We start from the raw sequence: 60,948 nt of genomic DNA, 5'->3' as shown, positions 1-60,948 counted from the left end.
AAACGCATCCTGCGGGCAACTTTGCAGGATGCGTTTTTTCTCCAAAATGACGCATCGTGACGTGCGTCGTACGACGCTAATGTGAAAGCACCCTAACCTTAAGAGATCAGATTTTCCTGAGGAAAAAAAATTGCTGAATATCGCCTAGTGTGAACTTCCCCTAACAGCTGTGTGCCCCGCCACAAGGACTACTCCAGCTAGGGGCGGGGTGACAATGGCCGGCAAAATGCAAATGCCAAAAAGTGCTACATTTTTACAGTCTCACATTTCACAAAAATGTTGCGACTTTTCAAAGCTCTTTGCGCTTGATGACTTGTTTGCCCAGAACTCAGCAGCCCAAGACCCCGCACAACCTGGAGCTGAGGGACCCTGCATATGTGTAGCTGCCCTGCAGCAGGTTAATGGCAGCAACTAGAGGAGGGCGATTTGTGCGGCGTCCGGCTTTATAGGTGGAGTTCCCTCAGCCATGCACGCTGCTGCCGGTGCTGTCTGTGCGCAGGGCGCGGGGCTATAACGCCGGGGATGCTGCAGCTTTCATCCTCTCAGCAGCGCAGCCGCCGGTTGGGCACCGCCTTAATGACGTCACGGGGACTGACGACCCAGCTGTTCGCAAGGCAGGGCCTGCCGTGACGTCACCGACCTGCATTATCTCCGTCACGCGGCAGCTGCGCTCGGAGCGGCCGGGGAGGTGAACAATACCGAGCACCCGCTGCATCGCCGCGGCCTTCTCTGCCCCCGCCCTCCCTGAGCGGCATGTAAACAATGCATACATAGCTGTCACCGGGAGAGCGCAGCGCGGCCAGGATGGATTTTCAGCAGCTGGCAGACGTCGCCGACAAATGGTGCGCGAACACCCCTTTCGATCTGATCGCCACGGAGGAAACGGAGCGGAGGATGGACTTCTACGCCGACCCCGGGGTCTCCTTCTACGTGCTGTGCCCTGACAACGGCTGCGGGGACAATTTTGTGAGTATTGCGATGTGCCAGGTGCCTGCGCTGCGGACAAGGCCTGGTGGGCATGGCGGGCGTGCAGGAGGGGGCTTGTCATGGTGGGCACTGCTCGTGTATCCCATAGGCCTAGTGTTTGTGGTGGGCTGGCATGTGTCCTGCTGCTGCACTGCAGGGTTCAGGCCTGGCACTGTGTGTATGGGCAGCACCCACCACTGGCATCATCGCCCACCATACATACCCCCAACAGCTGCCCCCTGCACAGAGCCATGCAGGCCACTGCCCTGGGAGATTACTCACTGGGTCAGCACAGTGCCAGCGTGCCACGGGCATCTACACAGGGCACAATTACACGCTGTATTTATCACATTCACACGTGCCTGACACTGAGCAGTAGATGATGGAGGTGGCACCCCTAGGCACATAGGTGGGCAGTCCCCCTCCAGGCATATAGGTGGACAGCCCCTCCCCCTCCAGGCACATAGGCGAACAGCCCCCCCCTCCAGGCACATAGGTGGACAGCCCCCCTCCAGGCACATAGGTGGGCAGCCCCCCTCCAGGCACATAGGTGGATGGTCCCCCCCCCTCCAGGCACATAGGTGGATGGTCCCCCCCCCCCTCCAGGCACATAGGTGGATGGTCCCCCCCCCCTCCAGGCACATAGGTGGATGGTCCCCCCCCCCCCTCCAGGCACATAGGTGGATGGTCCCCCCCCCCCTCCAGGCACATAGGTGGATGGTCCCCCCCCCCCTCCAGGCACATAGGTGGATGGTCCCCCCCCCCCTCCAGGCACATAGGTGGATGGTCCCCCCCCCTCCAGGCACATAGGTGGGCAGCCCCCCCCCCCTCCAGGCACAGAGGTGGGCAGCCCCCCCCCTCCAGGCACAGAGGTGGGCAGCCCCCCCCCCTCCAGGCACAGAGGTGGGCAGCCCCCCCCCCCCTCCAGGCACAGGGGTGGGCAGCCCCCCCCCCTCCAGGCACAGAGGTGGGCAGCCCCCCCCCTTGCAGGCACAGAGGTGGGCAGCCCCCCCCCCCCTTGCAGGCACAGAGGTGGGCAGCCCCCCCCCCCTTGCAGGCACAGAGGTGGGCAGCCCCCCCCCTTGCAGGCACAGAGGTGGGCAGCCCCCCCCCTTGCAGGCACAGAGGTGGGCAGCCCCCCCCCCCCCCCTTGCAGGCACAGAGGTGGGCAGCCCCCCCCCCCCCCCTTGCAGGCACAGAGGTGGGCAGCCCCCCCCCCCCCTTGCAGGCACAGAGGTGGGCAGCCCCCCCCCCTTGCAGGCACAGAGGTGGGCAGCCCCCCCCCCCTCCAGGCACAGAGGTGGGCAGCCCCCCCCCCCTCCAGGCACAGAGGTGGGCAGCCCCCCCCTCCAGGCACAGAGGTGGGCAGCCCCCCCCCCCCCCCTCCAGGCACAGAGGTGGGCAGGCACTGAACAGTAGATTTTGTTTTTTATCCCAAGTAAAGAGCTGTTAGCTTCTTCATGCCCAGAGGTGAACCAGTAAGGAGCGGTCATCGAGGGATGTCATCATTTATCTGCTTCACATGGTAACATTGGTTCTGGTTAGTTTTTGGTCACCAGCGTGTGATATTCCGTAGGGCTTATAGCCGACCATGTATAAATAATGATAGAAAAGAAACACTAGTGTGTTTTGCCCTCGAGTGTGAAGACTTGTGTGGTCCGTTACCCGAGTCATTAGCTTCGAGTCTCAAAGTGTAAGGGATCTCATCATCAGAAATGACCTCTCTAAAGCAGTGTTTTTGTTACATGCATTTAGAAAAATAAATTGCCTTTTTTTTCCCCCACACTGCCACTAGGAATTTTTCAGACTTACACTTCCTGTACTTTCAGGAAGAGTTTTCAGCAGGCTCCTTATCATCAAAGATATCTACTAGCAGATGGCATAAAAAAAAGCCTAATACAGACAGTATATTTTAACCCCCCAAGATATTTGTTTACAAAAGGTAAAGTGAGCCTGTCACCACATTTGGCCGATATAAGATGCGGCCATCGCCTTTCAGGGCTGATCTACATAACGCTGTAGATAAGCCCCCGTTCCGACCTGCAAGTGAGGAAAGATAACTTTCATTATACTCACCCGGGAGGGAAGGGTGGGGGGGGACGGTCCGGTCCGATGGGTGTCCCAGGTCCGGCGCCTCCCATCTTCTTGTGATGCCGTCCTGCTTACTTCATGGCTTCCCGGCATCGCGCTCCTGCGCAGATGTACTTATCTGTCAGAAACGCCTGGCGCTTGAGCACTGCAGTACTTAGCTCTGCCCTCAACAGCACAGGTACAGTAAGTACGTCTGGTGACAGGTTAACTTTAATAAAATCATCAAATGCAACCAATATTGTAGCAAAGTACTGCATATGATGGAATGGAATACATAGTAATTAGAATGGTCTAGATAACTTGACTGAACTTGATATAGTATAATGAGGGGTTACTTGCAATGTAGCTGGTTTTCACATGTCCCTGCTGCCCCAACGTGCGTTTCTCCCCTGTTCGTCAGGGGGCATCGTAAGCGTTAACAAGTTGTCCCCTATTTTGTGAATAGTGAATAACTTGTCATATTGGGAAAATTACTTTCAAGGGTTTTTTGCCGTTTTGGCAAACCCTTGTCCTCATGATGCAGTTTGTTTTAGAAAAATCAACTGTTGTGTACTTGCTCGCCCCGGGACCGGCGCTGCTCCTGGTGTCGCTTACCGACTTTTGCACTGTCGTCACTTCAATAGCATGCCACCTCAGCACTACCGACAATAGCAGACACTGACAGCAGTGATGGAAATGTGCAACTGGACCCAGGTAGGGTGGGTAAAGCTGATTGTTTTAAACCCCGTGATATAATCACTAAGGTGTCATATAACCTTCACTCAGCTCCTGTTTACTCTGGTATCAGAATCTCCATTTCTAAAGGATCTATAAGCGGTATCCTGAACTGAGTTGTAGAGTGCCGCAGACCACAAAAACCCCATACAACTGCCACTAACCAACACTAGGAACAACCAGTGCAATATATAATTTCTTCATTGTGAATTGGACAAGACAAAAACAAAATATTTTTGTGATGCCAAGATTTTCAGTGAGATGAATTTTTCCATGGATCGGACTTGTTTCTCCAGCACATCCCACAAAAGCTCAATTAGATTAAGGGATGCCAATGTTATTCAACCATTCATGACCATTTTTTGCAGTGCAGGAGGGGGCATCCTGGTATTAGGGAAGCTGATGCCCAGATAAGGTGTCCTTGCTCTCCAACCTTGGTTAAGTAGGTGCCACATATTAAAGTAACATCAGTGAATGTCGGGACCCAAGGTCTCTTAGCATAAGACCTCGCTCACATGAGCATATAACACGGCCGAGTGCTACGTGATATTTTATCGGATAGCATTTGACCCAGTGTTATTTTATGGGGCAGAGCAGATCTGTGATTACTTTCCCATTCGGCAGGATGCTAAGATTGCATCTAAGGCTACGTTCACATTTGCGGTCAGCGCCGCAGCGTCGGGCGCCGCATGCGTCATGCGCCCCTATATTTAACATGGGGGCGCATGGACATGCGTTGTGCTGCGTTTTGCGCCGCATGGCCGCAAGCGTTGGACGCAAGAAACGCTTCAAGTTGCATTTTTTTTGCGTCCAACTTTCGGCCAAAAAGGACGCATGCGGCGCAAAACGCAGCGTTTTAGCGTGCGTTTTGCCGCGTTTTTGTTTGCGTTGTGCGCTGCGGCGCCGACGCTGCGGCGCACAACGCAAATGTGAACGTAGCCTAAACCACTAGACAAATTAGTGTCATAGTCCAATAGTAATGAATTAATAGAAAAAGTTTATTGAATAAATACAAAACAAAGAACATGGTCAGCAGAAAGGGAATGTGTGACAACATACCACATGGAGACTAGGAGGGAGGTAATGACCCCAGGTAGAAATCAGTAAGCGGTACCATATAAGGCACATCATATACAGTGCATAGGAAGCTCGCTTTGATAGTAAGGATGTCTTATGATAATAATAGGAACATGCTGTATCAAATAAAAAAAAAAAAAATATATATATATATATATATATATATATATATATACACACTCACCGGCCACTTTATTAGGTACACCATGCTAGTAACGGGTTGGACCCCCTTTTGCCTTCAGAACTGCCTCAATTCTTCGTGGCATAGATTCAACAAGGTGCTGGAAGCATTCCTCAGAGATTTTGGTCCATATTGACATGATGGCATCACACAGTTGCCGCAGATTTGTCCGCTGCACATCCCAAAGATGCTCCATACAAGGCAGGATGGATCCATGCTTTCATGTTGTTTACGCCAAATTCTGACCCTACCATCCGAATGTCGCAGCAGAAATCGAGACTCATCAGACCAAGCAACGTTTTTCCAATCTTCTACTGTCCAATTTCGATGAGCTTGTACAAATTGTAGCCTCAGTTTCCTGTTCTTAGCTGAAAGGAGTGGTACCCGGTGTGGTCTTCTGCTGCTGTAGCCCATCTGTCTCAAAGTTCGACGCACTGTGCGTTCAGAGATGCTCTTAGGCCTACCTTGGTTGTAACGGGTGGCGATTTGAGTCGCTGTTGCCTTTCTATCAGCTCGAACCAGTCTGCCCATTCTCCTCTGACCTCTGGCATCAACAAGGCATTTCCGCCCACAGAACTGCCGCTCACTGGATTTTTTTTCTTTTTCGGACCATTCTCTGTAAACCCTAGAGATGGTTGTGCATGAAAATCCCAGTAGATCAGCAGTTTCTGAAATACTCAGACCAGCCCTTCTGGCACCAACAACCATGCCACGTTCAAAGGCACTCAAATCACCTTTCTTCCCCATACTAATGCTCGGTTTGAACTGCAGGAGATTGTCTTGACCATGTCTACATGCCTAAATGCACTGAGTTGCCGCCATGTGATTGGCTGATTAGAAATTAAGTGTTAACAAGAAGTTGGACAGGTGTACCTAATAAAGTGGCCGGTGAGTTTGTGTGTGTATGTATGTATATATATATATATATATATATATATATATATATATATATATATATATATATATATATATATATATATATATATATATATATATATATATATATATATATATATATAATGTATATGTGTATATATATATATATATGCAGTATTTATACAGGGGTTCACGTAGTATAACAGTATCATACCAAAAGATCAAAGACATGCATGTGTGCAGATGAACAGATATATGAACATACCACCAATGCACAGGGGATCTTTTTCCTAAGAAAATCCATAGTTTTGGAATCAAGGATTCCTAACTGGACATATTTTAATAAAATAGCCTCAATTTTGTTGCGGATATCATGGGTAGGATCACTAGTGAGTTTGCAGTAGATGGACGTATCTGCCAGTTGTCTGGTTATTTCAGACAGGTAATCAGACTTGTCCATCACCACAAGGGCACCCCCCCTTATCGGCTGGTTTTATTATGAGATTATTGTCCCTCTGAAGTGCCCTAAGGGCTTGGTGTTCAACTGTAGATAAATTGGACGGAAAGAAGAGTCTCCCCTTCTCTATGTCCTCACGAATGGTATGGAAAGAGTTTTGTACAAAGTTGATGAACGTCTCAACAGCATGTGACCCGTGGAGTGGCTGGAAATTGCTTTTATTACGCTACCCTAAGTTAGTAATGCATAGGGTATTACAGGTTACATCAGGATTGGGGACCTGGGAAGGGGTAGTAGCAAAGTGGACCTTCAGTCTAAGAAGACGAAAGAACTGTTGTAAGTCCATCTCCAATTCAAATGTTTTACATTTATAGGAGGGACAAAAAGAAAGGCCCTTCTGCAGGACATTCAGTTCAGCAATACCCAGGGATCTTGATGAGATGTTTACTACCAAAGATTCCCTACCTGGGATCTCGTTACTCGCATTCTGTCCTGATTGCTGTCTCTGTGTGCGCCCCCGTCTTGTCTTCTTCTTGGGAAACGACATTTCTGTCCTAAAAAAGGGGGTTGACTGGAAGGAAGAGTACTCCTTTCCTGCTCCGATCCTGAAGTGGAAGCGTCCGTTGAAGATCTTTGGCTGCGGGATGGTGGTCGTCTGGTGGTAGAGTTGTCTCGCCATCGGTATACCTGGTTTAGTTTGTAGTCAGTGGTGTCTCTGGAGAACATGCTGCGTTTGCGGCTTTCGGTGTCCTTCCTATGTTGTTCCACACGAGTTTGAATCTGGACCTTGAGGGAGTTGAGTTCCTCCATCGTGCCAGCTGCTGCTAGTTGGGTCTCGATGTTCTTGATGTGGGCTGAGTTGTTCTTGATGCTCTTGTGGAGGTGTTCCACCGTGAGTGTCATTAAATCAAAAGAACATTTGTTTAGTATATGCTCGTATCTAGAACAATAATCCAAGTTATCATGAAAGAGGGTAGGGCGGAGAGGAACCATTAGACCCCTTGGTTTTCTTTTAACCCAGAGGTACTCCGAAAGTGTGGCACAATGTAGTTCGATATTAACTTGGTTTCTTGTGGAGGGACTTTGAGAAAGTCACAGGAAAATTTAGACTTTCAATTTTGAATAAATCCCCAACAGTGTCACCAGCAAAGCACCCCCACACCATCACACCTCCTCCTCCATGCTTCACGGTGGGAACCAGGCATGTAGAATCCATCTGTTCACCTTTTTTGGAACCAAAGATCTCAAGGTTGGACTCATCAGACCAAAGCACAGATTTCCACTGGTCTAATGTCCATTCCTTGTGTTCTTTAGCCCAAACAAGTCTCTTCTGCTTGTTGCATGTCTGCTGCTAGAACTCTGTGTGGCATTGACCTGGTCTCTAATCTGAGCTGCTGTTAACATGCGATTTCTGATGCTGGTGACTCAGAAAAACTTCTCAGAAGCAGAGGTGACTCTTGGTCTTTCTTTCCTGGGGCGGTCATCACTTGAGCCAGTTTTTGTAGCGCTTGATGGTTTTTGCCACTGCACTTGGGGACACTTTCTAAGTTTGCCCAATTTTTCGGACTGACTGAACTTCATTTCTTAAAGTAATGATGGCCACTCGTTTTTCTTTACTTAGCTCCTTTTTTTTTCCTGCCATAATACAAATTCTAACAGTCTATTCAGTAGGACTATCAGCTGTGTATCCACCAGACTTCTGCACATCACAACTGATGGTCCCAACCCCATTTATAAGGCAAGAAATCCCACTTATTAAACCTGACAGGGCACACCTATGAAGTGAAAACCATTCCCGGTGACTGCCTCTTGAAGTTCATCAAGAGAATGCCAAGAGTGTGCAAAGCAGTCATCAAAGCAAAAGGTGGCTACTTTGAAGAACCTTGAATATAAGACTTATTTTCAGTTGTTTCACACTTTTTTGTTAAATATATAATTCCACATGTGTTAATTCATAGTTTTGATACCTTCAGTGTGAATGTACAATTTTCATAGTCATGAAAATACAGAAAAATCTTTAAATGAGGTGTGTCCAAACTTTTGGTCTGTACTGTATGAAAAATGAATTTTACTTGTCAAAGGTGTACATAACCCTTAAAGGGAAACTGTCATCAGAATTTCACCCCTTAAACTGTTTATATGTACATATTGCATTTTTAAAGAAAAAGCTACCAATGCCTTTACCTAGCCAGTATCATCCTCTGTTACTGAGAAATCAGGGTTTGAATTCATATACAAATGAGGCTGAAGAGCTTTAGGAGTATGGAAGCTCTTTTCAAGCCTCTATCTCTCCGGCTCTCTTGCCTGTCAAGCGCTGTCTTCTCTTGCTTGACTGACAGCTCCTTTAATTGAAGTCACACAGTACAGGAGTGATCAGTCAAGCAGGAGGAGGAAGCCCTTTTTGGAAATAGAGCTTGAGTGACTGAAGCTTGAGAAGAACTTCAATGCACTGAAAGCACTTAAGGCTTATTTGCTTAAAAGGACAATTCTTTTTCATGGTTCTAAGAACTGAAAGGCAGGTAGCTTCTAACTCACTGCCTGTTCTGCTTGGCACTGGCTCAGAGTGATCACAGGCTGCTCCTGCCTACAATTTTGCTCTTTCTCTTCCTGACAGTAATGCAGTGGGGAGTCGGTTGTCAATCAGCATGACATCGGCAGTCACGCACCATCAACAGGGTAGAGGAGGAGGTTACTCTGTCGATGGGACATCACCGGAAGCTGTAGAATCACCAGCAGGAGTGGTCCGTGACTTCTCTGAGCTAGCAATGATTGGCGCTGGGCACCACAGGCCGGTAGTTAGGAACTTACAGGCAAATAGTTCCTAGGCCCATAAGAAAAAATTAAATTGTCCCCGATAACCACTTAAATCCATTCAAATGCTGCATTCTCAGTAATGAAGGAACAGACTGACCGTGTAAAGGTATTGCTGGACTTGTCTTTGAAAGAGCTACAGTGGCATGTAAAAGTTTGTCAAAATTACTATATATATTCATCTTTTTTATATTTAAAAAAAATTACAAAATGGAAAAGTTTTAACACCCTTAGGAGATTTGTGTGCTTAGATAACTTTGATCAAGCTTTGAGACCATAATTAGCCTTTTAGGGTTATGACTTGTTCTTAGGAAAGGCCAGGTTATGCAAATTTCCCAGCTTTATAAAGACCCAGACTCCTCTAACCTTGTATCCAAAAACAGGCATGACTTTTTCTAAGCAGCTGCCTAACACTCTGAAAATGGTGGAGGCCTAAAAAGCTGGAGAAGGCTATAAGACGATAACATAGCGTTTTCAAGTTGCTCTTTCCTCAATTTGAAACGTATTTAAGAAACAGAGACAGTGGAGGTCAAGATAAGGTCTGGAAGACCAAGCAAAATTTTAGTGAGAGCTGCTGGTATTGCTAGAGAAGCAAATCAGAACCCCCGCTTGACTGCAAAAGACCTTGAGAAAGATTTAGCAGACTCTGAAGTTGTGGTACATTGTTCCTACTGTTCAAAGACACCTGCTCAAATATGGCCTTCATCGAAGTGTCATCAGAAAAAGCCTCTCCTGCATACCTTACCATAAAATTCAGCATCAGAAGTATGTAAAAGAACATTTAAGCAAGCCTGATGCATTTAGGAAACAATCCTGTGGACTGATGAGGTTAAAATAGAACTCTTTGGCCAGAAAGATAAATGGTATGTGTGGAGAAAAAAGGCACAGAATGTCAGGAAAAAGAACATGTCGCCAACCATTAAGCATGGGGGTGGATCTATCATGCTTTGGGGTTGTGTTGCAGCAAATGGCATGGGGAACACTTCATGGGTTGAGGGAAGAATGGATTCCATGAAATTTCAACAAATTCTTGATGCAAACGTAACACCATACATAAAAAAGCTATAATGATCCTAAACACATGTCAAAATCCACAATAGAATACCTCAAAAGGTGCAAGGCTTTACAATGGCTCTCACAGTCTCCTGATCTGAACATCATTGAAAATCTGTGGCTAGACCTCAAAATAGCAATGACCCTGGAATCTCACAGAACTGGAAGAATTTTCCAAGGAAGAATGGATGAAAAGCCCTCAAACAAGAATTGAAAGACTCTTGGCTGGCTATAAAAAGCATTTACAATCTGTGATATTCTCCAGCGGCAAACATCCAATGAATAAAATAATTTTCTTGTTGAATTATAAAAACGCCTTTATTGTACCAACATGTGGAATAAAAAATCTGGCCACCTAGAGAGTAGAATTCATAGAAAGCAGTGCGTTTCAGCAAAGAGCCAGCGCTCTCTACACAAAGCAGTGACTGAAGCTGCACCACCCTGTAACAAAAACATGAATGCTGCCGGGGAGAATAAAGTTAATTTCCTCCTGGCAGCATTGCTCTAAGTGAGGGCGCCAGGCAGGTTCAGAACTTTATTAACCAACAGATTAACCCCATATCTGCAGGATAATAGTGTGTTTTTTTTTTTGTTTGTTTGTTTTTTTTTTTTTCAAGTGACAAGTTTCCTTTAACCCCTTCACCCCGAAGCCTGTTTTAACCTAAGTGACAGGGCCAATTTTTACAATTCTGACCACTGTCACTTTATGAGGTCATAACTCTGAAACGCTTCAACGGATCCTGGTGATTCTGACATTGTTTTCTCGTGACATATTGTACTTCACGATAGTGGTAAAACTTCTTCGATATGACTTGCATTTATTTGTGAAAAAAACAAAAATTTGTCAAATTATGAAAATTTTGCAATTTTCAAACTTTTAGTTTTTATGCCCTTAAATTAGAGAGTTATATCACATAATATAGTTAATAAACAACATTTCCCACATGTCTGCTTTACATCAGCACAATTTTGGAAACATAATTTTTTTTTTGTTAGGGAGTTATAAGGGTTAAAAGTTGACCAGCGATTTCTCATTTTTGCAACAAAATTTGCAAAACCATTTTTTTTACGGACCACCTCACACTTGAAGTGACTTTGAGGGGTCTATATGACAGAAAATGCCCAAAAGTGACACCATTCTAAAAACTGCACCCCTCAAGGTACTCAAAACCACATTCAAAAAGTTTATTAACCCCTCAGGTGCTTCACAGGAATTTTTGGAATGTTTAAAAAAAAATTGAACATTTAACTTTTTTTTTCACAAAATTTTTACTTCAGATCCAATTTGTTTTATTTTACCAAGGGTAACAGGAGAAATTGGACCAAAAAAGTCGTTGTACAATTTGTCCTGATTATGCCGATACCCCACATGTTGGGGTAAACCATTGATTGGGCATATGGCAGAGCTCGGAAGGGAAGGAGCGCCATTTGACTTTTCAATGCAAGATTTGCTGGAATTGAGATCGGAACCCATGGCTCGATTGGAGAGCCCCTGACGTGCCTAAACAGTGGAAACCCCCACAAGTGACACCATTTTGGAAAGTAGACCCTCTAAGGAACTAATCTAGATGTGTGGTGAGCACTTTGAACCTCCAAGTGCTTCACAGAAGTTTATAGTGTAGAGCCGTAAAAAAAATTTCATATTTTCACAAAAAATGATTTTTTGCCCCAAATTTTTTATTTTCCCAAGGCTAACAGGATAAATTGGACCCCAAAAGTTGTTGTGCAATTTGTCCTGAGTACGCTGATACTTCATATATCGGGATAAACCACTGTTTGAGCGCATGGCAGAGCTCAGAAGGGAAGGAGCGCCGTTTGGCTTTTCAATGCAAAATTGGCTGGAAATGAGATCGGAACCCATTTCGCGTTTGGAGAGCCCCTGACATGCCTAAACACTGGAAACCCCCGACAATGGACCCCATTTTGGAAAGAAGACCCCCTAAGGAACTTATCTAGATGTGTGGTGAGCACTTTTAACCCCCAATTGTTTCACTAAAGTTTAGAATAGCGCTGTGAAAATGAAAAAAAATAATTTTTTCTTTCCACAAAATGATGTTTCAGCCCGCAATTTTTTTTTTCCCCAAGGGTAACAGGAGAAATTGGAAAACAAAAGTTATTGTCCAATTTGTCCTGAGTACGCTGATACCCCATATATGGGGGGGAACCACTGTTTGGGCGCACGGCAGAGCTCGGAAGGGAAGAAGCGCCGTTTGAAATGCAGACTTAGATGGATTGGTCTGCAGGCGTCATGTTGCATTTGCAGAGCCCCTGATGTACCTAAACAGTAGAAACCCCCCAAAAGTGACCCCATATTGGAAACTAGACCCCCCCAAGGAACTTATCTAGATGTGTTGTGAGAACTTTGAACCAACAAGTGTTTCACTACAGTTTATAACGCAGAGCCGTGAAAATAAAAAATATTTTTTTTTTCCACGAAAATGATATTTTAGCCCCCACGTTTTTATTTTCCCAAGGGTAACAGGACAAATTGGCCCCCAAAAGTTGTTGTCCAACTTGTCCTGAGAACGCTGATACCCCATATGTTGGGGGGGACCACTGTTTGGGCTCACAGGAGAACTCGGAAGGGAAGGAGCACTGTTTTAGTTTTTCAAAGCAGAATTGGCTGGAATTGAGATTGGACGCCATGTCGCGTTTGGAGAGCCCCTGATGTGCCTAAACAGTGGAAACCCTCAATTATAACTGAAACCCTAGCCCTAACCCCAACCTTAACCCTAGCCCTAACTCTAGCCCTAACCCTAATGGGAAAATGGAAATACATACATTTTTTAAAATTTTATTATTTTTCCCTAACGAAGGGGGGTTTGATTTACTTTTATAGCGGTTTTTTTTGCGGATTTTTATGGTTGGCAGCCATCACACACTAAAAGACGCTTTTTATTACAAAAAATAGTTTTTGCATCACCACATTTTGAGAGGTATAATTTATCCATATCTTGGCCCACAGAGTCATGTGAGATCTTGTTTTTTGCAGGATGAGTTGACGTTTTTATTGGTACCATTTTCGGGCACATGACATTTTTTGATCGCTTTTTATTCCGATTTTTGGGAGGCGGAATGAACAAAAAACAGCAATTCCTGAAATTCTTTTAGGGGGGGCGTTTATACCGTTCCACGTATGGTAAAATTGATAAAGCAGCTTTATTCTTCAGGTCAGTACGATTACAGCGATACCTCATTTATGTAATTTTTTTATGTTTTGGCGCTTTTACACAATAAAAACTATTTTATATAAAAATAATTGTTTTTGCATCGCTTTATTCTGAGAGCTATAACTTTTTTTTATTTTTCTGTTGATGATGCTGTATGGCGGCTTTTTTTTGCGGGAGAAGATGACGTTTTCAACGGTACCATGGTTATTTATATCCGTCATCTTGATCGCATGTTATTCCACTTTTTGTTCGCCTGTATGATAATAAAGCGTTTTTTGCATTTTTTTTTTTTTTTTGCGGTTTTCACTGAAGGGGTTAACTAGTGGGATAGTTTTATAGAGCGGGTCGTTACGGACGCGGCGATACCAAATATGTGTACTTTTATTGTTGTTTTGTTTTTTTTATTTACAAAAATAAATGGATTTACTGGGAAATGTTTTTTTTTTCTTTATTTGGGGATTTTTTTATTTTATTTTTTATACATTGTATTTTTTTTTTTTTTTTTTACTTTTTACCATTGTCCCAGGGTGGGACATCACCGTTTTAGATCAGATCGTTGATCTGACAGTGTGCATAGCACTCTGTCAGATCAACGATCTGACAGGCAACTTACAGGGGCTTGCCGGCGCCTGCTATTAGGAACTCTCAGCAGGCGCCGGCAAGCCAGGTCAGTAAATGACCCGGAAGGAGTCCCGCGGCCATCTTGGATCCGGGGACTCCTTCCGGATCACCGGAGCAGCGCGATCTCATCGCGTTGCTCCGGTGGGAGAGCGCAGGGAGCCCCCGTCCCTGCGCGATCCACCTCTATGCCGCTGTCACTACTGACAGCGGCATCAGAGGGGTTAAATGCCCGCGATCGGCGCTAGCGTCGATCGTGGGCATTGCTGCGGGGTGTCAGCTGTCATATACAGCTGACACCCACACCCAATCACCGCGGCGCTCAGTGCGAGACCGCGGTGATCGATCCGCCGTACTAGTACTGCGGCTGGCACAAATGCAGTGCCGGCAGCGCCGTACTAGTACGGCGGATGGCGCGAAGGGGTTAAGGAGGTCACTACAATGCTCCTAGAAGTTGTCTCTTTATTTACATATTCACCAAAATATTGAAAAATGCAGAAGTGCAAGGAATTTAGATGCATTTCTTTTCAAAATGTATTGATCCAGAGTTACAATACACTATGTTCCAAATTATTATGCAAATTATAGTTTTCTCCGATTTTCCTAAATGGTCGGTGCAAATGACAGTCAGTCTAATAAAAGTCATCACCCGTTCGAGTATACATCAAATTTTATTGAAGAAGCCTCCCAATGATAACAGTATAATCTCCAAAATGAATAAAAACTCAAAATGCACTGTTCCAAATTATTGGGCACAGTAGAATTTCTAAACATTTGATATGTTTTAAAGAACTGAAAATGCTCATTTGTGAAATTTACAGTATTAAGAGGTCACATTCACTGAACAAAAAAGCTATTTAACTCCAAAACACCCTAACAGGCCAAGTTACATGTTAACATAGGAATCCTTCGTTGATATCACCTTCACAATTCTTGCATCCATTGAACTTGTGAGTTTGTGGAGAGTTTCTGCTTGTATTTCTTTACATGAAGTCAGAATAGCCTCCCAGAGCTGCTGTTTTGATGTGAACTGCCTCCCACCCTCATAGATCTTTTGCTTGATGATACTCCAAAGGTTCTCTATAGGGTTGAGGTCAGGGGAAGATGGTGGCCACACCATGAGTTTATCTCCTTTTATGCCCATAGCAGCCAATGGTTAAGAGGTATTCTTTGCAGCATGAGATGGTGCATTATCATGCATGAAGATGATTTTGCTCCTGAAGGCACATTTCTGCTTTTTATACCATGGAAGAAAGTTGTCAGTCAGAAACTCTATATACTTTGCAGAGGTCATTTTCACACCTTCAGGAACCTTAAAGGGCCCTACCAGCTGTTTCCCCATGATTCCGGCCCAAAACATGACTCCACCTCCTTGCTGACGTCACAGCCTTGTTGGGACATGGTGGCCATCCACCAACCATCCATTACTTCATCCATCTGGACCATCCAGGGTTGCTCGACACTCATCAGTAAACAAGACTGTTTGAAAACTAGTCTTCATGTATGTCTGGGCCCACTGCAACCGTTTCTGCTTGTGAACATTGTTTAGTGGTGGCCGAATAGTAGGTTTATGCACCACAGCAAGCCTTTGAAGGATCCTACACCTTGAGGTTCAAGGGACTCCAGAGGTACCAGCAGCTTCAAATATCTGTGTGCTGGTTTGTAATGGCTTTTTAGCAGCTGCTGTCTTAATCCAATGAACTTACCTGGCAGAAACCTTCCTCATTATGCCTTTATCAGCACGAACACATCTGTGCTCAGATTCAGCCAAAAATCTCTTAACAGTATGATGATCACGCTCAAGTTTTTGGGAAATATCTAATGTTTTCATCCCTTGACTAAGGCATTGCACTATTTGATGCTTTTCGGCAGCAGAGATCCTTTTTCTTTCCCTTGTTACTTGAAAACTGTGGCCTGCTTAATGTGGAACATCATTTTTAAGTAGTTTTCCTTTAATTAGAATCACCTGGAAAACTAATTATTACGTGTTTAAGATTGATTTAAGTGATCCATTGAGCCCTGAGACACAATACCATCCATGAGTTTATTTGAAAAATAAAACAATAAAATCTTTATGACACTTAAATCCAATTTGCATAATAATTTGGAACACTGTGTAATCATCTGAGTAATTGAAAGTGCCATTAGGGACATTTTAAGGAGCCCTGCTTTACCTTTCCCTTTTATGGGAGTGCCATCCTTATTTTGGCCAATAAAATGCTCAATTTTTAAGACCTGGAGTTTAAAAAAATATATTTTAATAGATGCTTTTTTTATTTTAAGTAGCCACCCAACTGTCTGCAATAGTTTACTGCAACCAGAGTATAGTTACACCCCATGGATACAACAGCAGTTGTTCCTCCATCCACTGCAGAAGTCAGACTTCATGTACAGCTGAGCTCCTGCGGTGTGTGCTATGTAAGGCTGCTTTCACACTTCAGTTTTTTGCCGTCAGTCACAATCCGGCGAATTAAAAAAAAAAAAAAAAAAAAGAGAGAGCCGGCAAAAGTTGACGCCAGTTCCGTTTTTTTTCTCATAGACTTGTATTAGCGACAGATGGCCTCATGTTTCATCCGTTGTTCGCCGGATCCGTCAAAAATTGTTTTTCCAGCGGCTGGAGGAAACTGACACAGTAACGTTTTTTTGTGCCTGTCGAAAAAATGGACAGCAACGGATCCGTCGCCGTCCATCGTTTGCTAGAATGGAACCCTATGGCACTGTATCCGTGAAATGACGGAATCCGGCAACGGATTCCGTTTTTTTTAACTGGGCATGCTCCGATTTATATTTTCTCTAGTAACCCCCCACGACAGCACACCTGGAGGATGTTACCCCTTTCCTAATAGGGACAGGAAATGACAAGAGGTTAAATAACCCCTCCCTCATCCTCCCCCTCAGTGTTTTTTCCTGTCCCTACTAGGGATGAAGAGGTCATCCCAGGTGTACTGTGCCGGCAGCGGTCACCGGGGGATATAAGTATTATTGCCGGGCAGCCGGGAACGGACTTACGTCTCTTCCCCGAGTGCTGCTCCCGTCTCCTCCGGGACTCGGGACTCCTGGCCACCATTCCGCACCTTCACGGCAAGGTCTGGGGGCATTCTTCGGCTGGAGGCCTCTCTGAGCTCTCCAGCCTTTCTCCTCCTCCGGCACACGTGTAAGGACTTCCGGTCTGAAGCCGGCGGCAGGATGTGATGTCAGACGCCGGCCGGCTTCGGTGAAGTGGAAGGTCCTTGTGCGTTCCAGACTGGAACGCAAAACAAATAGCGCGGATTACGTCGGCGGTACTCCCTCCCACGTGTATCCGGACTTCGGAGGAGGAGGTCCTCTATTCTTGAGGACAGGTGCTGCAGTCCGGTCGCCTATATTAGGCCCCGGACAGGAAGACATCTCAGGTAAGCCCACTGTGTGGTGAAAACCATGGAGATGTCTGCTTCCTCGCGCTCTGCATCAGCAGATCCCAGCACCATCCCGGCCCCAGTAAGTAGTCTGGCCCAGGGTGTCCACTCCCTGATGCGGATTGTAATCTTATGATTCCCTCTCCTTCCTTTTTAGGGGGACAGGGAATCCGCATCAGGAAGCAAAAATAAAGCCCGCAAGTGTGCAGTTTGTATGAAGAAACTATCCTCTTCATACAAGAAACCGTTGTGCAAGGAGTGCACAGAAAAGATTATCAGGGAGGAACAGCCATCTCTGATAGAAGAGATTAAAGGCATAATCCAGCATGAAATTAAAACTTCGCTGACCACCCTTTCCCAGCCTACACCCTCTCCAAGTGCTCCTCCTGAAGCTAAGAAAAGGAGACTTAATCCACAAGATGAAGTGCAGGAGGACTCTCAGGGAGAGACATCAGACGAACCCCCAGAGGAGGGTGAATTGTCTCTGGACGCTGAAGCTTTCCAGCAGGACAGATACTACTTCTCTTCGACTGACATAGAGGAGCTCCTTACAGCGGTAAGGAAGACTATGGAAATTGAGGAAGAAAAAACTACTCAATCAGTACAAGAAGAGATGTTCGGAGGGCTCCGTTCTAAGAAAAGACAGGTGTTTCCCATCCATAAGAATATTCGTGATTTAGTTCTGGATGAGTGGGAATTCCCAGAGAAAAGGCTGACTACTCCAGCGGAGATTAAGGACAGATTTCCAGTGGATGAGGAAACATCCGCATGTTGGTCGGAAGTTCCAAAAGTGGACGTCCAGATTGCTAGGGTAGCCAAGAAAACCACGCTACCATTTGAGGATGCCTCCCAATTGAGAGATCCTCTGGAACGCAAGATGGACGGACTATTAAGAAAGTCATGGGAGACGTCAACATCCTTACTGAATATTAACTCAGTATCTACCTGTGTGGCTAGATCAATGCACCGCTGGCTGGGGCAATTAGAAGAACACTTATCCTCAGGTACCCCCAGAGAAGATATTCTGGCTTCTCTTCCGATTTTCCAAAAGGCAACAGGCTTCTTAGCGGATGCCTCCGCAGAAGCAGTAAGGGTAACAGCGAGATCATCGGCACTATCAATTCTGTAAGACGAGCACTTTGGCTAAAATCCTGGTCTGGTGATATGACCTCTAAGATGAGGCTCTGTTCTATTCCCTTCAAGGGGAAGTATATGTTTGGGCCGGCCCTGGATGATCTGCTGGAGAAGGCTTCAGATAAAAGAAAGCCTTACCAGAACCTAGGAACCCTAGGAAAAGGCCTTTCCGCACTCAACAAGAGCAGACCCCTCAATACAGGGGAAAAGGGAAAACTGGACGTTGGAGTTATCCAAAAGGGGGGAAAGATAGAAATCTTTTTCTCTCCCAGCCCCAAAATCAGAGAAAGCAATGACGCCACCACGGTGGGGGGTCGAATCTCGAGCTTCCTCCCATACTGGCAAAAGATCTGTATAGATCAATGGGCCTTAACGTTGGTCAGAGAGGGGATGAAGATAGAGTTTGTATCATATCCCCAAAAGAGATTAAAGACAACAAGATTGTCGACACCAAAGCTACAATCTACATTGATAGCGGGAGTACAAGATCTCTTAGCCAACAATGTGATCTCCACAGTTCCGGAAAACGAGAAGAACAAGGGTCATTATTCCAACCTATTTATGATAAAAAAACCAAATGGATCTCATCGGATAATAATCAATCTGAAACCCCTGAATCAATACGTAACCTACAGAAGATTCAGGATGGAATCCGTCAGAACGACAGTGCCCTTAATAGGACAAGATTTCTTTATGGCGACCATAGATCTACAAGATGCGTATTATCACATCCCAATTCATCCAACTTATCGGAAGTTTCTAAGATTCGCAGTTGCCAGAGGGAAAGAGAGAGACCACTTTCAATTCAACGTCCTCCCGTTTGGTCTATCTTCGGCCCCAAGGATCTTTACAAAGATCATGTCCGAGGTAATGGCCTACATCAGAGGACAACGCATATGCATAATCCCGTACCTCGACGACCTCCTGGTAGTGGCTCCCACAGTTCCAATTTTACGAGAACATCTTCAAACAACAGTCCAGATCCTGTCGTCTCTAGGTTGGGTGGTGAACCCCAAAAAATCAGATATGGTTCCAGCAACATCAAAGATCTTCTTAGGAGTCCTGTTAGACTCTCACAACCAAACATCTTTCTTACCCGAGCAAAAACGAACCCTGCTCACATCAAAGATAAGAATGTTGCGGGACAAAAAGAAAGTATCTCTGAGATGGGCCATGTCGGTTCTCGGAACCATGACGTCATGCATCCAGATGGTGGCATGGGCACAAGCCCACACCAGAATACTTCAGACTTGTATTCTGTCAATCTGGGACGGTTACCCAGATTCTCTAGACAAAAACATCCAATTACCACCGCACGTAAAGTCCTCGTTGACATGGTGGTTACAGAAGGAGAATTTAGTCAGAGGAGTTCCCTGGGTTCAGGACCCAGTAGTGACTATAACAGTAGATGCCAGCGGCAGAGGCTGGGGAGCTACGGTAGATCAACATATGTTCCAAGGAGACTGGCCAATCGAAATAAGTCATCAATCCTCGAACTTCAGAGAGCTAAAGGCGGTAGAGGAGGTCCTCAAAGCAGCGGTAGCTCTTGTTCAGAATTCCCACATAAAGATATACTCGGACAACATAACAGTTGCCCATCTTCGCCATCAGGGAAGCACAAGACACGAGGATCTAAAAGCAATATCAGCCAGAATATTTTCGTGGGCCGAAGAACATGTACTCTCTCTATCTGCCCTACATATAAGAGGAGAATTAAATGTACAGGCCGACTTTCTGAGCAGAACAAAGATCCATCCAGGGGAATGGAGCCTAGACCCAGAGGTCTTTCAGATACTGGCCAGAAGATGGGGACAGCCAGAAGTAGACCTATTTGCAAACAGTCAAAACACACAAGTGAAACAATTTTTTTCACTAGATCCAACCAATCCAGGGCTAGATGTGGACGCATTGGTCCAGCCATGGACATTTACACTGGCGTATGCATTTCCTCCATTACCAATTCTACCAAAGGTCCTACAGAAAATAAGAACAGAGAAGGTCAAAGTAATCTTGGTGGCTCCATTTTGGCCCAAAAGAAGCTGGTTCGGGACTATCATCAGCCTAAAGATAGATGGACCAATAGCACTCCCTCTGATCAGAGACCTTCTTTACCAAGGGCCAATACTCCATCCAAATCCCGAGAGATTACACCTAAATGCCTGGCTTCTGAATTCTCAATTCTAGAGGCCAAGGGGCTATCAAAGAAAGTCATTAAAAGTTACAAAAAAGCCGAAAGGCAGTAACTAATTCAATCTACCAAAAGATTTGGAAGACCTTCATCACATGGAGTGCTCCTGAACGGCCTAACCCAGACAGGCCAGACCTATCCAGGATCTTGGATTTTTTACAGGATGGGCTGGAAAAAGGTCTTAGACCCAGCACCCTCAAGGTACAAGTGGCAGCCCTGAGCTCGTATTTTGATCAATCCTTAGCTGATCATAGGTGGATAAGAAGATTTATGACAGCGGCATCCCGCATATCTCCAAAACCCATGAATATAGTCCCATCCTGGGACCTCAATATAGTCCTAAAAGGACTTACACTTCCACCTTTTGAGCCCTTGTCATCAATAAGTATGGATAGACTCGCCTGGAAAACCACTTTTCTAGTAGCTATAACTACAGCCAGAAGAGTTGGCGAGCTTCAAGCCCTGTCAATCAATGAGCCCTACATGAAAGTTCTACAGGACAGGCTTATCCTGCGATTGGATCCATCCTTTCTCCCAAAAGTCGTCTCTGATTTTCACAAGTCGCAGGAGATAATTCTCCCCTCCTTTTATCAGGAACCGAAGAATGAGAAAGAGGAACAGTTTCATACTTTGGATGTTCGGAGAACAGTACTTTATTATCTTCAAGCTTCAGAGAAGATTAGAAAGGATCAGAATCTGTTTATTCACCTTGGCCAGAATAAGGGAAAGAAGACTTCCAAATCTACAATTGCCAATTGGATCAAGAGAGCAATCTTGGAGGCTTATCAGATCCAAGGCCTTCCACCGCCAGAAAAATTCACAGCTCATTCTACCAGAGCAACAGCTGTCTCCTGGGCCGAGAAAGCCAGTGCTTCCATTGAGCAAATTTGCAGAGCTGCCATGTGGTCCTCGGTCCATACATTTTCTAAACATTACAGGCTAGACCTGATGTCAAAGGAAGACTTAGCCTTCGGAGAAAAAGTCCTTAGAGCTATAGTCCCTCCCTAAAATTACTCTTGGGTACTGCTCCAGGTGTGCTGTCGTGGGGGGTTACTAGAGAAAATAGAATTATTCTTACCGTTAATTCGGTTTCTAGTAACCCACCACGACAGCAGGAGTAATCCCTCCCTTTGCTTAATATGCGTTCTGAAAAGAATAAATATATAATTTGAAGCATTCCTTCTCCTGTGGTCCTTTATAATAACACTGAGGGGGAGGATGAGGGAGGGGTTATTTAACCTCTTGTCATTTCCTGTCCCTATTAGGAAAGGGGTAACATCCTCCAGGTGTGCTGTCGTGGTGGGTTACTAGAAACCGAATTAACGGTAAGAATAATTCTATTTTTTTTTTTATCCAATTAGCTGGATTACCTAGTCGGATCCGTCAAAAAAATGGATCAGTTTTTCACAATCTGTGACGGACCAGTTTTTTCAACATTCGACAGATTGTGACTGATGGCAAAAAACTGATGTGTGATAGCAGCCTAACTGCCATAGGTGAAATCTCTGGTCACCACTTGTAGCTTGAAGGCAGTGATGTTCTGTAGTAGGGGATGTACCTCCAAACACTTAAAGTTGTTATCGGGGACATTTTTTTTTTTCCTTTTTAAGCAGGGCTGTGGAGTCGGAGTCGTGGAGTGTACTGACTCCGACTCCAGCTTTAAAAAAAAAAAAAATGTATTATTTCATAATTGAACTTTCATATGAATCTTATAAATGTTACTCAAATATACACTCACCGGCCACTTTATTAGGTACACCTGTCCAACTTCTTGTTAACACTTAATTTCTTATCAGCCAATCACATGGCGGCAACTCAGTGCATTTAGGCATGTAGACATGGTCAAGACAATCTCCTGCAGTTCAAACCGAGCATCAGTATGGGGAAGAAAGGTGATTTGAGTGCCTTTGAACGTGGCATGGTTGTTGGTGCCAGAAGGGCTGGTCTGAGTATTTCAGAAACTGCTGATCTACTGGGATTTTCACGCACAACCATCTCTAGGGTTTACAGAGAATGGTCCGAAAAAGAAAAAAAATCCAGTGAGCGGCAGTTCTGTGGGCGGAAATGCCTTGTTGATGCCAGAGGTCAGAGGAGAATGGGCAGACTGGTTCGAGCTGATAGAAAGGCAACAGTGACTCAAATCGCCACCCGTTACAACCAAGGTAGGCCTAAGAGCATCTCTGAACGCACAGTGCGTCGAACTTTGAGGCAGATGGGCTACAGCAGCAGAAGACCACACCGGGTACCACTCCTTTCAGCTAAGAACAGGAAACTGAGGCTACAATTTGTACAAGCTCATCGAAATTGGACAGTAGAAGATTGGAAAAACGTTGCTTGGTCTGATGAGTCTCGATTTCTGCTGCGACATTCGGATGGTAGGGTCAGAATTTGGCGTAAACAACATGAAAGCATGGATCCATCCTGCCTTGTATGGAGCATCTTTGGGATGTGCAGCCGACAAATCTGCGGCAACTGTGTGATGCCATCATGTCAATATGGACCAAAATCTCTGAGGAATGCTTCCAGCACCTTGTTGAATCTATGCCACGAAGAATTGAGGCAGTTCTGAAGGCAAAAGGGGGTCCAACCCGTTACTAGCATGGTGTACCTAATAAAGTGGCCGGTGAGTGTATATGTTCTATCAAACTATGAACAACAGTAATAAGCAGTTCTGCTGGAGATAGACATTTCTTACTGCTTGTGTGTCACTGTTCTCCACTGCCCTTATCTAATCTTATACTTGGTTAACCTCATGCTGCCCCAACCCCCCTACTTACAATGTATGAAACTGAAAGTGAAAATGTGTTGCAAATTCTTAGTAGTAAAGCTCCTCCTCTAGACTAGATGTTTACTAGGTGTGCGTCTTCCAAGCATTTCACAGCTGCTACTCAGAAGAGGAGACTGTAAGAAGTATTATCCTTTCAACAAACTTTGCATCAGTTAACTGTGAGTACATGAGGAATAACAGTATTACTGACCATTATATTAGTTGTACGACCTGGCAATAATTTTGTACAATTGTTTTTAGGAAAAACAATTGTCATTTGGATTGTGAATGCAGAATTAAAAACCTGAGAATGTCAAAGAAGCGTCACATTAAATCAGCTGTATTTGAACATTACACCATCACTCAAGATGGAAAACATTATGTCTGTCAGTGTATGACAAATGATCCAGACGAAAACAAATGCTGTGAAGCCAAGATCAGTGCATATTCAGGCAAAGATAAAAATGCTCCTACCAGAGCTTCTAATCTAAAGAGACATTTACTGCGCTTTCATCCAGAAGTACTTAAAGCAGTGGATGAGAGACTGCATCCAAACCAATGAACCAGTGCCCAGCTCTTCCAGCCAAACAAAGGAGCAGAGAACTTTGCAGCCATCAGTTACAAGATATTTTGTCAGTGACAAAGTTACTGTGACAATGACAGTAGATATATTTAAAAAACAGATCATAGAGCTTGTTGTAAAGGATAGTGTGCCTATTTCATTATTTTCACGACCAGCTTTTGTGTCTGAATGGGGAAATGGCCCGCAAGCTTGGTGTTTCTCTGGAGAGAGAGCGAGAGTATTAGAAAATTAGTAATCGAAGAAGCTTTTAAACAAAAGGAAGAACTTAAAAACACTCTCAAGGGACGCTTTCTGTTTCTTAAAATGGATGCCTGCACACGTCACAGAGTGAACTATTTTGCCATCAATGTCTGATTTGTTTGTGACAAAAATGAAATAGTTACCAAGACATTAGCAGTAAAAGACATCAAAGCTCATTACACCAGTGAGTTTCTCCAGGTCTTGGTGGAAAAGGTTCTGCAAGACTATGAACTTAAAAAAGAGCAAGTTCTTTCTGTCGTAACTGACAATGCTTCAAATATGATAAGTACTATTAGGCTAATGAATGAGAGTAATGATGGTGACCAGCAGCTAGAAGAACATTCTGGGTCCACAGACACAGAAATGTTTGAAATAGAGGAACACAGTATTGTAACTCAAAAGCAAACTGAAGTTGCTTCAGATGAACAGCAACATGATAGTTTAGATGATCTTGTTGAAACTGTGTCAATACATTCTTTCCTTCATCACATGCGCTGTGTTGTGCATATGCTACAGCTGGCTATAAGAGACAGTCTGCAAGAAGGACATGCTGCTGCACTGATTGGCAAGGTGAGAAAATTGGCTACTGTTGCCAGAACCCCTAAAGTTGACTCAATTTTGAAGAGATGTGCTGGAAAAGGGGCAATTATTGATCAAGCCACACGATGGGGCAGTACGTACTTAATGATTCAGTGCTTGGTTGAACTGAAAACCTTTCTTGTAGACATGGCTAACCCTCAACTGACGCTAAATGAAAGTCAGTGGAATCAGGTGACTGAGCTGGAAAAATTGCTAGAGCACCCATTTACAGTGACTAAAAAATGACAAGCAGAGGACTTAACTCCAGGTATTTTCTTAAAGGAGTGGAAGAACCTGATGTTTCGCCTGTCCCAAAGAGGAGGGTTAATTGCAAGTGGCATTGCTACATCGTTGAAACTGAGAGAGGAGCTACTATTACAAAATAACATTCTTTTGGCAGCTGTTTATGTAGACCCAATGCATCGGATTCTTCTAGATGATCAACCACTAACTAAAGGAAAAGAAGCTCTGTTTGAAATGGCAGTAAGGATGAAAGGGTTGCAGAAGAGTCAGGAGGAACAAGAAGAATTTGGTCGTCCTGCCACATCTTCACCCTCATCAACTGATGAAGAATTTAATTTTGAAAAATATTTGGATCACAAGGACCGTGCAAAGCGTTCCCGCATAGAAGAGTCATCCCCATCAAAGAACACAGCCAGTACATTTCAGCAGAATTTTTCATGTGCACTAAAAGAAATTGAGAAATTTGACCGTTCATCAAAAATAACAGGGCAACAAGCGATTCCTCTGTATCCTGACACTGTCAGAGATGTTGCCCGAGTGGTTACTGCTTTGCCACCAACCCAAGTTAGTGTAGAGAGGTTGTTCTCTGCTCTCAAAATAATTAGATGAGATTTGAGGGCATCCATGAAGGAGGATCTGACAGAGGCAATACTTTTTCTGAGGACAAATTTATAGATTTCTTCTTATTAACTGCATAACAGTGTTTATTGTATATTTACTTACAAAAGTTTATAAAAGTTATTTGCTATATTCTAATTGTATTCTAATAAATATAGTTTTTGCTCTAAGTGGTCTGATTACTTATATGATGGTGAGAAACTGAATAAGCACGATGTTAATGTTTTACAACAGTAAATTTATTGTTACGAATTGACCATTTATGAAGGAGTCGGAACCTGATAAAATCCAGGAGTCGGAGTCGAAACCGTGGCTTACCGACTCCACAGCCCTGTTTTTAAGTAGCTAAGCACTTATCGGCAGGCCTTACCTGCTTGATTTGCCGTGTGACGATCTCCCCAGTCACAGACTGCTTCTGCCACCTGTTCTCCCACTTCATGTGACATCAGGGCCTTGGGAGTCGATGTCCATTTTGGTGGAGGCGGAGATGGTATGAAATAGACACTGACTCCTAAAATATATAATACATTGGGTACAGTAGTACAATGCAGGATGTGCTGTACAATTTCTTATAAGAATTTGGGAAGCGCACAGTTCAGGACAGTGATGCTATGGGTCTGAACTGTAATCAAGTTTGAGTGCACCGTCCCTGAAAAGCAGGCTGCTGGGTCGCAGTTCATTTCAGAAGACCGGATAAGGCCTCTTTCACACTTCCGTCTTTCTTTTCCCGTCACAATCCGTCGTTTTGTTAAAAAAAAAACGGATCCAGCAAATGTGCTGCTGGATCGTTTTTTTCTCATAGACTTGTATTAGCGATGGATTGTGACGGATGGCCACACGTTTCACCCGTTGTGAACGTTTTTTCTGTACGTCGGAAAATCGCTCCATCGCTGACTGTGAAAAGCAGGAATCCGGCGACGGATGCAGTCTTTTCAAACTGAGCATGCAGTTGCGAGACCGCTACGTCATCACAGGTCGTCTCACTATGCATCACTGGGAACGGAGCATCGGGAAGGCTGCAGGGGCTGCGCAGGCCGCCGGAAGGTAAGAATATCACAATTTTTTTTTTTTCATTATTTTTATCATGGGTTGTGTTGTGTATCCGTTTCTGCAGCGAAAAACCGCGGCAAAGACACATACACAACGTTGGCACATAGCCTTCTAGGGTGCACTGGAACCTTAAAAAAAAAAAAAAAAAACTGCTCCAGTGCATCCGTTTTTTACAATCAGCACAGGATCCATCTTTTCAACATTTTGACGGATTGTGACCGATTGTGAAAAACGGACCTGTTTTAGAGGCCTAAGACAACACGTTTTATGTCCTGGATTCACAGCCACACAGTTCAGTACCAATACTTATTGTCCACCATGCTGATGCTTTTGATGATTTGATTAGAGGGCAGGAAGCCCTCATATTTCTGTTCTGTGTATACGAGACATCATAACAGCGTGTCTCAATCCACTAGCTCAGAGAGAACTGAAAAATGCAGATGGAGTCCACAGTGATGGAAATTGATTAAAAATGTTGGGTACAAGCTATATAATGGCCAGGAATAGTGTTATTCCTCATGTACACACTTACTCTAAAAAGTTACCTGAAATCACAAGTAAGAGTTAAATTAGTGAACTGAGCAGATATGCTTGTTATTAAATGTCTTTTCATGGCAGATAGGTGAACCATAGCCATATGTAATGTACACATTGGGAGCTTTTCCTGGCAAATACAAAACACAAGCATCAACACAATAGGGCTATAGTCACATTTTTATCATTGAGGACAATGTGCAAGTCAACTGCAGTGAGCTTTAAACTGGGGACTACAGGCAGCCAGAGTTTTAAAGGTGTTATCCAGGGCTTTTATTTTGTGTATGGGGCTAAAAACAAATGTATTTGTCTGTTTTTTTATGCTCCCAGCTCATTCAGCAATTTCCCCGACAACATGTGGTGAAATGATAACAGAGCAGTGCCTTCTTTTCTAGTCTGCTCTGCCCACGGAGTGTCACTGCCATCGCCCTGCTGATTGACAGCTGGCTCCCCGCAGTTAGGCAGTGGGGAGCAGGCTGTCAATCGGCATGATACTGGCAGAGATGCCCTGATGATAGAGCAGACCTGAAAAGAAGGCACTGCTCTGTTGACACATGGTGAAATGATGCAGGGAAAATCACTGACTTTCCTGTACAGGAGAGGCAGATGCATGCCGATTAACAGAACGGAAGAGCGGAAGCTGCTCTGTTGACGTGATGTCAGTGGAAGCAGAGGAATTGCCTGTGACCTCTCTGAGTCGGCAGGACCGGCAGGTAGTTATTAACAAACTGCCTGTTATTTTTTGCGTATGGGGCCAAGACCTTAGAGTCGTGGAATAACCCCTTCAATTGTTAGGTGCATGTAGAGGATTTGGAGCTTCGGATCAGTAAATGGATATCAAACTCTTATAAAGGTATATTTTGAGATTAATTGATACAGGTAACTTTTCAAGCCAATCCGCAGTAATGCTGTAAAATACTGAAGTCCTTTTTGGTGCATGGCAAAACCGCGACTTATTGGACCAGGTAGAAGGTTTTTTGTGATGTTGCTAGAAGCATGGAATAAGAAATGAAGACCACCATCTGAGCCAGCGCTTGATCTCATTCTACACAACATTACATGATGAGCTCTCCATTATTAGTTTTGATTAATAAAGCCTGTAGACACAAAGATCTCCAATAGTTGTGCTAGCAGAACACTATAATCAGATGCAAGACACATTGGGGCATTCTCTGTGCTTGGCGCATATGTGGGCAGAAGACATGACAGTCCGATGGGTAAAAATAAACATCCTTTGATGTCTTCTCATATTCATAAGGCGGGAATTACCTTTTACCCCTGCTGCGGAGTCTGCCTCGATCGTGTTACATTACATATTTTATAGTTGCGGCGTATAATGGCTCATTGGTATTATTTTCTTCATTGTCTTGCAGCATGTGTGGAGTGAAAGTGAAGACTGCTTGCCTTTCCTGCAGCTAGCTCAGGATTACATTTCGTCTTGTGGGAAGAAAACTCTTCATGAAATACTGGAGAAAGTCTTCAAGTCTTTTAGGCCAGTAAGTCCAATGTGTTGCCCAGTAAACATAAATGACTGCTCTCTCTGTATTTTATGTGCTAATAAATCTTTGTTTTTTATCTAGATTACTGGATACTTGTACATTGTCATAGTAGTCAAAGTCCCCTGCTGATGACTCCACTTGTCCACAATCCATTAATGAGATATTCCCATCTTCAGATACGTCATTTCTTGGATGGAATTTGTCAGCAGGATTTCATCCCCCCCCCAAACTATTTATATGCATAAGTAGCTCTTTCAAAGAGAAGTCTAGCAATACCATTACATGGCCAGTCCGGCCCTCCGTTACTGAGAAATAGGTATGTGACTCCAGCTGTATTCCGCACGGCTTGACTCACTGGCTCTGTTTTGTGAAGTCAGGCAAAGGAGCCTTCGGTCAAGGAAGAGGTGGTGGTGCTGGGCGGGAAATGGAGCTGGAGTGACAGAGGCTTCAGATCTACAAATAGCTCTTAAGTCTGATTTGCATATCAATTCATACACTGATTTCTCAGTCACGGAGGAGCAGACTGCCCATGTAAAGGTATTGCTGGATTTGTCTTTGAATGAACTACATGAGCCTATAAATAGTTTTCTTTATGGGAGGAGGGAGGATGATATCCTGCTAATAGATTGTCTTTAATGATCTCTGGGGCTCCAATCTTTGAGAACAAAGGGGTCTCAACTCAGTCCTGTATCCTCTTGAAAGGAGCACTCCCAGGCCACCTATTGCAGTACGTCTCATTTCAGGTGGATAGGCCAGACAGCGGTTACCTGCACAGCTGTTTTACCAGCAACACCCTGTGACAGAGGGAAAACTAAAAATGATGCAGCCTCTCCATTCTCAGGATTGGTGGGAGTCCCAGAGATTGTTCCCTGTGTGATCATTATGTAATGGTAAATCCTATATTACAAAGGTAATATGCCACAAATATAATCTTCCATGTTCCTTTCTCTTGAAGTCCTGTTAGTTTACGTCATTTAACCCCAACAGAACATACTTGGGTGACTGCAGGTGGGACATTGCACCCTTTAACTTTTTACGTATTGAATATGACCTTAACTGGATCACATAATATAATCCTAAAATAAAGTTTAAAGGGGCTGTCTATTATTTTTAACACATCCAATGTATTTTCTATAACAAACGGATAATATGAAAAATAAATGCATACTCACCTCCCCTCTCCCCCGCAAATCTAGCAGATCTCTGCTTCCGGAAGCAATTCCTTCTCCATTCAGAAGTCAGGACCACTGCAGCCTGTGATTGGCATCATCTCTGGCCCTAGGGATTGCAAAAAAAATACATATAAATGTCCATTCTAAAGAGACCTCTCATCATGACTCTCATGTTCCGTGTCTTTACTATTTGCCATTGACCAGAATCCATTTCTGACACTTTGATTGTCAAACTAGCCAGGAATTTAATTTGTTTGATTACATAAAAGTTTTTCTTAATAAAATTCTTGTAGCCAATCGAGGATGTGTAATTCTGGGCTACAGATAAAGCCGTATAGATGGAGTGCTTCATCCCTGACTCTTGTATTAATATCTGGCTTGGCCGCAGTATGCTAAAGCTCTGAGACTTGTGATGAGGGTTGCCGGATCTTGCCAGCACCTTAATGATTATATTGCATTATCCATGTGTAAGACAATGAAACAGTTTCACTGCCGCTTTGCTCACAATACAGCGAGTACTGCGCCCTTATTGTGTTACAGGCACTCTGCAGAGCCATGCCTTATTCACCAAGCACTATTCACCATAATGAAATAACCAAAATCGCGGAGGGCTCCTGTTTGTATTTGTGGGGGTCACGGCTCACAGGTGTTCACCTGTGGTTATCGAATGGCTCCCAAAGTATAGAATAAAGAGGACCTGTTGCTACTTTTTGCATGTTCAATTGGTTACCTCATCATTAAGGAGCTGAAGAGATGAATAAAACATAGTTTTTATTTCTTCGTTGCAGAGTTATTGATGTGTAAAGTTTATGGCGCCCGATGTGCTAATTTCCTATTCAACCAAGAGGGAGCCAACAACAGCTTCTTCTCTGGGGGTGTTTACTTTTTCTCCTCTGCCGGGGCATCATACCCCAAAACCTGGGATGGCACTACAGCATTGTAGGTCATTCTGTTATAGCACCGCTCTTCTCCCGGCACTTGTAATGTCAGTAAGCTCCGGGAGTGAGGATCAGACCTAGGCCCCAACATCCTCTTTAATGGCTCTCCCCAGATATAAATGATAATTTATCCTTTTCTGAAATTTAATGTTAAAATCTAATTTAAAGCCAGCCATACATGTGAGAGAGGTGTTTGCTAGTCATCTATCTCCCCCTACACAAGTGCTCAGCTCTCTGGCAGCCACTTATCTCACATGTAGTAGGATCTGCCTTTAAAATTCTTACTGCCGATCTTTCCCTCACCCCACATCATATGGGAGAAAGTTAAAGAAGGGGAAACATCCTCTATCCATACATGAAAATGGGTAGATTTGGTCAACGTTCATTTAAAGGGCATCAACAACTTTTAGTATGTTTCATACAAGTGAAAGTGTGTTGTCGGATGGGTAATTTTCACTATTAGCATGTTAACACCAATAATACAAAATCCATTTTCCGTGTTTTCTATATACACACAACTTGTTGGTAGTCTCCATGTCATATTGCTGTGGGAGGAAAAAAACCGCAATGTCTTTCACCACATTACTATTTTTTAATGTCAAAGATTCTGCTAGGTTCTTTTTCTTCTCTTGAAAACTTTGTTGGGTACAGGAGAGCTATGCCTTAAGCCTGCCATACACATAAGATGGCTGTTGTCCTATCGTCGTGCCGTCCGCCACCTCATCCATCTCTCCCATACATGAGTGTTCATTCTCGTGTTCTCTATGAAAAAGCCGATGATGGACATCTCTGCTGCCAGCTTATCTCCTGGAGAATAAGACATGCCCAATTATCATCTCCCACAATAATCAGTTGGGTCGCCCCCAGATACATTAAAATGCCTGATGAACCTGTCGATAATCGGCAGGTTAGACCACCATTAGTCTAATGTTTGGAGGCCTTTAGATCCAACAATGCTTATGTTAGTAATGTAGAACGGTATAATAAGTTGCTCCTGGCTGTTTTTCTTATGAGCTATTAATATTATTTGCGTAATGGGTTCTGGTCTCTGATGGATTCTGTTTTTTATTTCCTACAGCTACTTGGTCTCCCAGATGTGGATGACGACACTTTTGAAGAATACAATGCAGACGTGGAGGAGGAGGAACCAGAGGCAGATCACCAGCAGATGGGGGTCAGCCAGCAGTAGAAGACCTAGGCTATCCCCTATAGGAAGGAAAACAAACCCAACATAATGTAATAGTAAACACATTTTGACAAAAATGCAGAAACACTCACAGCGAGCAGAGCATCAGGCTTGCCGACAGCAGCGTTTCCATGGGAGTTTTGTTGCTTTCCATCCATTTCCGATTCTAGAATTTCTATCATTGTTTTTGAGGTTGTTGGGCTCAGTTTGGAATGGATCTGACTAATAGGATTTGTAAGTGACGATTTACTGATTTGATAACAATGGATGGGGAGCTATAAATGTTGGTTGTAAACAAAATGGCCCAAAGTTAGTATTCCTGACTGATGTTTTTTAAGTGAACATAGCGAGCACTGAATATTATTTCTATTTTAAGGAAGACCAAATAGAAATCTAATGTCTTGTTTTTTACACATTCCCAACTCCATATAGTATAATAGGATTTTTTGCAAACGCCATTATTAGTGATCAAATCTCCATGAAGGAGAAAGGGCATCACTTAGCTAGGATACCTAGAGGCCCAAAATGAGCAATGGGTCAAATTTGGCTAGTCGTTATAGAATGCCGGTGGTCTTACCTTATAAAGAAGCAATAGAAAGCACTGGCGTACGAAGTAATAACTGTTCCCTCTTGGATGAGCAATCCGATTCTAAAATAATGACATTAACATATAAAGTTTATAGCCCCAGAAATGGATTCCTTTAGTAAATACACTTTTTCCTGAGTTTAGAGGTGGTATGGCTTAATAAACTCTTACACCCCATGCAACAAGGGACTATTTTGTTATCTAAATGTTATAAATCAGAGTGGCCAATAAGTAGTCCATTCGATAAATTATTTAATGTATTACAAATGTTGTATACATTATTTATTACTAAAACAGACACTGGTAAAAATATGAGAGCTCTGTACTTGGAAAAAGTCCTTCCAAACTGCAGAAGTTCATTATTACTATTAGATTGGTATTTCTCATCAGAAATAGACTAGACTGAAATCACAAACCGTACATTTTGGATTTTTTTTTTATTTTTTATAAAGAACGTCACTTGTGAGAGAGAGCCCCACACTGAATTTTGTTTAATGTACACATATATACGTTCTGCTGTTAAAAGTCATGGCTTCCTGTGAGTAATGCTATCCCTCCATAATGTACTTGTTACGAGTTGGGCATTGCACCAGCTAAGAGCGTGGTAGTGATGGTGGACTTGAAGAATAAGGTCATCCAACATTTATGACCTGGGTGCAGACTACGATGTCCAGATCTGAACTCGACAACTTTGTGTATGTCCATGAAGCTGTTGAGTTTGAGTCGGGAGACCTTTGGCCAACCTAGACAACGTGGCCTGTACTCGGACAGTGAATATTGGACGTGTAAAACCGGCCTTTCACTTGCCAGTTATCAGCAGGATATTCTGCAGACATTCGTGAGATGCTGGTGGCCTCCGCTGGGCTGCATAATTTGCACTGTATTGGTTGAACTGGAATTCATTACACAGAGCAGGAAATATATACCTTGATATATTTAGCAAATTACACTCATTATTAATCTTACATTGTATTCTATCCAGACACTTTCTGCGACAAGGATCTTGTGACGACCGTGTCCAAGTTTGCCATATTAGTATAGCATGCATAGATATCTTGCATTCCAGACTCCTGTTGCTTTTTTTGCTAGCGGGGCTGACACCACATAACATATTTCTACAGTTTAAGTGTGGGGGGGGATTATGACAATATTGCATGTAGATCAACTGCATACTCCCAACGTAATATTAATTTAACATGATACTTTATTTTTTCTTTAATTCATTTTGTAAGATGTACCCTGCAACCTCAAAGCTACAGTTATTGTCAGAATATGATGTAAGATGTCTAAAGTGAGTACAAATCACAAAGTTAATAATTTAGCAAGATTTGTAAAATAAGAAGACTTGTTGTTCACAACTTAAGTCTCTAAAGGTAATTTCCAGAAATGGTGCCACTTCTGACCGCCATAAACTTAATTTGTAAACTATAGGACTTCATCTACTTGTTGTATGCCAAAGGTGTCCTTTTGGTATACACCATGCATTGACCTACTCCAGCTGTAGATCACTATGCGATAGCCTGCAAGAGAAAGTACTCCCCCCCCCCCCCCCCTTCTCCTTTGTACTCGCTATGCCATTGTATGCCTGTATAGTGCTATAGGGTGCAGCCATTTATTGCAGATGAATCCCTCTGTCTTATCTCTCCAAAAGTAGGCACAATGTGGTGCGCTGGAATACCGGACACTTCCCGTGAACAAGTGTCGCTATTTCTAGAAACAACCTCTAATTTTGTAAGTTGATAAAAAAAAATAAAAAAAAGTTGATTAAATTGCATAATGTTGATGGCTTATTTAGGAGTTCTCCATCTAAATGTAATTCTAGAAAAATGTTAACACCTTCTAAGATGGGGAATCTTTTGGCTTGACGGCTGCCGAGCTGCATTAGATCAGCTGTATGCTGAACTGGTTGCTATGACCCATTGCCTAACTACAAGACTGTCAAGCGCTATGTTTGTCAGTTAGCCCCCCCCACAAGCCTTATTTTGAGGAATAAATGCAGAACAGATTATAAAAGTCACAAGACACCTTGCCCACACTCCTAACAAGCTTGCATACTTTTTGTAAAAAAAATCGATTCAAGCCGAGCGCACTCTTGATAATGGTAAAATTCTGTAAATGCTGTAATTTGGTAGCAGTAAGTGCCAGTTGCTGTCATGTTCATTGCAATAGCTCTATCTGGAAGTGTTAGAAAAGTGTAGCTCCAGTGCAGGCGGGCAGATACTCCTTATTGCGGTTCATTTATCATGTCCACCATATCACCTTCCATACGTTGGTTGGTTAGTCGTATATCTGATCCCCCTGCTGTGTTCATCTTCACAGTAGTGGGATTTCCTTGACTCTTAATACTTTGCTTGTCGGAGAGCTCTCAGTACAGAAACTACACTGGCAGGGAGACCAATCTGTGAAGAATTGCCTAGAATGCAGAAGGAAGATATTGTAAGTTAGAAATGGGTCAGAGAAGCTTAGAGGTATTTTCCACCACCTTATTAAACAAAAAAAAATGTTACTTACCCCTCCATAACCCCTCCACTTCTGTACCACTGCTTGGATAGTCTCTGCCAGAGCTAGAAGTAATGGCGCCTTGTCTGTAGAGCCACGTGATTGTTGATTCCACCATTCGCAGGATCCCCTCTTCTAGGAGAATGACGTCCGGTCACCTAAAGTCATAGCTGACCCATGGCTGGTGGTCCGTGGACAGAAAAGACCAGACGCTATCAATTCTAGTTTTGATGGAGATCACTAGAGTGGGGAGAGTTTAGGGAGGGTAAGAAGTACTTATTTATTTCTTTTATAAAGATCTCATCTCTGGGAAGTTTTTATAAAGTGATGGAAAACTGTTTTAATGGAGTACAGTATATGGCAGACTTACTGCTGTAAGATCTACCTGCTTTGCATTTTCGCTAAAAACTTAAAATGTAATTCCAGAAGTCATGCATAAGAAATAGTGCAGAAATCTGTGGTCCAAAGCCTAATCACATGTTAAGAATCAGGTATTCTGGTCTGTTCTTCTTTTATATAGGATCTTATCCTCCTGATGAGACCATTATCTCAGCCGGAATGATTAGAATTTGAATATTGGAAAGATTTGCGCAAACGGAGTAGAATACAGCTGATCTGGGAATCATTTGTTGCTAAAAGTGTATTCCATTATCCTCCATTCAGTCCACTTACTATTAAGTCATTACTTTCTGAAATTTGATTTCTGGCTCATCCACTCATCCAGAAGCCATAAGCCAATAACCGGATCAGTCTGACCAATTGCCAGAACACATTTGACTATTCATCTCCACATACGGACTGACACTTGGCACCAGACAAATGCTAATATCCGCTCAGATCTTCCATCTTGTTGTCAGTGTCATTGTTCTGTGCGGCTGACTCTTCCCGCAGTCTAGAATAGGTTGACATAGTAAAGACTCTTTAAATCAGATGTTTATTTTAAATCTTTGAAATACAAAGTTGGGTGGGATTGGCTACTGTTATGTATATGTGTAATAACCGGAGAGGTTGACTTTTGAGGTCTTTGCGGACCCTTTTAATTTATTTTTAAATATTATTTTTATTCTACAAAATGTGTACATGCTCATTGAAATGATTCAGATTTGTAGTGCCTCTCCAAGGTTAACAACACGTTCATATCCATGTTACGATTAAAAGGATACTACACCCAAAATATGTTGGTTACCTTTTGGCTGAGTTATTTGGAAAAATTTAATTTTGCATTGGTAAGTTCTGAACGCTATATATTTAAGGGGTATGTCTACTTTTTAAAATCACGCTGCTATTTGCATAGAATTTAGCTAAATTAAAAAATGGTCCATCTTTGCAAAACACATCCTGTTACTTTTTTAAAGGAAATCTGTCAGCAGGTTTGACCCTAGAACTTGAAAAAAAGGGTGTAGGCAAGACCTAGAAAAATTGTATTTATTTATTTTTTTTTATTCCACCTGAGTGCAATAACAAGTGCACTGAAGGTGGTCCGCTCATGGGCAGGGTTTCAGGAGATCTTGGGACACTGCAAGGGAAATTACTGATTTCTAGGCACTTGGATCTCGATGCAAAAGAGATGAAAGGTTAAACATACAATTTACAAAAAGATATGTTTAAACCGCTTTTTTATGTCCATCTAGAACTGGCTAGCTTTTTGGCATATAGATTCAATTCTAAACTGCTGACGGACTACCTTTAACCTCTATAAATACTAAACTGTATTATAGTCAAGAGCTGACTTCATAATTCTGCGTGGTTGAAATAGAAATATCCCATCGTTCCTTGTTGGTGCACATTCTTCACGGAGCTTGTACTGAAAATTGGAAAGCATCATGATTGTGCCAAACAATGTATAGTTCTTACATACATGAAAATTAAATTGTGGCACTGCTGTACAGGAGATCGGCCATGCTGTTAGACCAGCTTGCTGACTGTCTCCTGAAACAACCTGTAGAACTGTGAATGCAACTATGGATCACTACAAGATAAATCATCAAATCTATTTACCATGCTGGATTAATATATAAATTATATATAATATATAGTATATAGTTAGTTAAAGGATGTTATCCAGTGAACATACCCTTTAATAATATAGTTGCTGAATCGATGGCACAGTAGGCAGCCATTATGTTGACTTAAATTGGTTTCTTGGTCACAGATGCCAGAACAAGGCAGAATATTGCATATTATTCAGACATAAGTGAGCCTAACCCCCCTGTTTGGGTGTATTTTCCCTTTTACAAGCCTACTGTATTCATAACTCAACACCATATCCAGATTTGCATTGTTTCCAAAGTTGCTTCCAACAACTTAATCTTTTGTGTAAGTTATCAAGCTGTATGTAAAACAAAAAAAAAAAAAAAAAAAATGCTTTGTATTTCATGTAGACAAAGGTTTGTGGTGGCATTGCATGTAAAAGATGTTTGCTTCTATCTGTGGACTGGGGTCTTGGTTAATAAATCATCTACACTCTGACAAAAAGTGTCATGTCTGTCATTTCAAACAGATTGAATTTCATGGTGGCATTATCTGCCATTAAACTAATCACATTTTTTCCAGTATCTTATGTTGCATTTTTATAGCAAAACGTTCTCAGGTCACCCATAAACATTGGATTAAAGTTAGCCAAGCTCGCCCATTTTAGCGGGACTAGCCTACCTTCCAGTGTATGGGGTCCTGCCAACATCTACCAACAGAGTATGTTGGAGAGATAAGCATTGGGCAGTTGGAATTTAAGAACTGGATTCTTTTGGTCTCTTATGAGACGAGTTCAGTCTGGTGTATGTATATATATGTATGTATGTGTGTGTATGTATGTGTATATGTATGTGTGTGTGTATATGTATATATATATATATATATATATATAGTATTAGTACAGACCATAATTTTGGGCACACCTCATTTAAAGATTTTTCTGTATTTTCATGACTTTGAAAGTTGTACATTCACACTGAAGGCATCAAAACTATGAATTAACACATGTGGAATTATATACAGTACTTAACAAAAAAGTGCGAAACAACTGGAAATATGTCTTATATTCTAGGTTCTTCAAAGTAGCCACCTTTTGCTTTGACGTCTGCTTTGCACACTCTTGGCATTCTCTTGATGAGCTTCAAGAGGTAGTCACCGGAAATGGTTTTCACTTAACAGGTGTGCCCTGTCAGGTTAATAATAAGTGGGATTTCTTGCCTTATAAATAGGTTTGGGACCATCAGTTGTGTTGTGCAGAAGTCTGGTGGATACACAGCGGATAGTCCTACCGAATAGACTGTTAGCTGCTCTTTTCTTGCCATAATACAAATGCTAAGTAAAGAAAAACGAGTGGCCATCATTACTTTAAGAAATGAAAGTCAGTCAGTCCGAAAAATTGGGAATACTTTGAAAGTGTCCCCAAGTGCAGTTGCAAAAACCATCAAGCGCTACAAAGAAACTGGCTCACATGAGGACCGCCCCAGGAAAGGAAGACCAAGAGTCACCTCTGCTTCTGAGGATAAGTTTATCCGAGTCACCAGCCTCAGAAATCGCAGGTTAACAGAAACTCAGATTAGAGACCAGGTCAATGCCACACAGAGTTCTAGCTGCAGACACATCTCTACAACAACTGATAAGAGGAGACTTTGTGCAGCAGGCCTTCATGGTAAAATAGCTGCTAGGAAACCACTGCTAAGGACAGGCAACAAGCAGAAGAGACTTGTTTGGGCTAAAGAACACAAGGAATGGACATTAGACCAGTGGAAATCTGTGCTTTGGTCTGATTAGTCCAAATTTGAGATCTTTGGGTCCAACCACGTGACTTTGTGCGACGCAGAAAAGGTGAACCGATGGACTCTACATGCCTGGTTCCCACCGTGAAGCATGGAGGAGGTGTGATGGTGTGGGGGTGCTGTGCTGGTGACACTGTTGGGGATTTATTCAAAATTGAAGGCATACTGAACCAGCAAGGCTACCACAGCATCTTGCAGCGGCATGCTATTCCATTCGGTTTGCGTTTAGTTGGACCATCATTTATTTTTCAACAGGACAATGACCCCAAACACACCTCCAGGCTGTGTAAGGGCTATTTGACCAAGAAGGAGAGTGATGGGATGCTACGCCAGATGACCTGGCCTCCACAGTCACCAGACCACCTGAACTCAATCAAGATTGTTTGGGGTGAGCTGGACCGCAGGGTGAAGGCAAAAGGGCCAGCAACTGCTAAGCATCTCTGGGAACTCCTTCAAGATTGTTGGAAGACCATTTCCGGTGACTACCTCTTTAAGCTCATCAAGAGAACGCCAAGTGTGCAAAGCAGTCATCAAAGCAAAAGGTGGCTACTTTGCAGAACCTAGAATATAAAACATTCAGTTGTTTCACACTTTTTGTTAAGAATATAATTCCATGTGTTAATTCATAGTTTTGATTCCTCCAGTGTGAATTTACAATTTTCATAGTCATGAAAATACAGAAAAATCTTTAAATGAGGTGTGTCCAAACTTTTGGTCTGTACTGTATATATATTAATTTTTAAGCCCACAGTAAAAAAAACAACAAAACAGGCAGGTAGCTGCTAACTACCTACCCGTTGTACCCGGTGCTAGCTTAGAGTGATCACTATCTGCCCCTGCTGGTGATTTCATCTGCTCCATGTCTACAGATCAGCTCTTCCTCTCATGGGCTGCTCTGTCCACAAGTGTGACTGCTGGATGTCATGCTGATTGACAACTGGTTCCTTGCAGTGTGGAGCCAGCTGTCAATCAGCATGACATCTGCAGTCATGCCCCACCAACAGAACACCGCGGAAGAGAAGCTGCTCCTCTGTTGATGTGATATCCAGCAGAGATGGGCAACAGTCAGGTAGTTAGCAACTACCGTATTTTCCGGCGTATAAGACGACTTTTTAACCCCTAAAAATTGTCCCAAAAGTCGGGGGTCGTCTTATACGCCGGGTACGGCGTGTGCAGGGAGCGATCCTGGATGTTCCCAGGGTCTGAAGGAGAGGAGACTCTCCTTCAGGCCCTGAGATCCATATTCATATAAAAAATAAAGAATAAAAATAAAAAATATGGATATACTCACCCCTCCGACGAACCCTGGCTGTCACCGCTGCAAGCGTCTGCCTCTGTTCCTAAGAATGCAGAGAGTGAAGGACCTTCGATGACGTCGCGGTCAGGTGACCGGTCACGCGACCAATCACAAGACAGCGACGTCATCACAGGTCTTACACTCACTGCATTCTTAGGAACGGAGGCAGACGCTTGCAGCGGTGACAGCCAGGGTTCGTCGGAGGGGTGAGTATATCCATATTTTTTATTTTTATTCTTTATTTTTTACATAAAAATGGATCCCAGGGCCTGAAGGAGTCTCCTCTCCTCCAGACCCTGGGAACCACACGCCGTATAAGATGACTGGGCGTATAAGATGACCCCCGTCTTATACGGCGGGCATATCCCAAATTCCATATTTTATATGGAAAAGTTGGGGGTCGTCTTATACGCCCAGTCGTCTTATACACCAGAAAATACGGAACTTGACGAATAGTTCTTAGGCCCATAATAACTTCCGTCTCCAAAAATGGATTTTCAGTTTTTGCTTTGGGGACATCTGATGTGTATTACATGATGTCCTATTTATTTTAGAGGCTATACACAGCATATGACCTCGACAGCCCCTTTCTACACACTACTTTTTTGAAGAAGTTGAAATTCTAATCTGAGTTTTATAGCCCTTGTTTTTAATAGAGAGAAAAAGTAATGACCTCCATGATGCCTGGGTGGCTGTATGACTAAACTAAGGATGAAACCTTAAGATATGATCTGTTAACCCTTGCCAGAGCGAAAAAAAAAAAGAAAAAAAAAAGGAAGCATTATGAAAACATATAGTAGACAACTTTATTGTTCTGGGGTTACATAGCTCCTGACTGCCAAGCTCTTTCCCTTTTCCCGTGCACAAATTATTGACTGAGTGTATTTCTTTCTTCTATTGTTATGAGGCTGTTGAGTTCAGGTCAGGTGACTCGCAACCAGTCCACACTTCCATATTTCACAGTCCAATAGTAAGTATACTTAGCAGTGTGGATGTGCTTACTGATAGACATGAGCGAATTTGATCAGATCATGGCTTATTCGGCAAACTATAGCGCTTACCGAATAAGCTGCAGAGGGAACCAGTATTCCTGGATCGCTCCGGCTGTTTGGCTCCGCAGCTGCGTGTGTCGCGACTCTGTGACCGTCACGACACATGCATGGAGAGCCTGTGTGTTCTCCTGTTACCCTTGTGAAAATAAAAAATTGGCAGTTAAAAGATAACTTTTGAGGAAAAATTTGATTTTTTTATTTTCACGGCTCTACATTATAGACTTCTGTGAAGCACTTGTGGGTTCAAAGTGCACACCACACATCTAGATAGGTTCCTTGAGGGGTCTAGTTTCCAAAATGGGTTTATTTGTGGGGGCGTTTCCACTGTGTAGGCACATTAGGGGTTCTCCAAACGTGACATGGCGTCCACTAATGATTTCAGCAAAGTTTGTATTCAAAAAGTCATATGGCGCTCCTTCCGTTCTGAGCCCTGCTGTGCGCCCAAACAGTGTTTTTCAGCCACATATGGGGTATCAGTGTATGCAGGAGAGATTGTACAATGACTTTTGGTGTCCTATTTTTCCAGTTACTCTTGTGAAAATAAAACAAATTGGGGCTAAAAGATCATTTTTGTGGGAAAAATTTTTTTTTCACAGCTCTACATTACAAACTTATGTGAAGCACTTGGTGGTTCAAAGTTCTCACCACACATCTAGATAAGTTCCTAGAGGGGTCCAGTTTCCAAAATGGGGTCACTTGTGCGAGGGTTCCAGTGTTTAGGCACATCAGGGGCTCTCCAAATGCGACATTGCATCCGCTAATAATTCCAGCAAATTTTGCATTCAAATAGTCGAATGGCGCTCCTTTTCTTCCGAGCCCATCCAAACAGTAGTTTTCCCCCACATATGGAGTATTGGCGTGCACAGTTGAAATTGCACAACACATTTTGAGGTCCATTTTCTCCTGTTACCCTTGTGAAAATAAAAAAAAAATGGTCTAAAGTAACATTTTTGTGAAAAAAAGTTAAATGTTAGTTTTTTTTCCATTCACGTTCCAATAATTCCTGTGAAACACCTGAAGGGTTGATAAACTTCTTGAATGTAGTTTTGAGTACCTTGATGGGTGCAGTTTTCAAAATTGGGGTAAACTTGGGGTATTTTCTTTCATATAGGCTCCCCAAAATCCCTTCAAATGAGATGTGGTCCCTTAAAAAAAAAAAAAAAAAAAAGTATTGCTGTAAAAGTGACTCCACTTTTAACCATATAACTACCTAATAAAAAAGTGTTTCAAAAATTGTGCTGATGTAAAGCAGACAAGTGGCAAATGTTGTTTTATCTATTTTGTGTGACATACTGGTAACTCTATGAATTGCAGAAGTAAAAGTTTGAAAATTGCAACATTTTGGCCAAATTTCTGATATTTTCCCAAACGCAAGTCATTTCAAATAAATTTTCACACTATTGTGACAATAAGTCACGAGAAAACAGTCTTGAGTCACTAAGATCTGTTGAAGCTTTCCATAGTTTTTACCGCATAAAGTGACACTGGTCAGAGGAAGGCGAAAACAGGCTTGGGGGGATGAAGGGGTTAAAGTCTGTCATTTTAGATTGTCAGATGTGACATTACCACCAGACATGCCAACCTGTTTATTACTCTTTTTCCATGAACATGTTCAAAAAAATATGAACACATTGAAAATCCATTATAAGTTCAAAAGATAAGTTTTAAGTTTTCATAGCCCAGAATACTGGTGTGAACACATCAGCAACATTCACTGTGAGCTGTAAAATGTGGTTACAATCATAATAATCTGTACAGCTTTCTACAATTTAAATAAAAACAAAATACAAGTCTAATTTATCTTTACACAAACACATTAAAAAATCCCCATATTTCTATTATTTACAATCAATCTAGGAATATATGAGCGGATAGCAACGGCGATTCCCACTCACATTGCTATAGAAATGAGTCACTAGCACATCTTATGCCTGTTGGCAGGATGAGGAGGCTGGTACCCAGCACTAAATTTTTCATTATAGGGGGAGAGTGGGGAGAAAGAGACCACTACACTCTCTTGATGTTCGCTACATATATTCTGCTATGTTACATCTCCTCTATTTACCAGCAGATGTCACACGATGCTTTGGCTACAATACAATTGAAAGTAAACAACCTGAGTTACAATGTAAAAGAAATCCAAAAAATGTGAAAAACTCAATACTTCTCACTTCTTTTTTTTAGCTCCAAATTCTGTAAAAAAAAAACCCAAACAAAACACATCTATAATAAAAAGTCCAGAAACCAAGTACTCTACATTTGAAAATATTGTAGCCATGTACAATGAAGGAGATATTTGATCTCTTGCTGATTTTATAAGTTTGCTTACTGACCAAGAAATGAACAGTCTATAATTTTAAGGGTAGGTTAATTTTAACATTGAGAGATTAGAATATCAAAAATAATATCCAGAAAATCAAATTGTATAAATTATATACATTTATTTTCATTTTACAATGATAAGTATTTGATTCCTCTGGCAAACAAGACTTAATAATTGGTGGCAAAACCCTTGTTGGCAAGCACAGCAGTCAGACATTTTTTGTAGCTGATGATGAGGTTTGCGCACATGCCAGGAGGAATTTTGGTCCACTCCTCTTTGCAGATCATCTCTAAATCATTAAGATTTTGAGGCTGTTGCTTGGCAACTCGGAGCTTCACCTCCCTCCATAAGTTTTCTATGGGATTAAGGTCTGGAGACTGGCTAGTCCACTCCATGACCTTAATGTGCTTCTTTTTGAGCCACTCCTTTGTTGCCTTGGCTGTATGTTTTGGGTCATTGTCTTGCTGTAAGATCCAGCTATGACCCATTTTTAATGTCCTGGCGGAGGGAAGCAAGTTGTCACTCAGGATTTTACGGCACATGACTCCACCCATTCTATCACTGATGCAGTGAAGTAGTCCTGTGCCCTTCGCAAAGAAATGCTCCCAAAACATAATGTTTCCACCATGATAGACAGTGGGGACGGTGTTCTTTGGGTCATAGGCAGCATTTTTCATCCTCCAAACACGGCGAGCTGAGTTATTGCCAAAGAGCTCAATTTTTGTCTCATCTGACCACAGCATCTTCTCCCAATCACTCACAGAATCATCCAGGAGTTCATTTGCAAACTTCAGATGGGCCTGCACATGTGCCTTCTTGAGCAGGGGGACCTTGCAGGCACTGCAGGATTTTAAACCTTTATGGCGTAATGTGTTACCAATGGTCTTCTTGGTAACTATGGTCCCAGGTGCCTTGAGATCATTATCAAGTTCCCCCCATGTAGTATTGGGCTGATCTCTCACCTTCCTCATGATCAAGGATACCCCATGAGGTGAGATTTTGCATGGTGTCCCAGATTGATGTCGATTGTCAGTCATTTTGTATTTCTTCCATTTTCTTACTATTGCACCAACATTTGTCTCCTTCTCACCCAGTGTCTTATTTATAGCTTTATAGCCCATTCCAGCTTTGTGCAGGTCTATGATCTTGTCCCTGGCATACTTATAAAGCTCTTTGGTCTTGCCCATGTTGTAGAGGTTAGAGTCTGGCTGATTGAGTCTGTGGACAGGAGTCTTTTATAAAGGTGACTATGTAAGACAGCTGTCTTTAATGCAGGTAAAGAGTTGATTAGGAGCGTCTAACTGTTCTGTAGGAGCAGAACTCTTAATGGTTGGGAGGGGGTCAAATACTTAAATGGATTTAAGTGTCATAAAGATTTAATTTTTTTGTTTTTCAAATAAACTCGTGGATGGTATTGTGTTTCAGGGCTCAATGGTTCACTGAAATCAATCTTAAACATGTGATAATTCGTTTTCCAGGTGATTCTAATTAAAGGAAAACTACTTAAAAATGATGTTCCACATTATTAAGCAGGCCACAGGTTTCAAGCAATATGGGAAGTAAAAAGAATCTCTCTGCTGCTGAAAAGCGTTAAATAATGCAATGCCTTGGACAAGTATTGAAAACATTAGATATTTCAGGAAAACTTATGAGTGATCATCATACTGTGAAGAGATTTGTGACTGAAACAGAGCACATACAGAGTTCATGCAGATAAAGGCATAATGAGGAAGGTTTCTGCCAGACAAATTAATTGGTTTAAGAGAGCAGCTGCCAAAATACCATTACAAAGCAGCAAAATGTTATTTGAAGCTGCTGGTGCCTCTGGAGTCCCTCGTACCTCAAGGTGTAGGATCCTTCAAAGGCTTGCTGTGGTGCATAAACCTATTATTCGACCACCCCTAAACAGTGTTCACAAGCAGAAACAGTTGCAGTGGGCCCACACATACATGAAGACTAATTTTCAAACAGTCTTGTTTACTGATGAGTGTCAAGCAACCCTGGATGGTCCAGATGGATGGTTGGTGGATGGCCACCATGTCCCAACAAGGCTGCAACGTCCGCAAGGAGGTGGAGGAGTCATGTTTTGTCCAGAATCGTGGGGAAACAGCTGGTAGGGCCCTTTAAGGTTCCTGAAGGTGTGAAAATTACCTCTGCAAAGTATATAGAGTTTCTGACTGACCACTTTCTTCCATGGTATCAAAAGCAGAAACGTGCCTTCAGGAGCAAAATAATCTTCATGCATGACAATGCACCATTTCATGCTGCAAAGAATACCTCTGAGGCATTGGCTGCTATGGGCATAAAAGGAGATAAACTCATGGTGTGGCCACCATCTTTCCCTGACCTCAACCCTATAGAGAACCTTTGGAGTATCATCAAGCAAAAGATCTATGAGGGTGGGAGGCAGTTTACATCAAAACAGCAGCTCTGGGAGGCTATTCTAACTTCATGCAAAGAAATACAAGCAGAAACTCGACAAAAACTCACAAGTTCAATGGATGCAAGAATTGTGAAGGTGATATCAAAGAAGGGGTCCTATGTTAACATGTAACTTGGCCTGGTAGGATGTTTTGGAGTTAAATAGCTTTTTTGTTCAGTGAATGTGACCTCCTAATGCTGTAAATTCCACAAATGAGCATTTTCAGTTCTTTAAAACATATCAAATGTTTAGAAATTCTACTGTGCCTAATAATTTGGAACAGTGCATTTTGAGTTTTTATTCATTTTGGAGATTATACTGTTATCATTGGGAGGCTTCTTCAATAAAATTCGATGTATACTCGAACGGGTGATGACTTTTATTAGACTGACTGTCATTTGCACCGACCATTTAGGAAAATCCGAGAAAAATGTCATTTGCATAATAATTTGGAACATGGTGTAAAGGGTGCAGATAGAGAATTTGGATGCCTTTTCTCATCTATTAAACCAGCATTGGAGAGACAGCGTCCTTCGCAGGAGACAGTCCCATCTAATCATATACGGATGTTTCAAGGCGGGTCAGTTCAGTTCGAGGAGAACACAAGATCCTTTAAATATCTGATATTAACCCTTTAGTTCACGTGCCTTTTTTACAAAGCCTCTCAAATTCCGTTGTTTGAGAAACCGTCAATGAGCCATATAGTGAAGATGCCAGGTGCTTAATCTGCATGAACTGATAGAACTCTCTATTAGTGATAGCAAAATGTGATTTTATAGCATCAAACGAGAGAACTTCCAATTTGTTTCCATCCACCAAATCCGCAAATCTAAATAATCCTGCCGAAATCCATGGGTGGATCATTGTCGGTTTCAAACTGTTTGGTATCAGTGGCTGGTATATAAAATATATATTTGGGGAATTGGGGGAGATCAACCCAGAACTCCTTGCACATGAGAACCAAAGATCCCTCATAAACTGCATACGGCCCAACAAAGTAAATGGTATCTCTGTCACTTGAATTTGGCGGGCTATGTAAATGCCCTGTGTCCGGTCCGATGGGCGGTGTTTCCTCTTCTTTCAGTCACCCCTTCCTGTCCCACTGGCCGCAATATTTTCTTGAATTTCAGTAGGTTTCCTCCGTAGTTCACGCGCTCGCAAGGCAATTTTGCCTTGCGCACGCGCAGTATGCTTTGCCCGACTGCGGGCAAAGCCGAAGAGCATTAATGCGCATGCGCCGCCGCACTATGTCCCGGAACACAGCGAAATACTTCCGGGACATAGTGCGCCGGCGCATGCGCACTAATGCTTTTCGCCTTTGCCCGCAGTTGGGCAAAGCATACTGCACGTGCGCAAGGCAAGACTGCATTGCGCACGCGTGAACTACGGAAGAAACCTACTGAAATTCAAGAAAATATTGCGGCCAGCGGGAAAGGAAGGGGTGAATGAAAGAAGAGGAAACACCGCCCATCGGACCGGACACAGGGCATTTACATAGCCCGCCAAATTCAGGTGACAGAATTCCTTTAATAGGCTTGGTTCACCATTAAAGGGAGTTCAGATGGATCAGAGCCAACCATATCTTTTCTATTTCAGTCCAAATATTGGAAGCCCATAATGAAGCCCACAAGAGAATCCTCCTCAAGTGTGCTGTCCAATAGTATTTAACGATATCCGGTACAGACAAGCCCCCTTGTGATCCAACACTTCTGGATATTCTATGGCGCCTTTCGTTCCACATGAACTTCATTATAGCAGCTTTGAGAGACCTATGTTCCCCAAGGGTAACGTTAACAGGGAGAGTCTCAAAATAATAAAGTAGCTTAGGCAGGAGAGCCATCTTAACTGAAGCTATCTGGCCAATTAGTGAGAGCGAAAGTGGCATCCATATAGTCAATAGACTCCTTAAGTCTCCAAAAAGAGACGGATAGTTACAATTATATAAATTGTTATAAGAAGACGACCGATTAACGCCCAAGTATTTAACCCCTTAACGACCAGAGGTATTTTTGTTTTTGCATTCTCGTTTTTTGCTCCTCTTCTTCCCAAAGCCATAACTTTTTTATTTTTTGGTTAAAATAGCCATGTGAGGTCTTGTTTTTTGTGGGACAAGTTGTACTTTTGAAGGACACAATTGGTTTTAACATTTCGTGTACTGGAAAATGGGAAAAAAAATGCTGTGAAATTGCAAAAAAAGTGCAATCCCACAGTTGTTATTTTTTTCTACCATGTTCACTAAATGCTAAAACTGACCTGCCATTATGATTCTCCATGCCATTATGAGTTCACATACACCAAATATGTCTAGGTTCTTTTTTATTTAGGTGGTGAAAAAAAAATTCCAAAGTTTGTTTAAAAAAAAAAGCGCCATTTTCTAATACCCGTAGTGTCTTCGTTATTCGTGATCTCAGGTTGGGCTTATTTTTTGCATGCCAAGCTGACGTCTTTAATTATACCATTTTGCTGCAGATACGATCTTTTGATAGCTCGTTATTGCATTTTAATCCAATGTTGTGGCGACCAAAAAAACATAATTCTGGTGTTTTGATTTTTTTTCTCGTTACACCATTTAACAATTGGGTTAATTATTTTTTTATATTGATAGATCGGGTGGGTGATTTGAAATTTTTGATATATATTTTTTAAATATTTTTAAAAACTTTTTTTTTACTTTTGCATGCTTCAGTAGTCTCCATGGGAAACTAGAAGCTGCAGTTGTCCTATCGCCTCTGCTACATAAAGGCAATGATCAGATCGCCTGTATGTGGCAGAAATGCTCACTTGCTATGACAACCATAGAGGTCTGCTAGGGACGTCTGGTTGTCATGCCAACCCATCGGTGACCCGCGATCACGTGACAGGGTCACCAATGGGTGGGATTTCCATCACGCTTGCCGAAAGCGCGAGTTAAATGCCGCTGTCAGATTGACAGCGGCATTTAATGGGTCAACAGCCGCGGATGGATCATGATTCCACCCACGGCTGTTGCAGACACATGTCAGCTGTATACAGTGGGGCAAAAAAGTATTTAGTCATTCAGCAATAGTGCAAGTTCCACCACTTAAAAAGATGAGAGGCGTCTGTAATTTACATCATAGGTAGACCTCAACTATGGGAAGACAAACTGAGAAAAAAAAATCCAGAAAATCACATTGTCTGTTTTTTTATCATTTTATTTGCATATTATGGTGGAAAATAAGTATTTGGTCAGAAACAAAATTTCATCTCAATACTTTGTAATATATCCTTTGTTGGCAATGACAGAGGTCAAACGTTTTCTGTAAGTCTTCACAAGGTTGCCACACACTGTTGTTGGTATGTTGGCCCATTCCTCCATGCAGATCTCCTCTAGAGCAGTGATGTTTTGGGCTTTTCGCTTGGCAACACGGACTTTCAACTCCCTCCAAAGGTTTTCTATAGGGTTGAGATCTGGAGACTGGCTAGGCCACTCCAGGACCTTGAAATGCTTCTTACGAAGCCACTCCTTCGTTGCCCTGGCGGTGTGCTTTGGATCATTGTCATGTTGAAAGACCCAGCCACGTTTCATCTTCAATGCCCTTGCTGATGGAAGGAGGTTTGCACTCAAAATCTCACGATACATGGCCCCATTCATTCTTTCATGTACCCGGATCAGTCGTCCTGGCCCCTTTGCAGAGAAACAGCCCCAAAGCATGATGTTTCCACCACCATGCTTTACAGTAGGTATGGTGTTTGATGGATGCAACTCAGTATTCTTTTTCCTCCAAACACGACAAGTTGTGTTTCTACCAAACAGTTCCAGTTTGGTTTCATCAGACCATAGGACATTCTCCCAAAACTCCTCTGGATCATCCAAATGCTCTCTAGCAAACTTCAGACGGGCCCGGACATGTACTGGCTTAAGCAGTGGGACACGTCTGGCACTGCAGGATCTGAGTCCATGGTGGCGTAGTGTGTTACTTATGGTAGGCCTTGTTACATTGGTCCCAGCTCTCTGCAGTTCATTCACTAGGTCCCCCCGCGTGGTTCTGGGATTTTTGCTCACCGTTCTTGTGATCATTCTGACCCCACGGGGTGGGATTTTGCGTGGAGCCCCAGATCGAGGGAGATTATCAGTGGTCTTGAATGTCTTCCATTTTCTAATTATTGCTCCCACTGTTGATTTCTTCACTCCAAGCTGGTTGGCTATTGCAGATTCAGTCTTCCCAGCCTGGTGCAGGGCTACAATTTTGTTTCTGGTCTCCTTTGACAGCTCTTTGGTCTTCACCATAGTGGAGTTTGGAGTCAGACTGTTTGAGGGTGTGCACAGGTGTCTTTTTATACTGATAACAAGTTTAAACAGGTGCCATTACTACAGGTAATGAGTGGAGGAAAGAGGAGACTCTTAAAGAAGAAGTTACAGGTCTGTGAGAGCCAGAAATCTTGATTGTTTGTTTCTGACCAAATACTTATTTTCCACCATAATATGCAAATAAAATGATAAAAAAACAGACAATGTGATTTTCTGGATTTTTTTTCCTCAGTTTGTCTCCCATAGTTGAGGTCTACCTATGATGTAAATTACAGACGCCTCTCATCTTTTTAAGTGGTGGAACTTGCACTATTGCTGAATGACTAAATACTTTTTTGCCCCACTGTATATCAGCTGTCATATGCCTAGAAAGGTGCGGGCTCAGCGCCGGAGCCCACACCAAACAGGGGGAGTCTGATATTGATGTACTATTACACCTAACGTTGAAAAGGGGTTAATAGCCTCGGTTTTCCATGTAAATTAAAAGTTTGTCTTTAAATAGGATATTAGGGGGAATATTCAAGAGTAAGGCCTCTGCTTTAAAGGTATTTAATTTATATCCTGACAGCTGTCCATACTCCTTCAAAGTGACTATGAGGTTGGGGAGTGTTATATGAAGTTTAGCAAGGGTCAGTAAAACGTCATCAGAAATTAATGAAATCTTAAATACCTTGTTTTTGACTTCCACCCCTGAGGTATTATGATTTTGACGTATCATTGCAGCTAGAGGCTCTATACACATTACATATAGCAGGTGGGAAAGAGGGCATTCCTGCTTCGTGCCATTCGAGATGAGAAAAGAGGGGGAGACACAAAAGGGCAATTTAATCAAGGCTGATGAGGATCTATACAATGCCTTTAATGCTGTAAAAAAAGCTCCCGAGATACCAAATGTTTTCACTGTTTCAAGCAAAAAAGTCCAGTTAAGTCGGTCATATGCCTTCTCTGCGTCTAAACTAAAAATAAGCGTTTTGGTGTAAAAAAAGCTCCCGAGATACCAAATGTTTTCACTGTTTCAAGCAAAAAAGTCCAGTTAAGTCGGTCATATGCCTTCTCTGCGTCTAAACTAAAAATAAGCGTTTTGGGTTTAATTTTTGTTGGACACATCAATCAAATCTATCGCCCTTCTGGTGTTGTCCCCTCGCTGGCCTACCTGATCCTTACTAATAAGCCAGGGTAGTCACTGATTAAGTCTATTAGCCAACATACAGGTAAATATTTTCAAGTCCGAGTTTAATAGGGCTATTGAACGTTAATTAGAGCAAACCAGAGGGTCTTTACCGCCTTTGGAATAAGTATCAAGTATGAATGTGACAGGGTTTCTGGTTTTGGAGAGCCCTCCATGAATGAGTTAAATATTTTAATCATGTGGGGGATCAGCCCCTCTGCAAAACTTTTATAATAAAGATATGTCAGCCTGTCTGGGTCAGGAGACTTTCCCAAAGGCAAGTCTTTCAAGATTTCAATTATTTCCTCTTGTGTATGCGGGATATTAAGAGAGTTTATCACTTCAGGAGCCAAGACTGGTAAATTTAAATTGGATAAATAATTTTTCAATAGGGAGTCCTTTTTATTTTCATCCAAAGGAAGCGTCTCCTGGAGATTATATAATTTACTATAGAAATTATAAAATAAATTAGAAATCTCAGATGGATTGTAGTGTATAGTGCCATCTTCACTTCTTATTGCTTGAGGATTTGAGTACAAAGCCCTCTCCTTAATTTGCCTCGCCAATAGTGTATGCACTTTATTGCCCTTTTCATAATATTATTGCTTTGTATATGAGTAGTTTCTCTACCTTTCGCATAGATAGGTCTTTCAACTTATTTCTTATCTCTACCACCCTCCTCAAAACCTGCAGAGAAAGAGATGCAGTTAGTTTATGTTCTTCTCTCTTGAGTTGCAAAGAAAGATTATTATATTCAAGTTTGGCATTTTTTTCAATTTGGAACGCTCTTTAATACAATTACCTCTCATTACTGCCTTATGAGCCTCCCACAGCATTGAAGAAGAAGAAACCGAGACCTCATTTAGCTGGAAAAAGTCAGACAGATGTCAAGTAGAGTTCTCCTAATGTTGAGGTCCTTAAAGTGAACCTGTCACCAAGTTTGGCTTATAAGACCTACAGCCACCGCCTTTCATGACTGATATGCAGCATTCTATAATGCTGTATATCTTCTCCCAACCTGACCTGTAAGAGAAGAAAAATACCTTTTATTATACTCACCTGAAGGGCGGTCCGATCTGAGGGGGTGTCGCTGGTTCCCTTTAACAAAAAACTCATTCAGGCGCCAGTGGCAGGCCCAAGTTAACAGCTGAGAAGACTTCAGGTCCAACAGAATTGGGGCACAATCGGACCAAGTGATTTGTCCCATCTTCACCCTTTCCAACATTCTAAGAGTTAAAATATATATTTTTTAAAATCTATTTTTGTATGTGTACAGTGATGCGGGGAGAAAAAAAAGTAGGCCCTCTCCTTGGATGATCTATTCTCCATAAATCAAACATTGAGTTGGCCCTAATAAATTTCCTAAATTCCAACGCTAACCTGACAAAGTTTTGTGGATGCAACTGCCCCACAAATGAGTGTCTCTCAAAAACCTCTGAAAAATGGACTGTAGTGTGGCTAATGGTGGCATAGCTGATGGGAGGCATGTGTCACAGAGATGGCTTGCCTCTGTGATGTAACCCGGAGTGTTTTCTCTATTGCATGAAAGCACTAAGAAATTTGTTTGTTGCACCTGGGTCTGTGTTGCAGGTAGCTATGAGAGATGGGCGGGTCTAGCTACCCACATACCTCACCTCTGGGTGTGGTTACAGCCTATATAATTGAGGCTGTTGTTTGGCACATGGTCTGTGTGTTGGGAGGGTGAAGGCCTCCTGTGTGTGTGGTTCCAGACCGAGTATTGGACAATACTCCAGCCTTTGTGCCCTGCTATGGACATTTGTACTTTGTTTTGCTTGATCTGTTTACTTTCTATTTTGCTTCTCGGTTTATGAAGCAATAAACCCACATGAACTTTAAAAGGAACAAGCCTTCTGTTTTCCTCCCATTGCACCCAAGTGAGTACAACCCCTACAATTGGTGCTAGACGTGCAGCGTTCCCAGCAGAGACATGAGACGGTTCCAGGAAGGATTGCATGTCCTGGCTTAAGGTTGTCGCAAGCCAGCAAGCATTGCCAGACAAGATGAAGGACCTGCTGAAACACCTGGTCCAGTTGCAGCAGCACCAGCAAGAGACCAACAGGCTGTTGTTACAGCAGAGCCAGCAGATGCATCTTGTGGCAACTGCCATCCAGGGCAGGACAAGTGCCCCAACCGCAGGTCCGGATGATGACGCCCTTGTCCGGAAGGCAGTAAGATGGGCTTTGCAGAAAATGACTCCCAGGGATGATGTTGAGGCCTTCCTGAATGTGTTTGAAGGGGTCACCGAGAGGGAGAAACTCCCGCCAGAGCAGTGGGCAGAGGTACTGGCACCATACTTGATGGGGGAACCCCAGAAAGTATACTATGATTTAGCTTTGCAGGATGCCACAGAGTATGGCAAGCTAAAAACTGAGATTCTTGCATGCTTGGGGGTAACAATGACAGCAGGTTCACCATTGGGCATATCACTGGGACAAACCACCGCGCTCCCAAGTGTTTGACCTGTTGCACCTGGACCAGAAGTGGCTGCAGTCAGAGTCTTCTATGCCTGCGCAGATGGTAGAATGGGGGGTGGTGATGGACCAGTTTGTGCACTCCCTTCCAAGGTCCATACAGACTTGGGTTGCCCAGGGTGATTAATGTGATTGCACAGAAGCTGGGGGCTGACACAAAGTTTCCCTTTTTTTATGCTGAGTGGGGAGTTGTTGTACCGGGTCACAAAAATAAGGGAGGAGTTTGTGGAGCAGTTAATAGTGCCGGGCTCCTATAAACGGAAGGTGTTGGGCATGGCCCATTCACACATCTTGGGGGGACATCTGGGAGTGGAAAAAACGCAGGAATGTATTGTGCAGAGGAAAGCAGCCGGGAAACAAGATAGTCCATAACCGGGATTGGTTGCCGTGGGTGACTGCACTGCCAAGTACGCTGAGAGGTGCCAGGCCTTTTGGCTCCACTTGGCTCCGTGTTGCTTCACACAGGTTGAAGCTATGCCAGAGCCTTCTGCTCTACAGGTTTGCAAAACAAGACTGACGCAACCAAGCCTCTGCTGCAGGGTTTTTATAAGGAACCTGTGGCTGTAAGCCTTATGGAAGACCCGGCTGGGAGGAAATGGACCGCCCCACTATCATCCTGTAGTCCGTTTAAAAACTAAAACCTATGGCAGGTTTTCCTAAATCTGCCTTGGACAAATAGCTTGCCCAAGTCAAACACTTACTTTTATTTTGCATTGCAATCACAGCTATGCCTGTGACTGCAATGCACTCCTGCGGCCTCAATACACTTCTGTGTGCATCCTGGGGGACACATAGGGACCCCCGCATATGACACTGGTCACTGCCTCACATAGGTTAAACTCTTACCATGGGCAGAGTTCTCCTACAACAACCACGAAGTGAGTCTTCTACGAGTTTGCCATTCTTTATTGTTTTTGGGCAACAGCCAGGAATTCCTCTTCTGGTATCAGCCACATCTGATGTTCCTGCAGCAGATGATCTTCCTAGGGATTTCTCGAAGATATAGGAGGACACTAAGGTTTCTCTGGAAGAATCGTCTGTGCATATGAAGAAGCATGCAGACAAGAGACAGTTGGATCCACCTTGTTATCGTTCTGGAGATAAGGTGTGGTTGTCCTCTAAGTACATCCATCTTAAGATTCCGTCGTACAAGTTAGGTCCCCGCTTCATCCGTCTCTTTGAAGTTATAAAAATATTTATGCTGTATCCTGCAAATTGAAGTTGCAAGCCTCCTTACGGATAACCAATTCCTTACATATGTCCCTCCTGAATCCAATCACCCTAAGTCCCTTCTTCAAGCATCCCTGTGTCACGCCTGCTCCCGTCAGCTCCAAAGGTGTCTTTGAAGTGAAGAGTATCCTTGCCTTGAAGAAGGTGAGATTGAGAACATGCTTTTTAGTCGATTGGAAGAGATTTGGGCATGAAGAAAAGTCATGGAACCCAAAGAGAATATTCTTGCTCCACTTCTTGTACAGAAATTTCTTTCAGGCTTGAAAAATAAGGGGCGTAAGGGGGGGGGGGGTACGGGTAGGACACTACCAGTGCCCCTGCTATGTCTTCTCTTCCCCCTCTGAAGGGACGCTGGCACGCGCACTTTTCTGTCTAGCTGAGATCCGAGAGCTGCTACTGCGCATGCGCCGGCGGCGCCATCTTACTAGAGAAGAAAAAAAAATTCTTCCTCCAAGATCGCACTGCCCACGCCTGTGTAGTAGCAGCTCTCCGAGATAGCAGAGAGCTGCTACTTTGCAGGCAGCCCATCTTGAAGGAGGAATTTTTTTTTCTCTTCCAGTAAGATGGCGCCGCCACATGCACAGTAGCAGCTATCAAATCTCAGCTAGACACCGATAGCAGCTACTGTACAGACGCGGTGGCCACCATTTTCAAATTGAGTTTTTTTTCTTTCCTCAAGCTGAATAACTTGAATAAAACTTATTATTGGCACAGAAAATATGCAATTTTGCTGCAGAGCAGGTGCCGCGGCTGGCACCTGCCTGCAAAAGGTTTTTTCTTTTTGTTACGTATGTACAGATATTCATTATGCAAACTAGGAGGCAGGTCATGGAGACCTGTTAGCAGTCTGTATTATGAAAATCTAATTAGAGCACCACATACCCCAACTCCGCCTTAGGACACGAGAATCTCATTAACACAAAACTGAAAATAAAGATTAAAGAACAACCATAAGACGGATTTCATCAACCAAGGTCGGGGTCACACTTGCGTGTGTAATGAGAGAAACTCGCACATCAATACCCGGCACAGCTGCCGGCACTCAGGAGCGGAGTTTGCGGCTGCATTTATTTCTATGCAGCTGCACGCTCTGGTCCCAAGTGCTGGCGGCAGTGCCGGGACTTGATGCAAGAGACTTGCGCGAGTTTCTTGCATTGAACTTGCAAGTGTGACCCCGGCCTAATCAGTATAACGGCGCCGACTTGACACTGTGTGTAGGTTACTGTGCACAATCCTGCTGACAGGGTCCCTTTAAGAAAAAAAGTATACTCCAAAATAGCCAAATATATATATAAAAAAATTACATGCTATTGTATAGTATCACTAGTGATACCAAATGAGGTTATCAACAATGCCCTCTTTACATATCAAATGCCACTTTTGCTTTTTAGCCTCGGTTGCAGTGGCTAGAGACTCTAGAGCAGGAGGAGGCTCTATATAAACAGGCACTTTCAGTCATGGTATGTGGTCAAAATCAAAACTTAATGAGAAAAAATATAAACTACTTCAATTTGATCATCGCAAAGTATTATTTTTCTAATATTGCTAGAGCTCTCACTTTTATAGGCACTTTTATTGGCAGTGCATTAAGATTTTATAAGTAACTAGATGGTGGCCCGATTCTAACGCATCGGGTATTCTAGAATATGTATGCAGTTTATTTATGAAGAGTTCAGAACAATGCAGTGAAAGCACAGGATTCGGCCGGCCGGGAGCGACCAATTAGCGAAGCGTGGTTCAAATCCAGCGCCAATTCGCGGCCGGACTGTGCCTGTCACTGATTGTTTGCGGCAAGCCAGGCGCAACCAATCAGTGAAGCCAGGGCCAGCTCCGGGTTTTTAGGGCACCAGGCGAAAGAGTCTCACAGCCCACGTAGCATATAACACAGCCCACGTAGTATATAGCACAGCCACATAGTATATAGCACAGCCACGTAGTATATAGCACAGCTAGGTAGTATATAACACAGCCACGTAGTATATAGCACAGCCACGTAGTATATAGCACAGCCACGTAGTATATAGCACAGCTACATAGTATATAACACAGCCACGTAGTATATAGCACAGCCACGTAGTATATTGCACAGCCACGTAGTATATTGCACAGCCACGTAGTATATAGCACAGCCATATAGTATATTGCACAGCCACGTAGTATATTGCACAGCCACGTAGTATATAGCACAGCCCACGCAGTATATAACACAGCCCACGTAGTATATAGCACAGCCACGTAGTATATAGCACAGCCCACGCAGTATATAACACAGCCCACGCAGTATATAACACACCCCACGTAGTATATAGCACAGCCCACGTAGTATATAGCACAGCCCACGCAGTATATAACACAGCCCACGTAGTATATAACACAGCCACGTAGTATATAACACAGCCACGTAGTATATAGCCCCCCATGTAATAATGTCCTTGTCCTGGTTCCTTCTTGTAATATTCTTCCCTATCCTGGGCCCATGCTATAACATATTCCCCCATCATGAGACCCTTCCTAATATATTGTCTCCATGCTGGTATAATGTAACCCATGCTGCTGTAATGTCCCCCATGCTGGTCCCCTTCTGTTCTTTTCCAGCATGCTTTAAAAGAAACAAACAATTCTACTCACCTTCCTCCACTCCCATGCCGCGTGGAGTCCTCTACTGTAGCTGATGCAGGAACAGGTAGCTGACTTCGGCATGTCAGAGCGGGCACCCCTCTTCAAATACTCACCTCTCCCCATTCCATGCTGCTTCGGTGTCTCCAATGTCTTCTGACTCTATGTGACGTATCAGGACAGAGGGAGAGACCGGAGCAGAGGGGAATGGGAGAGGTGAGTATTTGATTATTATTTTTTTTTTATTTATGGAGCATTATATGGGGCCCATTATACGGTGTGGAGCAATATATGGAGCCCATTATACTGTATGGAACAATATATGGGGCCCACTATACTGTATGGAGCAATATATGGGGCCATTATATACTGTATGGAGCAATATATGGGGCCTATTATTCTGTAAGGAGCAATATATGGAGCCCATTATTCTGTATGGAGCATTAGATGAGGACCATTATTCTGTATGGAGCATTATACTGTATGGGGCCCATTATACTGTATGGATGGGGCACATTATTGTGTATGGAGCATTATATGGGCACATTATTATGTATGGAGCAGTATATTGGGCCAAATATACTGTATGGGGCATTATATGGGGCCCATTATTTTGTATAGAGAACTATGTGGTGCCCATAATACTGTATGGAGAACTATGTGGTGCTCATAATACTGTATGGAGGACAATAGGGTACCCATTATACTGTATGGGGCAATATATGGGGCCAGCGTCGGACTGGAGCACCTTGCACCGACCACAGAAAACCATTCTTGGGGCCCACTATTTAGCTACATAGAAATAAATACAAGACCACCAATTGTGCGATATAACACGCTAATATCAGGACATAACATAAGGTAGTTCACGTCTTAATGATATAGCAGGGGTTGGCGCCCACATTTTGGTTCAAACTCAATGATAAATGTCTCCTGGTGTTTTTTAACCACTAGGCCAATGTGTTATAGCACCAGTGTAGAGGAGGGGATTTTATGACATCTCATCTATACTCTGAGAAAATCCACGGCGGCAGTAGTAAACGCAGAAATATCTGCACAATGTTTGTGTGGATATTTCCGCTGTTAATTTTCTGTTTGATTTCTGCAGCAAATACATTATGTGAATGCCCCCTCTTCTAGTGGTGGGGGTCCTAGATCACTTATATATGACATTGGAGTAATATCGAAAGAGTTTTCCCTCACATCCCCCCACACACTTTTTACAGAAATCTCTCTGCCACCTATAAGGCCATAACATTTTATGAAGGGCCTCATTTTGTTAGTAGCAGGGAAAGAAAAGTTTTAGTCAGGGGTGATAAAGGGGAAGAGGGGCTCAATCAGGGTGATACAGGGGAGGGGGTGCAGTCAGGGGTCATATAGTGGGAGAGGGCTCAGTCAGGTGTGATACGGGGAGGGGGTGCAATCAGGGGTCATATAGTGGGAGAGGGCTCAGTCAGGTGTGATACGGGGAGGGGGTGCAATCAGGGGTCATATAGTGGGAGAGGGCTCAGTCAGGTGTGATACGGGGAGGGGGTGCAATCAGGGGTCATATAGTGGGAGAGGGCTCAGTCAGGGGTGATAGGGGGGAGGGGTGCAGTCAGGGGTGATATAGAGGAAGGGGGTGCTGTCAGTCAGGAGTGAAAGGAGAGATGAGGTAATGGGGCCCTCATTTATCCCTAAGTACCTTAGCCCCTCCCCCTCTATCACCCCAGACTAAGGCCCTCATTTACACTTACTTTTAGGCTGGCAGGGGGCCTTGTTCAAACTGGGGAGTCCTCTATCTCCCTCTGCTGCTTACATTGTGGGGGAGGGGAGCACACCTTACAGATGACAGTGTAGCGCCCCCACTGCCGCAGGGCCGAGGGGTACCCGGTACCAGGCCTCTGGGTCTCTGCTCTGGGGTTGTCACGGTGGCTAGACCCGGTCCGTGACCCTGCTGAGGGGCGCCCAATGAAAGGTGTGGATGGTGGTGGTAGTGCGGTGCAGTGCTGGTCGCAGTAAATAACGAGGACACCAGGTTGCAGTCTCTTTACCTCTTTACTGAAGGCTTCAGGATCCTCAGTCCGGAATACGGTTAACCAGGCTGCGCAAGTCCGGCCGGTCCGATGGCACCTCCAGAGTTCCCTTTGCAGGTGGAAATCTGTGCCTACCTTCTAGCGCTTATGTGTTGTAGTCCTCCCCTGCTGTGCTTACGGGATAGTCCCCCACAACTGTTGTGTCTGTTTCTCGTGTTCCCTCACAACTCGATTCTGATGTTCTTCTTCGTCCCCCAGATGATATGGCTAGGACGCACCCGTATGACGGGTAGGCTCGGAGCTCTTCCTGGACCCTAGTGTCGCCCTTCTCCTGTTGTTGCCCCCCTGTGTCTTCGTAGGTGATTTGTGTGAGACAGCCCGCCTATAGCTGACTGTCCTGCCGTAGGTTTGAAGTTAGGCCTGGAGCTCTATACTTCCTCGGCGTTCCGGCCACCGGCTGCGCGCCTCAGTAGGATGTTGCCTCGTCTTACAGCACGACTCCTACTGGTGTTTCTCCTTGTTGCGTTGATCTCGTTTCTCACTCAGCACAATAAACCTCGCTTCTTGTCCTTTCTTAGGGCACCACCGCTATCTCATGCAGGCGCGGTCCCGTAACATTCTCTCTGTTCGCTAGGCCTCTGTCAGGATCCCACCCCTGACAGGGACCCCCCTGAGTCTCTCCCCGCAACACCCTCTGCCACAGGGTGTTGCCTGTTCGATTCCCAGTCAGCTTCTGACTAACTTCCTATCCAACCCCCAGTTTTACCAGATTGTGAGGAGTGGCCTAATACATAGCACCCTTAGCTCCCCCTGGAGGCCAGACTGTGAAGTGTATTGGTGTCTGTGATACCTGGTCAGGTGAACTCCTTCAGTGCCATCAGACGTACCATAGCCCCCCTTAGCGGCGGAGCATCAGTACTGCAACGACCAGGACTCTGGGGCGCTGCACTCCCCCCCGGTTAAATCCAGTACTCCTGGACTGGGAAGAAAACAACAATACATGTCAGCAAAAAGACATACAATTTTGGAAATGCAATAACAATAAGTAAATTTGAACAAAGCTTCCCTTTATGG

At 43.4% G+C, this 60,948-nt stretch overlaps 1 protein-coding gene across 1 annotated transcript; it reads left to right on the top strand.

Moving 5' to 3' along the window:
- Positions 1-472: 472 nt before the first annotated feature.
- On the top strand, positions 473-37,700 carry MTURN (maturin, neural progenitor differentiation regulator homolog). The gene is made up of 3 exons (XM_077269005.1): positions 473-966; positions 28,719-28,841; positions 32,033-37,700. Exons 1-3 carry the CDS (start codon positions 805-807, stop codon positions 32,141-32,143), a joined length of 396 nt encoding a protein of 131 aa, XP_077125120.1. The 5' UTR covers positions 473-804; the 3' UTR covers positions 32,144-37,700.
- Positions 37,701-60,948: the final 23,248 nt, after the last annotated feature.

Source organism: Ranitomeya variabilis, chromosome 6, assembly GCF_051348905.1.
Source record: "Ranitomeya variabilis isolate aRanVar5 chromosome 6, aRanVar5.hap1, whole genome shotgun sequence".
NCBI classification, from domain to species: Eukaryota; Metazoa; Chordata; class Amphibia; order Anura; family Dendrobatidae; genus Ranitomeya; species Ranitomeya variabilis.
This window is presented reverse-complemented; position numbering and strand designations above follow the sequence as displayed.

Coding starts and splice junctions, on each gene's coding strand:
- MTURN (XM_077269005.1), top strand. CDS start 805: ATGGATTTTCAGCAGCTGGCAGACGTCGCCGACAAATGGTGCGCGAAC. Junction 967..28,718: donor ACGGCTGCGGGGACAATTTT/GTGAGTATTGCG, acceptor ATTGTCTTGCAG/CATGTGTGGAGTGAAAGTGA. Junction 28,842..32,032: donor TCTTCAAGTCTTTTAGGCCA/GTAAGTCCAATG, acceptor TATTTCCTACAG/CTACTTGGTCTCCCAGATGT.